Genomic DNA, 60,948 nt, shown 5'->3' with positions numbered 1-60,948 from the left:
GCTTGGATTGTTACTATTCGTATCGGAGTCACTTAATCAAAAGTGCGGGAATTGAGTTGTGTAACCTTCAAAGGAATGGCTTGATGAGGACCTCAGGGATTTAAGGGGGCATTGTGAATCCCAGATTTAGAATGAGTGGTGATGGGATCCCATTTGCGTTTGGGGTATTTTTTATCGTGCATGAGTAAAAGTTGGCTTTTTATTGGCCTTTTAGTTATCGCCGACCCTTTCCCATATGTGTATACAAACCAAATATTTATGGACTAGGCTATCCTCTTTTAAAGCTTCTCATATTGCCTGTGATTGAAGCTTTTAAGGAGTGGAGGCATTGCTCTTGTATATGTCATGTGTATTTGGGCTATGTGTGGTTCTCATCAATAAAATTCTTATTTATAAAAAATAAAAAAGTAAAGTTGAGAACAGGTTGTATTAGCCTTGATAAGTCTGTAACCCATTCCGTATTACCATCACCGCAGACACACACATCACAGTAGTGTTTTCATGCTTATTCTAGAAGCTCACTGTAGGTACGGTAGTTGGTTATTCTCTACTGTAAATATTGTTGCTCTCTGCTGTAATTAGTTACGTCCGTATCTTGTGATTTGCTTGTATTGAAGTCTATTTATAGGCTCTGTTAAGACTGAATAAAATTGTATTGAAGCATTTCTTCTTTTAGTCATTTTATCAAACATGGTATCAAGAGCCTCTTGACAAAACTGTCCATATTGATCCATGGCTCCTTCTTCTCCTTCTTCCACCAACTCCTCCTTCTCCCACATAGTCACCACCAAATTAAACACTGATAATTATCTTTTATGGAAGGTTCAAACATCTGCATATTTACGGGGTCAAGACTTATACTCCTATGTAGATGGTTCTCTCCCTCCTCCACCGGAATTTCTCCCTCCTCCACCAGAATTTCTCACTACTAGCACCGATTCAATACCCAAACCCAATCCCCAATTTCTGTCCTGGCGTCGCACTGATCAATTTGTTCTCAGTGTCCTTTTTTCGTCTTTATCAGAGTCCATTCTGGGTCATGTTCTCTCTTCCATCACGGCTCGCGATCTCTGGACCAAACTCTCCTCTATGTTCTCATCTCACTCACAAGCAAAAGAGTTTCAGGTAAGATTTCAGCTCACCAATCTCTCCCGTGGAGACCAATCAATCACCGAATACTTTGGCAAGGTACGTCTGCTTGTTGATACCTTGGCTGCTACTGGAAGCATTATCTCTAATAAAGAACTTGTAACCTACCTCTTAAATGGGTTAGGATCGTCTTATGAGAATTTTGTCACTTCCATTACTACAAGAACTGATCCTCTTTCTTCTCATGAACTCTATCAACTGCTTCTAATTCATGAGACCCGTCTTTCTCACAATACCAAAAATACCATCTCTACGGCTGAAATGTCTGCAAATTTTAGTTCCTCAACACCCTGTGATCAGAGGGGTCGTGGCTCTTATAGAAGTGGTCGTCAAGGACGAAGCCGAGGTCGTTTCACCTCCAATGGCAGAGGTCGCTCTTCCACCTCTTCAGCACCACAGCAGAACTCCTCCCGAACTATCTGTCAAGTGTGCAACAAACCAGGCCATGTAGCACTTCAATGCAGAAATCGTTTCAACCTCTCATATCAATTTGAAGCTGCTCCAACCTTCTCAGCAAACTACACTGCTCCGAGCTCCATTCCAGATACATCTTGGTATCCAGATTCTGCAGCAACACACCATATAACAAATGACATGGCCAACTTGAATCTATCCTCAGAACAGTATACTGGTGATGAAACAATTCGTGTAGGTGATGGTACGGGTCTCCCCATTCATAGTTTCAGTAACTCTTCCCTATCCACCTCAACCTCTTCTTTTTCTCTTCGCAACCTATTACATGTCCCTTCTATAACAAAGAACCTTGTCTCTGTGCTTAAATTTTGCATTGATAATAGCTGTTTCTTCGAATTTCACTCCTCTCACTTTTCCATGAAGGACTCTCAGACAGGGAAAAGCCTCCTCACCGGACCAACACGTAACGGCCTCTACATATTTCCCACCACGGTCACCAGATCCTGTTCCAAATCCTCCTCTCCTTCTGCGCATGTTGGTGAACGTACATCCATTGCACAATGGCACAGGCGGATGGGTCATCCTTCTCTTAAACAAGTGTCTCGCATCTTGCACAACAGACGTTTGCCCGTGTGTCCAACTGATTCCCTTTTTCAATGTCCCGAGTGTCCTCTAGCAAAATCACATCAGTTGCCTTTTACTTCAAGTCGGACTATGTATAATGGGCCCTTAGAGTTAGTTTGTTCAGACTTATGGGGTCCAGCCCCTTATCTTTCTCATTCTGGCTTTAAATATTACATGTCCTTCGTTGATCATTTTACACGTTTCACATGGATCTTTCCTCTTAAACTCAAATCTGATGCTCTTCATATATTCTCAATATTTTTACCTCTTGTTGAACGCATGTTTAAAACCAAGCTGATTACCTTGCAAATAGATGGAGGTGGTGAATTTAAACCCATCACCTCTATGTGTCAAAAACTTGGTATTACACATCGTCTCTCATGTCCTCACACCCATCAACAAAATGGGCTTGTCGAGAGAAAACACCGCCACATTGTGGAAACTGGCCTAGCCTTATTGGCCCACTCATCTCTTCCTTTTACCTATTGGGCCGAGGCCTTTGAGACTGCAGTTTATTTAATTAATCTGCTTCCCTCTCCAACCCTCAAAAATAAATCACCCTATTTCATGGTCCACAAACGAGAGCCCGATTATAATTTTTTAAAAGTATTTGGTTGTGAGTGTTGGCCAAATTTAAGACCATATATACAAAATAAACTCAATTTTCGGTCAACTTCATGTCTCTTTCTAGGATACAGTACCACCCACAAAGGGTACAAGTGCTTAGATCTGAAAACAAAGCGTCTTTACATTTCTCGTGATGTCCTTTTCAATGAAACATCATTTCCCTTTCACAACACTCGGCCCAATACCACATCTGCCCCCCTCTCTTCAACACAAGCTTCCTTACCCATTCTTACTTCTTCCTTACTCGGCCCATTTCCAATTACTCAACCATCTAACCCACCCTCTCCCAGACAAGACTCTCCCTCTTTACTTGGGCCCGCTCCAAACCAACATTCACACCCTCCCTCTTCTTCTCTACTCTGACCCGCTCCAACCCAACACCCACATCCACTCTTATCATCTTCAACCTCGAGACCCACTATGTCCTCACCAAATCCCGAATCCTCTGCACTCGCTCAATCCACTCAAGCTCCACTTGCTTCTCCACCTATTCTAGTTCCTCCACGGTCGCCCATTATTACTCGTGCCACAACAAATTCCTCTCGACCTCGTATTGTCACTGACGGCACCATTCCATATCCTACTCGACAGTGTTTCATCACCACTACCTCTGTTCCTGATGATCCTTCCAGTTACTCCATTGCTTCAAAATTCTCAGAATGGCGAGATGCCATGACTCAAGAGCACGCTGCACTTCTCCATAATAATACCTGGAGTCTAGTTCCCCCTATCACTGGTTCTAATGTGCTTGGATGCAGGTGGGTATTCCGAACGAAAACCAACGATGATGGGTCATTTGAGAGACGGAAAGCACGGCTTGTTGCCAAAGGATTTCATCAGCAGCCTGGAATTGACTACAACGAGACCTTCAGTCCCGTAGTCAAGCCCACCACTATACGCCTCATTTTATCCATTGCAGTCACTCGCAAATGGCCACTGCAACAATTGGACATCTAGAATGCCTTTTTGCATGGCACCCTCACCGATAATGTCTACATGCAGCAACCTCAAGGGTTCATCAACCCAGCTCGACCTACGTACGTGTGCAAGCTCCACAAAGCCATTTATGGCCTCAAGCAAGCTCCAAGAGCCTGGTTTGCTCAACTCAGCTCATGGCTTCTACATTACGGTTTTACTGCATCTAAGGCTGACCCGTCCTTGTTCTTTCTTCATCATTTTGATCTTACCATGTTTTTGTTAGTTTACGTTGATGACATTGTCATCACTGCCTCTAACCCGACAGCTGTTTCCTCTCTTACACAAGCTTTAGGCACTGCATTTCTTGTGAAGGATCTCGGCGCCCTGTCCTTCTTCCTTGGTCTTGAGGTAGACTACATCAATAATGGTATTCTGTTGACTCAAAGAAAATATATTAAGTCCCTTCTTGCTCGCAGTAACATGCTACATGCTAAACCGTTATCTTCACCCATGGCTGCTTCTCTCAAGCTTTCCAAGTTTGATGCACCAGCTTTCGATGATGTTACATTGTACAGAAGTCTGGTTGGGGGCTTACAGTATTTATCTTTAACTAGACCCGATATCTCCTTCGCAGTAAACAAAGTATGCCAATTCCTTCACTCACCAAAAGAGTCACACTAGCGTGCAGTTAAAAGAATACTCAGATATCTCAAGGCCACTGTTAATCACGGCCTCATCTTTCATCCCCAATCCAGCTTCACTCTTTAAGCCTACTCTGATGCAGACTGGGGTGGTTGTCCTGATGACAGACGTTCTACAGGAGGATATTGCATTTATCTCGGCAAGCACCTAATTTCATGGAGCTCTAAGAAACAGAAAACTGTGGCCAGGTCTTCGACAGAAGCGGAATACAAGGCCATTGCTGCCTCAGCTGCCGAACTCATCTGGATTCAAACTCTTACTCGTGAGCTTGGAATTCATCTTCATCACACTCCCATTCTCTGGTGTGATAACCTTGGAGCAACTTATCTCTCAGCCAACCCCGTCTACCATTCAAAGACAAAACACATGGACATCGATTACCACTTTGTCCGAGATAGAGTTGCTGCTAAAACACTTCATGTCTCCTTCATCAGCTCTAAGGACCAGATCGCATACGTTCTTACCAAGCCTCTGGTTGCAGACAAGTTTTTACACTTTAGATCGACTCTCAACGTGGTTGACACCCCCTTGGATTCGAGGGGGCGTATTAGCCTTGATAAGTCTGTAACCCATTCCGTATTACCATCACCGCAGACACACACATCACAGTAGTGTTTTCATGCTTATTCTAGAAGCTCACTGTAGGTACGGTAGTTGGTTATTCTCTACTGTAAATATTGTTGCTCTCTGCTGTAATTAGTTACGTCCGTATCTTGTGATTTGCTTGTATTGAAGTCTATTTATAGACTCTGTTAAGACTGAATAAAATTGTATTGAAGCATTTCTTCTTTTAGTCATTTTATCAAACAGGTTGATCTTTTCCATCCCCTGAAATAATGATCTTTTGATAATGCTGTCACTTGTTTTAAATAGGGCAAGTGAGATTCTAAATGGTAATGTATGTTTTTTCATAAAGGTTATGATAGTTTGCTTTAGATCTACTTTTTTATCCTATTAAAAAAAAAAAAAGGTTGTTTGTTTAATAAAAGTTGAATTGCAAGGTTCTGTTGGATATTTAAGAGAACTTCTGTGCCAATGAAATCTTATATCTACAATGGGGTTTAAATGGTAAAAAGTGAGTACAAACCGTTTGATGAAATGTTTCTTTCACCGTGAGTATATTGAGAGTCTTGAATTTAATTATATAGTGTTTATTACATCTAATACAAATGCTAAAGTAGAGAATTAGCCATTGCATGCCGTTGCTTGTATAAGTGCTGTAAACGATGGATTATTTTTTTCCTAAAATTCTATCGGTTGGTGGGGAGAGAGAGAGGGAGGAGAGAGAAAAAAAATAATAAAATAAGATTTAGAGAGTGAACAGTGCATCTTCAAATTTATAAAAATATTGTCCATAGCTATATAAATTTTTTGATATGCATAATCCAATGCAGCTCAATTTAAGGTCATATTATGCAAATATATAGATATATATGTAGATGCATAATCCAATACTAGTGCTAGCAAATGCATTTTTTAACAGTGGCATCAACTTCCCGACCTTCTCTTTGGTCTTAAAGACCTTGCACATGCATCCCAGGTCCATACGATTATTTCCCAACTGAGTAATTATTATATTATAGTCTCGAAGCTCAAACGAGGTGTACTTTCATCCTATCACAAGATGCAATTGCTTGAAGATATAAAGAAAATAAGAGAAGTATAAATGTTATATGAGGTATTGGTCCCTTCGACTTGATTGAATTAAGCTTCAGTCAGCTCATGAGGATATGTAGCAGAAGCACTTCAGTTAAATGTTTCAAACAAGTCGTAGCTTCAATACCAACAACTCAATCTCTATACACCTCAACAACTCAATCGAAATATCAATTTTGTAAGGAGAATTCAATGGAGTTGCTGGCTTTCTACTTAAAGATCAGTTACTGTGTGCAATTAATTTCAGAGGATGCAGAGGGAGGGTCCCATGCAGCTGAGCTACCTCTTCGCATTGTCAACATAATTGAGAAATGTACTCATTGCTGATCAATCCACCACATGCAGAAATTTATAAGAGTGCATGTTGGGAATTCTCAAGGGACGTGGTGGATCCATTCAGGGAATTAATGACAAGTGTGGTAGATCATTTTGTGGTCACACCTAATTATAAAGAGTTAAAAGTAAGTAATTACCAGATTAATCAAGCATTGAGATGATCAGATGTACATGTGATCTAGGGATAACCATGATGACCTAAGTTTCAACTCAACCAGTAATGGGTGTGTTTCGTCTGGCCTGTATGCATGCGTTGGCATCCAACTTTGGTTGCTTGCAGCTTGTGCATGCCGGCTATACGTTTCTCCCTTCAAAGCCACTCTTAGTAAATTTTATTCGTTTTCTTCTTCGTTTCTTAAGTATTGTTATACATAAATAAGTTAGGTCAATTATAAAGCTGCTTGGCTAGATCTAAACACCACTGGCCTATTAATAATCAAGTCCGAAGTTATAACTAAAAAAAAGGAATTAGGCTGTATAACATATAAGGGTTATTTGCATAATCAGTAGTTGGATTTTCACCGTTTTACAACAAGTTTCTTTAAGTTTTTACAATATTTAATTCTTAGTTTTAAAAAATTTATAATTGAGTAATGCTAGATACAAGTCTCAAATAGACAAGCCTCATACAATTAAGCCCTTTATAAAACAGTGAGTCTCACTAATAAATAATAATTTTTTTTTTTACACATTTTTAAGGTGATCAAGTGGCTTGCATGAAGTTTATCTATTTGAGACGTGTATAAATCATTTCTATGTTGTAAATGATAGATTCTATGCTCTCTCTTCGGTTTTTCTCCTGTAGCAAATACCCCAGTATGCCCAAGCACTCAATGCCAGTTTTTTCGCTTAAGAGGAGGGGGCAGCTTCGGCTTCTTCCTCATTCTCCTCTTTCTCAATCTATCTACTCTGCTCATTGAGATGTTTCCAGTTTTTTTAGTTGTTCTTGTTGTCACTTTTCCTCTAAGGCTGAAAAAGACTTATTTGTAGCTTTACGGCAACCTTCGAGATACATGCACCATACGAGAAGGCTCCTAAGCTGCTGATCATTCGAATAGAAGCGGTAGTGTAACGAAATGACATGCACACCTCTCACATGCCTCTCGTTCCCAAAGCCTATACTGCCACAAGCACTAGACCAAAAAATTCCCGACCCTCAAATCTTCTAGATTTGACTGTTGTATTCACACTGAGGCAGGAACATGGGTCCCACGTGCCGGTGCAAATTTCGATTTCTCCTAGAGTTAGCTCAAACTGCAATACGTCCATGTTCACCTCGTATATCCAAAAAGAAAAGTAAAAAATTCAAAACGTTAGCACTCGATGATCATCACCCCTTCTTTAGTTTCTTGGTGGTCTCTTTTTGCTAATTCACAAGCTCCACCTTTTTTTACTTTTGCCCATAGTACGAGAACCACATGTATACCTATGGGGGAGTGTCGAGTTTTGCAACGACGTACAATGCGATTGAGTTACGATTTTTTATCTGACTTTTATTATAAGAGTTATCATACTTTGTCATAGGATTGTAAAGACGAGGAAGTGGATCTCCCAAATAACCATTTTAGAACAAAATGTAGCCACATCAACCATGATGACCTCTGATCATGGGGTTACAATCCCTTAAGTTTGTCGGGTTGTGCAAGAACTGCCCCTTTGTGAAGGTTAGAGAATATTTATTTGCTCCTAGTGCCCATTTATTTTTCTTTAATTTTTTACTAGCTGTGATAGAGCGTTTGTTAAGGTCACCTACCCCTTATTCATATATTCCTTTTATCTATTAATTATAAAAATCGAGCTTGCTTAGAAAAAGAAAAGGTCTTTGGGTCATGTAAGACTTCAAGAAGGGTACCCAATTTGATTGTCGTTTCATTGTTTTGACATTGTTCACTTTCTTGCTTTAATACACGAGACTTTTAAGCCATCCCAGTATGAACTGAACTAAAGTAAGATTTTCTTTGCCATCAGTCAGTACCGCTTTTGGGAGAGGAAGATGCATTCGAACTTTTCTATTCTCTTATTAATCTAGCAAGTGCTGTGATAAATAGACATGGCTGGCCCATGCATTCAATAAAACAATTACTTGTTCATACGAAATCCACACATAAATAGATGATAAATACAGAAACCAAATCAAAATACTAAATAAATGATCAGGAAATTATTCTACAAGTCTGCTCCCCAAGTACCCCAACACCACCTTGCATTTGCAGATTCCAGTCCAAGAGGCACCACATCTCACATAATTCACGACTAAGATCGAACTTGTTAATATTGAATTAAGTAGCTTCTTTACGTACGGAGTTCAACGATTTCCAAATTTATTCACTACCAAATGAATTGGCATTGCATGCCAATTTGAAGCTTGCTTAATTTCTAAAGGCTCAAGGAAACCCGACGTTGAGCTCCCATTCTTCTCTTTCTAAGTCGCTCTGCAACGATGAAGGCTAGCTCGAGAGACTGAGAAGCGTTGAGCCTCGGGTCACAGTGAGTGTGATAACGCGAGCTCAGATCATCATAGGTCACTGCTCGAGACCCTCCAATGCATTCTGTCACATTCTGGCCTGTCATCTCCAGATGAACTCCACCAGGGTGACTTCCTTCTTGTTCATGAACATCAAAGAATGCTCGCACCTCAGCCTACCATAATATTAGAAATTATATGAGAATTATGGTCATGATTTTGGAAAAACACAAAATAATTTCTGCACCTAGATGTTCGTTTAATTACTTATGATAATTTTCTAGTCAAAGTAGATAAATTAATTACACAACCACCTCAAAGCTAATCAGTGGATGACCACATGTTCATTGAATGAGCTTTCAAGTTTGGTGGAACCCTTTAGGTAAGGGTTGGCCTTGACTTGGACTCTTCACCAACCCCATATATAATTGGTTGGTGGCATGAGACTCAAGCAATATTGGGTTAACCGCTGTAGTCAACAATTTTTTCTCTACTTAACAATTTTTCTAGATATCAATGATAATCATGACTTGTTCTGTTCACCTAACAGGAATCACTAGCTAATTAGATGACAATCAAGCTATTGGTTTTAGACTAATGCTACATACAGTTATGAAGTGTGTAAGTATCGTACAGTCGTTTTGAAAAAAAGTAGAGTCTACTATTAAAAAATTATTTTTATTTTTATGTAGGTCTTATATTTATTTATTTTTTTTAAAATGATTGTACAGCACTAGTACACTCATGACTATAACTATCATATGATATAAATTTGGTGTCTAATTATATTGTAAATAAGTTGCGAGAGAATTAGTACCAAAATTGCATCAAAAGGACGCGTCTTAAGTCCACAAGGTGCCGATATGGTGTTCCCGTGCATTGGATCACAGACCCAGGTCACAATTTGCCCAGCCCTACGGACAGCCCTGATCATATGTGGGAACTTAACTCGCATGTTCTCAGCACCCATTCTTGCAATTATCGTAATCCTTCCTGGCTTGTTCTGGGGATTCAGGATCTCAATGAGTTTAACCAGGTCATTTGGATCCATTTTGTTGCTCACCTGCATTAAAAAAAAAAAAGATTCACTTTTAGCCAATCTGAATCTTGCTGGAAGCAAACAAAGCTGAATACAAATTTCAGCAGATTTTAAGATACCATTTAAAACTACTAACAGTTTTCTAATGAGAAATTACAACCAGATCTATCGAAAGTTAAAAAAAACATCCTTTATTTGTTAATAATACCTTGATGCCAAGGGGATTGGAAACTCCCCTGAGGAACTCTACATGGGCACCATCCAATTGCCGGGTGCGCTCCCCAACCCAAAGCATGTGAGCAGAGCAATCGTAGTATAGGCCAGAAGTTGAATCCTCCCTGGTGAGTGCTTGCTCATAAGGCAAATGTAAACACTCATGGGAAGTCCAGAATTCAGTTGTTTTCATTACAGGGTGGTCAACCGTAAGTCCCGCAGCCGCCATGAATCCTAGAGCCTCATCCACCCGATGAGCCAGTTCCTGGTACCTGTTTAACCATCCCATGAATTAACAAACGAATTAAAGCAATGTCACTAGCTAAATTTGATTTTTTTGGGTACACACGTTCTAGGCTATGCTTCAAATTTTCACGCAATGATCCAGGCTCGTTGAATATTGTAAAGTACCAAAAGCTAAAACTTGACAAGCTCACGTTTAGTGTGGAGAAATGAAACCAAGATAGGTTTAAGAAAGCATACCTATCTCCCTGCTCACTGTGCTCAGCAAAATCAAGATTCCATTCGCTAATCCTCTGCATTGCAGCATATCCTCCAGTGGCGAAGGCCCTAAGAAGGTTCAGAGTCGCCGCGGATTGGCAATAAGCCCTTATCAATCTCTGGGGGTCCGGAATCCTTGATTTCTCATTAAAAGCATCTCCATTTATGTTGTCTCCTTTGTAACTCGGCAGTTTCACACCATCCCTCTCCTCAAATGGAGCCGATCTGGGTTTCGCAAACTGACCCGCCATTCTCCCAACCTAAAACAGACCAATCCACCACGATTCTCAATCATAATTCAAAAATCCAAATATTGAAATCATCAAATCTAAATATGTTCATGTGGTTAGCACTGAGAGAAAAAACAAATATAGATCATTTCAACATCTATTACACAAACAACCCAAAGAGAAGCAATACAGACCCTAATGATAGGCATTTGACCACCAAACATAAGAACAGCACCCATCTGAAGAAGCACCCTGAAGGTGTCCCTTATGTTATTCGCACTGAACTCCTTGAAACTCTCGGCGCAGTCCCCTCCTTGCAAGAGAAAGGCATTGCCCACGGCCGCCTCGGCCAGCTTCTCCTCCAGGTGCCTCGCCTCACCAGCGAAAACGATGGGAGGGAAGGCCTCGATGGTCTGGAGCACCGAGTCCAGCTCCTTCTGGTCCGGGTACTCCGGGAGCTGCAGCGCAGTCTTGGACTTCCAGGTCTCCACCGTCCATTTCAAATTAGATGCCGCGACGGGCGGCGTAGACTGCTTGATCGAGGGCTCTGCGGCATGGACAGCCGAGATGCGAGTGATCAGGGGCTTGGCGTCGTGCGCTTTGGTGGAAGTGGGAACCAGAGAGTAAGTGGGTTGGTGATGGGGGTGAGAAAGAGCGTGGTTGTTGCTGTACAAGGACTTGGATGAGAAGGTGGCGGCTTTTGAGAGAGCCATTGTTAAGCTAGCAGGCAGAGTTTTATGGCTGCGTTAGCGTGCGTTTCTCTTCCTTTCTAGAGAGAGAGAGAGAGAGAGAGAGAGAGAGAGAGTTTTACTTTTGGGAGGGGCCTGAGAGAAGCAGAGAGGCCGAGAATGGGGTTTTATAGGGAGGTTTTAGAGAGAAGAGTGATGGGGTTCGGTTCGGTGGGCTGCTTCCTTCAACGGTCAACTGCATACAAAATGGGAGAAGACTCGGTGGTGGTAGAGGCGGCGGGGGTAGTTAGACTTCAGAAATGGTGAGGCTGGGGTATTCCTGTAATTTAGATACGGAAGACACGTGGATGTGGGTGTTCTCGTAAATCAAGTGGAAATCAGAGGGGTAATATTTAGGGGAATGTACCATAATACCACGCACTTTAATCTATTACCTACCCTACCGAACCGTTGCCCATTACCTACCAAACCCCCCCAAAAAAAAAATAAAAAAAAAAACACTAGGGTTCGTGGATTTGTTTATGTCTTTTTTCTTTTCTTATTTGGGAATTTCAAAAAACATTCGATATTTTTGAATCTTCAATTGTACAATGAACATCAAAAGCTTGTAGTCTGGTCATCATAATGCCCCATGATGCACTTGCTTGTATATGCCTAGTATTTAGTAATGGTCATTAACCATGGATATATTAAACAGTAATTTGTTGGCATGCAATAAACTCAGGAAAAAAAAAAAAGGGGTCATAGACTCATAGGTAACAAAAAGCATAAGTAGTTTGAATATTGGTTAAGGAATGGTCATTGTAACAGCAGCTTTGAAGTTTAATTAATACGCCCTTCTTTCATTGTTTAAGACAGAAATCAAAATGCATTAACATAAAAGACGAAGATAGTTAGATATGATCAGAATTACTGATCAACATGATTCATTAATCTATTACCGGTAGATCGACATCAAACCCATTTATTATTGGAAAATTCATTAATTATATTGGAATCAAAATGGTCGAGTTTTTTTTTTTTTTAAAAAAAATTCTAATAAAAAAAGCTCTCAAAATTTTAACCATATTTTAATTTTTAAAAGAAAGAAAAAGAATACATGGAATTGTGAAGAAATTATGTATATATTGATCAAATTGACGACCCGGAACGGGAAAGGGCAAAAATAAAAAAAAAAAAAGATTGAAAGGGAATCAGTGAAGGGAGATTCGCTCAAAAGATGCTTTGGGTTAGAGAGAGAGAGAGAGAGAGAGAGTGAGAGAGAGAGAAGACGCCACTTTAATGCCCAAGCACGTGATAACAGCCTACCATCGTCGCCTTCTAATGTCAATGCAATTTTAGAATGTTAGATATCCTCAACTCCTAATTATAATTTTTTTAAATTTTAATATAAAATATAATAAATAATTCTAATTTTTTAAAATTTAAAATAATAATAATATTAAAAAATAATATTTTAATAATATTTTATGATTTTAACTCAACTCAGTTCAATATCTAAACATAATTTAAAGTTTATAAATTAAAATTTATTAATTTTTGTATTTTTTTTAAAATAAGATTTATTATTAAAAAATTATTTTTCATGTGAATCTCAAATTTATTATTTTTTTAAAAAGAATCTATAAGACTGGGAATGATTTGGATTTATAGATGAGTTAAAATGGATTAAGATAATTTATAAATAATAAAATAAAAATTAAATTATTTATTATATTTTATGTGAGAATTTTTTTTATTTAAAAAAATTAAATTATTTATTATGTTTTATATAAAAATTTAAAAAAATTATAATAATAAAATAAAATAAAATTAACGTGAATTTTAAATCCAAACTAGGCTAACAGTTTCTCTTTCTTCGATAAATAGTAAATTCTCTCTTTATTTTTCCAGAGGTCTCAAGATCAACAGTACTAGTAATATTCTTCCCATAAATTAAAAGCATGACGTTTGGAAATGTCGGTCTCTTTGTCACGGGGGTTGGAGATAATTAATAAGTAACAGTACTAAAACTACAACTTTAATTAATTAGAATCATCAGACCCTCGCTACTATAAAAATAAATACCTGACTGCCAATAAGATCGTTTCTCTTGTTGTTCTAATTTATTATGCTACATTGTATATTAAATGATTAAATTTACCGCTTCTTATAAACTTAATAAATACTTTATTTTGAACGTTTCTTTGAGATTAATTAGGTATATATTGGGCAATTATAACATCAAACGTCTGCAATCAACATATTAAAATTAACAAGTTCAAGTGGCTAGCTAGCATTTGTTTTTTGAAAGACAAATAAGATCTATATATAAGACAATTGTATGTCAGAAATGCTTTAACAGTAAAATGATTTTATAAAAATAAATTTATAAACTGATATTATTACTCGACGTAGTATTAGGTATATTAGAATATTATAAAACCATAATTTATTGAAAAGTAAATTTAACTTATTATATAAAATTATGTTAATTTATGATTTTATGTTTATGAAATCTCTTTGTTATTTATCATATAACGTACGTAAACAACGCTACTTAAAAATAAAAAACAAACTTCTTTAACAATATTATCTATTAATAATACACACATGTATATATAATTAGAGAGAAAATATATTTACAACTTACAATTGTCGAGTAATCATTTTGAAAAAAATGAATATGATTCATATAAAAAAAATAATTTTTTAATAATAAATTTTACTCTCTTTCAAAACGATTATGCGGCATTTTCGTATTTTATAATTATATAAAAAATTACTCGTATATTTAACTAAAAAGATGGATGTATTGTTGGCAACACCAAAAGTTCCAGATCAAGTACACGTACGTAAACCTTCATATATAGTTAATTTTCCAAATTCGCAAAACTATATATATATATGCGGAAAACTATATACATATATATAGGAAAACACTATATCCACAAAATATGTCTATGGAAATTTTTTACGAATTTTTTTAAAATTTTTATTTTTATTTAATGACTAAATAAATATTTTTAAATGAATATGTGATTTTTTGGTTTCCGTGAGATGGGCTTGTGTTTTTTTTGTTTTGAAGGTATTCTTCCGCTTGAGTGAAGATTTTATTAATAATTTTGGAAAGAAGCCACTCTTAAACATGTCTCGACTATTCTTAAATATATATATATATATATATATGCACCTACAATTCTAGGGATCCTTAAAATTGACTTTGCATTAAAAAAAAAAAAAAAAAAAAGGTGGAGCTTGCTGGCTGACTCACAGACCGAGCGGCTTTTGTGATCTGCCTGCATGCATGTACTTTCAGCGCTTGAAAGGAAAGAGGGGGAATTGTGAGTACTTGCTAGTATTTACTCAATAAAGTGTAAATTTGACTAAAGTTTAGTTAAGGTACACAATAAATCATTGTAATAATAGACTCGAACAAATAAATAGTGATTATAATCTAAGGCCAGCCCAAGAGGCTGCTAAATATCATTTTCATAATAAAACAATTCTATCTTACTGCTATTTTTATCTACTATGCAAGAGAAAAAATAAAAAATACGAAAAAGATAAAAAAAGTTGTGCTGCTTTCCTCTCTTTTAAGGGATTATAACTTTTTCAAATTTCAATACAAAATATAATAAATAATTCAACTTTTTAAATCTTAAAATAATAATAATATTAAAAAATAATATTCTAACAATATTTTATCATCTCAACTCAACTCAACTCAACTCACTTCAACATTCAAACACAACCTAAAACTCCTCCAACGCGTAGTTGCAATGCTACTTTTCAAGTCAGGTGTAAATAATCTAGTTTGTTGATGGCCTAACAAGAATCGAAATGAAATTGGATTTAACGTGTTAATATAAATTGTGATTTGGAAAAAGTTCAAAAAATATATCAATTAAAAGAATATGACCCTTGTAAAAAAAAATCATTAGAAAATTATATCTGTTAAGAATAATTTGAACGTTAGAAAATTAATATATAGTCTTTTAATAACGAATACATATTCAAATTACAATTAGAATTAAAATAAATGAAAAGTTCAAAATCAATATTTTAATAGAATAGTGATAGATTTGTTGAACTTGTTATTTAATGTTGTTGAAAAGTAGCTAGTTAAATTTGTAAAAATAAATTTCTTAGTCAAATTTTGACCAAAGTTTGTTGATCCCACTACTAGTGCTCTTAACGAGCACGAGCGGTCAGCTGAACATAGTTAAAATTTAGCTAGTTTGTTTAAAATATATATATGTCAAACTAGCTAAATTTACAGTAATTTTATCTATTATGTTCTTGGTTGGCAGTTCAAATTGTTAACCAAATTATTTTTTGGCCATAAAATAATCTATTCTATGTAACAACCACTGCTGCTTTTAGAATCAGCACATGACCATGTCTTGCACATTTGAATCTTTCATCCATTAAATACTCTCTATTGGCAACTTTTGTTTTTGTAATCTTTGAAGCTTCTGAATCAATCATTATATATAGTATTGACGGTAAAAAGGATTGTGCATTGCTATAATGGTTGCTTCTGTGTATTTGAATAGCAAGTTTTATTTAAAAGCCTGAAGCTGGGTAGTGTTGGAGACCACATAAACAAATATTTTTCCCTCCTTAAATGTTTGGACGTTGTCCTCGGCTTCCTTTTCAATTTCTTTCTTTCGAAATTGTGTTTATGTTTTTTGATATGCATCTTATGCACGTTGAAAAAATATGACTGTTGTAAAAAAGATTGTTAAAAAATTATATTTATTAGAATAATATGAACATTAGAAAATTAATATGTACTTTTTTTAATATCGAATAAATATTTCAATTACTATTAGAATTAAAATAAATAAAAATATCAAAATTATTATTTTAATATATATAATAATGATAGATTTTGAAAGCTTGTTATTTGGTATTGTTAAAAAGTAGTTACTTAAATATAAAAAAATGAATTTTCTAGTCAAAATTTAAGTAAAGAATTGTTAGGCCAGTACTACTAGTGCTCTAAACCATCGTCTCCAATATTATCACAGAGAGGCTAGCTAATTTGTACTTGGTGGCGTGACGTGCATGTTATAAATTCTTGTAGATCTTGATGTCAAGTTTTCATGTAGGGAAAAAATGTGTTAGGCCACCCTGTTGGGTGACAACCATAAAAAAAACAAGAGGGAAAAGAAGGGAAAGGCAACACAAGAAAAGAGCTCAAGCAAGGAAAATCAAATCATAAATGTGAAAGAGAAATGTGAAAGGGACATAAAGTTAATATCTCACCAAACATTCGCATCGCAGAAGGTCTCAATAAAAGTAATTTCCCTAAGAAACACCAAAAAGCCTGGGCTCTCAGGAGGCTTCTTCTACCTTGATTCTAGGGATTTCAAAGACATCGTCTTCTTTCTCTAGACAAAAGAGTCCTCAATCACCGTTATACTAGTATCCCTATCCATGCAATGAGAGATACATGAGATAATGAGAGACTTTACAAATCACCAAGCATAATAGATTTACCGGCCTCTAAATACCTTGTAGATATAAGTTTTATGTCATACAATGTAAATATGTATTTCTCTCTCATTTCTATTTTGTTTATTATTTATTTTTATAGATGAACGCAAGGGCGCCGTATCGACGCTCAAGCCACTATATATCGTGGGCTAAGGATCATGTCTCATTCTTCCTTTCGGACTTGTACAAAAAAATGCATCAACATATGGGTATATAAGATCGTGCAAAAAATAAATAGATACAAACCTATGCATTAGATAAAATTATTGTGTGAGAAGTAACGGTGTAATTAATTAAGAATGGGTCCATTATGGTTAGATGTATTTTTGATCAGTCATATTTTTTTAAAATTAAATAAAAGGTAGTCCAAATAATCAGTCATAAAACAGATATGCATACATGTAGGCCGCAACTACAAATTATTATTATTATTATTATTATTATTAAGGATCGTCAAAATTGACTTAAAAAAATAAGAGAAATGATATTTACAGTCGTGAGTGTGTAAATACCGTATAGTCACATTAAAAAAAAAGTAAATAAATATAAAATCTACATGAAAAGAAATTAATTTTTTGATTATAAACTTTACTTTTTTTCAAAATGACTGTATAATATTTATGTATTTTACAACTATACGTATCATTTCTTAAAAAACAAAGAGGGGAAGCTTGGTTGGTTGACTGACAGACCGAGAGGCATACATTAAGAAGAATATCTTCCCGCATCAAATATAGGAGCGTTAGATTCTCTTCCGATACCATAGCAATGGGAACATCAACGCCCGACTGTAACCATGGAAGAGACTCTCTCCCTTTTTTCACACGTTTCTTACGTTTCTACGTACGTACCATCTTTTCATTTTTCAATTATAATATCTTCTATCTGATTTTTTTTCAATCAAGATCATAAATTGCTTGCAACTAATCTACATGATGATCAATCTCTTTTCCTATAGGAATAATTATCAACTTAGAATAATATTATATTAAACATGTAGCCTTCAAATTAGTCATATTTATTTTTATATTATTTTTCTTTTTGAAATTTTTAATTCAACCTGAAAAATCATACAATAATATGAACATAAATATGTATATATTTATTTATTTTATTTGGGGGCTACATGAGATCATATTATTATTATTATTATTATTATAAATGAGATAACTTCTTCTATTTTCCATGATCTTATCCCTTAAAATTAGAAATAGTAAATGAGAGAATATTTATGCACAACTTAGACATTTGTTTTGATTTAGGATAATGATTTTCATATGAAAATAAAAGAAAATTATGAATATTTGAATATGCGCATGCAGGAAGAGTTAGTCATCATGACTTATATAACCTGACCATTCACTGGTTGATAACCCAAATTATTTCAAGGCATTCATCATTAGTTCTTCTCTAAACGATAGAATTTTCCTACAAATTAATAACATTGAGAGAGTTTTAAATTTTGTATTCATGTTTTTATTCTACTTCTCATCCTGATAATATATAAGATGATAGTTTCCCGCGTTGTTTATAAGTCTCGTGTCATCTAACACTAGGAATCTCTTTTGTTGTTTTCTTTTCCTTGGAATATGTTTTGTTCTTTTTTATTCATGTATTTGTTGCTATAAGTGCATGGTGCGAGATATTTATTAGCAATATTTAATCACAAGCATGCATTAGTAATTAAAGACCTAATAAAAATAGCATACTACTTCAAGGGATGATACAAGGTACCAGGTTGGAACATACATTCGTCAATCTGTTGGCCAACAACTTGTAGATCAGTTTGTAGAGCACATTACATAGACTTATGAGTCTGAATTCATTGGCAGCAGCAAGGTAAGTAACTTTAGGGATAAGTGCTATGTAAGTTCTATTAACACTTGACTCCAATTCACCATCACCATTTAAAAATTTAAAAATTGCATTTGCCACTTCCTCCCCAACAACACTCCAATAAGCTTTGTAAAAACATGCTCCATACCCATCAGGCCCCGGGAACTTCAATGGTGCCATCTCCTTCAAAGCATCTTCTACCTCAGCTTTAGTGAACACCTTTTGAAGATCATCATTCATATGGGTGGTTACTCTTACATCTATGTCTCTAGTACATCTGTCATCAACTCTTCCTTGCACAGATTCAACTTTGCATGCACTAGCTTTAGAGAATCATTAGCTTCCCTTCCCCCAACAATTCTCTCCCAAGCTTGTTCTACCACTGGTTGCCCTTCCCCATCCAAGATCCACTTGGCCTTGAATCTAAACATTCTCCTCTTTTTTCTTCTATACTGCTGATAAGAACACATGTCTAGCAACAGAGCTTTATGATTAGACTGATTGACCTCCAGTATTTCTACACTGCTATTATTAAAAGTCTCAGACCACAAATGGTTGACCACTACCTTGTCAAGTCTCTCCACCTTGTCGAGTCTCTCCTTTGTAAAGGTATTGTCTGAGTGTCTATTGCTCCAGGTAAACAAATCTCCCTTCCACCCCACATCATAGATATTGTTCCCATCCAAAGCCTATCTAAAATCTTCCATTTGTTGTTTTGGTCTTGGGTTCCCTCCCCACTTCTCATGTTGAAAAGAAATCTCGTTGAAATCACACATCACACACCAAGGCATCTTAGAGGATGGCTTCAACATAGACTACAACCTCCAAGATTCTTTTCTTTTGCAAGTTTCTGGATTGCCATAAAATCCTGTGAACAATTAGGAAACCTTTTTTTCTTCACTTATAATAATTGCATTAACATGAGAACTAGAGTAGTTAACAATATCCACCTCTACATCATGTCTCCATAGTAAAGACAGGCCACCTTTTCTTCCTCTTGCTTCAACAACAAAATAGCCCTCCCATCCCATTTTCCTCTTAATACTCTCTCAAATCTCCTTGTTTCAAGCTTTGTTTCAATGAGGAAAGCCACATTGTGTTTATTTTCCTTCACCATTTGGCAAAGGTTTTGAACTGTCCGAGGATTTCCAAACTCTCGACTGTTCCAACTTAAGATTTTCATAATACTTAGTAAGGCTGGTAACTAGCCACCGCCAATAATAGAGCAGAATCCTCCACCTCATCCATCACATTATGTTTTGTTTTCTTCAACACTTCCTCTGCACAACCATTATCCACCTCATCTACCAATTTTCTTTTACCTCCTCTACCAACAAGAGCTTGTCTTTTGTTACCTTCATTGTGAGTCATTCTCTTCCAACGCCCCTTCCCTCCCCTCTCCCTTTTTTCTCTGTGGAATTTGATTCAACAACATCCACTCCTATCATCTGTTCAACCAACGTGTCAATCTTCTGTTCCAACTCCACCACTGACCCAGCCTCCCCCTTATTACTACTTCTTATGCTACTTTTCTCAAACACCTTCACAACAATCTCGTTAACCACCTTCTGAACCACCCTCCTCGCCTCTATCTCACATTGATTTAACAAAGGATCTTCCCTTAACTGCCTAATCCCTTTAGTAGTAAACTGATCAGAGGTCCCTTTCATTCCCATCCCCTCACTTCCCTGAGATCCCTCACTCCCTTCCCTCTATGCTCCACCATGATTTTGTTTACTCTCCCCGCCACCCCTTCTAGGACTTGGTTAAGCTCGAAGCCAACTCCCATATTGATTTTTATCCCCATTTCCATCACATCCTCCTCCATCATGCTTAATTATCTCGCATTTGAAACATAGTTTGGGGAGCTACTCATACGTCAATGGCATCCAAATTTTGTTACCTGCCAAATTTGTTGTCCTGCCCCTTGCTATAATCTTCCTCACATCCAGTTCAATTCTTACTCTTAAATCACTTCCCCAACCAATCCCTTCATCATTAATGTCTACTTCATGAACAAAGCCGATTGTTGCTCCAATTTGAAAACCAACTTCTTTGGTCATACACGCTAGAGGTAGATTGTTCAAACCCACCCATAAACTTTCATAATTGAAGCACATTTTTTGTGGAATCATCCCGTCAAAAAAATTCAGCACAAGGAGCTGATTATCAAATAGCCACGGTTTCCCACTCATAACTTTCTCTTTATCTTTATGGATCTCAAACACAAACACAAACAAATTCACACAGATTTCATGAACCATAAAGGATCCATTCAATCTCCATACCTTCGTAAAGTTCGTTCTGATGACCTCTTTATTTATCCTTCTCTCAGAGATTAGCTTTCCTACTAAACATCTATCTCCCTCCACCGACACTCTTTCAATTTGCTCTACTCCGATTTCAATTTCGACATTTTCATCTTCTGTTAACTTCAGTTGATTCCATCTCTCCCCAAGATCCTCCATCAATTCAGTAGCTACACTCATGCCGCCAACTACTTCCTCCCTCACTCAAAGAGCAGGTAAGACTATCCCACCATCCAAGCTTCCTTGCGAAGCAAGCTCAAAGAAGACTTTTCATTTAATGGTTAATATTTATAAGCTTGATCTTGATTTCTAACAAGAGGTCAACTAGTAAGAATTATAACGTCCTATCTAATAATTTGATTGTCTAGCATAGTACCATATTTACTTTCTTTTTTCTCCCTAAGTATATCAAATTAAGTATGTCCAAAAGCTAATAATGTTATAATTATTTAATTACTTACTCCAAAAACTAGAGCATAGCATTGGAAGATGTGATCAAACTTAAAATTAGCAAAGTTCCCATCGGCCTCTCAAGGATATTTCGAAAAGATGATAGATTCTTTTTGCAGACGCCACAAGTGATTCCAAGGTTATTAATGTAGAAATTAAACATGATTACAACAATGATGTAGTGAGTAGGAATTAGCACACAAGGTGATGTTGAAGTTGCAAATCATATTGTTTCAGTAGCCTAATTGGTGTATAGTGGGATCACTTCAACTACTGAAAATTTGGCGTGATTTGGCTTTTTATGGAGTTGGTGGGGATAAGATGGGTCTGAGGTAAGATAAGATTTTTTTGGTGTCCCGTTTCTCATAAAAGGCTAGGTGAGGTTTCCTGGTGTCAAGGATGCTGGCTGATCGGTCAACACCTCAGAGAAATAATAGGCGTGTAGTAATCCATAGGGAAGTACATGTGTAAGATATTTAGTTTATGAAATCACAGTGAAATCAAAATAGAACATGTTGCGGTGACAATGTTGACAATCAATTACAATAATACTATGCATACAAAAAGGGACTTCTCGTCCTTCGTTAACCTTAAAACCTTACATAATTCAGAGTACATAAAGTTAGTCTCCATAAGGTGGAAGACTGATTACAAATAAGCGCTAGTCTTATTGTTGTACATCCTACGAAAGGCACAAGATAGCTATCATGGGTACTGATGCTAAGATGGATCCTAGTCTCCGTGATCAGGACTTGGGTGGGATTGACTATTCTTCTTTAAGTGTCATGGCAAGGTTTGTTCTTGCATCAAAGTACATGGTCCAGAGAATGAAATCATAGGTGGGTTAGCAGCTATGACAAGACTATAAATGAGAGATAATGCCACTGAAGATGCTATGAAAGTTTTTCATGTAAATACTGGAAGAACAAGTATACGCGTCTAGAGAAATCACCCTCACTCTTACAACTACCTATATCCTCAAAACCTAGCGGGGAATCACCATCTCAGTTAAAACACACACACACACACACACACACACACTCATAGGCATGACAAGAAATCACCATCTTGTCATGCCTATGAGTGTGTGTGTGTGTTCACCATCTCGGGACGTTGCCCTCTCTTTATGAAAAATAGATAAAAACATATTAGTAATATTAAGACGAGGAGTAATCCATCTCCATATAAGTAGAAAACCTGTTTAAACCAGTATTTGGCCTATTCCAGCTAATAACATTCTTCCACCACATAAAATCTACAAAAATAAGGTACTTGTAGCATAGATATTTTCTCATAGGCAATCTTTTGCCACACAAGCAACACGCACACATAGACTTGTTGAACCGAGGATGCTGCTCTACCTAGCCAACCATCTCGAAGACACCAGGACATGATATGTCGGGGGATCCCGCAACCCAATTATCAGGTGAGGTCAAATACGACTTCATTCCACATACTCCCAAAGAGACATTTTCCTTCTCGTGTGATGTATGGGGTAACGCTTCACGAAATGGTCTTGGGGAATTCTCTGTCTCGTACCATGAATAGAGACTCATGCTACCAACTACTCTCTCTCTCTCTCTCTCACACACACACACACTGACACACACATACACACATTGATATCCAGGGTTCCAACATAGGGTCGTAGCGTCAGGTATCGAGAACTTTTAAAACATTGAACTTAGTGATTAAATATAACTAGAAACATAATGTTTGAAATATTTATTCATACTTGTAGAATAGGGAAGAAGTTATAGAAATAATGCAATGCCTCTTACACACAACATTCACCCCATCAACACTGTATTAGAAGTTAACCTACCTTCCTACATCGGAATTTGTCTCATTGCCTCTCTATTCCTTGGTTTACACAACAGTCGTCTCCTCGAGCTCCTTAGCAAATAAAATCTCAAAAGTGAGATATTGTCCCAAGTCTAGATATTTTAAATAGAGTGAGATTGTAAGATATCATTTATGTATATCTTTGATTCCAAGTATGCTTGGATATTATCCTTGTATTGTCGTATTGCAGGATGATAGAGACAGGTGAGCATGGTACGGTTCGCACACCTCTACAGTCTGCTAACTCCTTAGTCATTCCTTAAACGATGGTTCTCCACGTGGCGTCCAGCCATACTTTTGAGTCCAGATGACACGACTTGTCATGCCTTTACTTTTCATTGTAGAGCCACTCCGAATGTGACATTTCAGATGGAGTGTGGGCTTTTGCATACAATACTGCCACTTGTATGATAAACCTGGTAGCTCAGAAAAAACTCTCAATCCAATTTCTATCTAGGAAAGACCAACTTGCAGACATTCCTACAAAGCTCTACATTTTCAGCTTCTTAGCAACAACCTTAGCGTTTGTTCACTCCTGCTAAGCTTGAAGATAAACCTTATCTTATATTCTCGACAACAATCTCAATAGCAATTCAAGACTCAATATCAAGTTTATGTAATCAGATAAAGAGATAGCACTACTTATTACTTGTATAATTTAAATATTCAAAAAATAGTTATTGTACTCATGTAAAGTCTTTATATAAATGTCTATATGCACATACAATCAACAATAAAAACTATTCTTTTTAAATCTTTTTAAAGATCAATCATTTTCGTACTCTAATACTTTAATCACTGTTCAAAGTAAGGATTTCGGTGAACTACATTTTATAAAACAAGAGATATTATTGGAAAAATTAGCACAACTTAGATGTCATAAGATAAAGTCTATGTGCATGGCAAAGAATCAAAGAGCTAACCAAGACTAGCTAGCTAGATGCATCTTGGCCGTTCTAGAATCTAAATTTTCGGAAGGTCTATAGTGAAAAGTGAGATTGTCAGTGGCTGTGGATACCTGTCAGATCAGGGTAGGCTTGACTATCATGTGTCCCTCCCAAGGTTTTTACAGAGACTTCCATTGAACCTTAATATTCAAATGGACTGCTTGGAGATGTAGTAAGTAGCATAAAGATGGTCGACTTGCTACAATTAGGGGCACAACAACACCAAGTTCTAGAGGATGATAAAACTGATTGATTCTTGTGTCATGACTTCTAGTACTATAGCTGAGTGATCAATCTGATTCTCCAATTCTTGGGATAAGGGAGCAGTCACAACTCATGGGATTCTATATCAATGCGTGTGCCACATGCAGTAAGAGTATTAGTTGTGTAGGATTATCACCCAAAATAATATTTTTTTGCAACCAACACATATCTATTTGTGACGAAATATGTGTAGCAAATTCTATTATTCAGTCTCGTCAAATTAAGATCACCACAATGATGGATAAATTTTTTTATAAATTCTAATGCTCTTTTAGTTTTTTAATTTTTTTATTCAACTTTTTCTCATTTATTTTTTAAAACACCATAAAAGTCTTAGAAAAGTGATTCAACTCAAAATAATTGCATAAAACTAAACTCACAAATAGAGGTGGTTTAATGTGATCCGTTAAATTTACTTTATGATAAAAGTAACTTTACAACCTGACGTACTACATGTAGCCAAATCAATTTGTAGATTTGTTTTTGTGTAATTCTTTTATGACTAAAGTATTTCTCAAAATCTTAATTTAAACCATTTTACTACTTTTTATATATTTTTTTATTACTATTCACAGATATTTTTTTATCTCATCTCATCTTATCTTATTTAATCTGTATAATCAAACAATGACTAAATTTTAAATGATTTCACGATACTAAATGTTTAAACCATTCTTTTACTATCCCATAAGAGAATAAAAAGAATAAAAAACAATACAAAATCAATAAAATTCTTAAAAACATAATATTAATAAGAAATTAAAAATATAAAAACCTTGAAATTAGAAAAAAAATACAAAAGTAAAGTAAAAAAAAAAAAAAATTTAAAGAAGTACATTATAAAAAGAAATAAACCTTAGTAAAAAGAGTTCGAAAAAAAACTGAAAAACAGAAAGAAGCCGATGGGGGGTTGAGGTAAAAGGGCCCAATTGCAAGGCCTAGTGTAGGCAGACATAAAAAGCCCTTTGCTTGGCCACGTCACCTTCTTGTTGTCCTTTTACCGTTAAACGTCGAATGGGCTCGTGTACAACTGACGTACCGCGCGCCAAGCTGCAAAAGGCAGCAAAACCATCGAATCCATCGCCAACGCCCCCGACTCTCTCTCTCTCATCTCTACGTCTGGACTCTGAACTGTATAAAGCCGTAAAGGAGAGGCGCCAAATCTTCCCCCAAGATTCCAAGAACCCTCCAGCCATGTCCTCCGTATCCTATCCACCACATTACTGATGACCAACTGAAACCCCCACCCACTCTCATAGCCATTACTGTCCCCAGAAAAAAGAAAAATGTCACTCGCTCTCCAAAACCTCTTCTCCAATTCCCCCTCTCGTTCCACCCTCTCCTTCACCACAACCACCTCTTCTTCCCCTCCCAATACACGCACTCTCTCTCCCCCACCCATCTCTCGCTGCCTCTCTTCCCCTCAAAACCTAACTCACTTATCCCTTCGTCCTTTTAATCTCGCTTTCTTTAAGACCCACGGCCCGACTCGTCTCAGAGGTTACGGATCCCAAGCTGCCGCACGGAGTAACGACGTCCTCGGAGGTTCCGGTTTAGACTCGTTTCTTTCGATTGCTGAGTTGCTCTGTCTCGTTTCGTCCGTGGCGGTCCTTTCGATCGGTTTCCTGGCGAATCTGGCGGTTCTCTCCAGCTCGAAGAAGGCGGTTCTGGTGGAAATGGGAAACAGGGTTTCAGTGTGGGGAGTCGTGTTTTTGGCGGGTGGGGCTGCTATCGGCGCTTGGATTCGGAGGAGGCAGTGGAGGGGCGTGTGTCGGGAAACAGTGAAGGGTGGGGTGCACGTGAATTTGCTGGAGAGGGTCGAGAAATTGGAGGAGGACTTGCGGAGCTCTGCGACTATAATTCGGGTCTTGTCAAGGCAGCTTGAGAAGTTGGGGATAAGGTTTCGGGTCACCCGCAAGGCTCTCAAGGAGCCCATAGCTGAGGTAATAGATATGCTGATTCACGGGTTGCTCTTACTTTGGTTAAATTTATTTTAACTTTTTGTAGATGGGGATTGAAGGATGATAGTTATTTCAACCTCGGTGTAAATAAGAGAAAAAAAGATTTTCCGTTTATTATCGTTTTGGTGTAGAGGGGCTAATTTGGATGGTGGGATCGAATGACATCTTTGCTAGAAACTACGTGGTTCAATGAAATGAAAAAGAAAATTAAAGTACTTATTTTCATATTGAAAAACCAGGAAAATCATATAATCACTTGAAAAAAATGTCAAAGTGGCGAAGATCATGTGAGAAACTTAGGAATTGTATGAGTAATGGAAGAAGTGTGAGCTAGAGATCACAAATAAAAGATAGCAGAACAAATGAATCAATTATTGAGGATGTTCGTTCACATCATGTTTGACTAGTTACGAATTAGGAGAGAAGTTATATTAATGATCAGATTGGCATTGCACTTTTTTATAGATGAGATGAGATGAAATGAGATTAAAGTTAAAAATTGAATAAAATATTATTATATATTTTTTTAATATTATTTTTATTTTGGGATTTGAAAAAGTTGAATTGTTTATTTTATTTTGTGTAGAAATTTGAGAAAGTTGTAATGATTAGATGAGATGAATTGAGAGAAGCTGTGAAAGCAAACGATGCCTTAAATTACTTGATACAGGTTTTTTCATCATCGTTTGTTTGGTCATTTATTGAGTTATAAATTGTGTTGCTTTTGCTTGTAGCATCTGGCTCTGTCACAACGGCAATTGCCAATTGAATTAAAAGCTGTTCAACACTTTTAAGATGTTGTATACAGCCCCAGTCAGACAGTGATTAGTTAACCTTACTTCATTATTTGATGGGGAATTGATTTTAAAACTAAGACAAAATGTGTTGATATTGGATTTAATTGTTTACATATAGAATGATAAACCATTGCAAATGGTTTTTCCCGTATATTCATACCAGCAGTATAATTGAATCAGTCCCAAACTGGTCTAATATCTTTTTTGTTTTTCATTGGCACTGGGTGTCCGGAACAAAGTCTCAACTAATCCTAGGATTGCACATGCCCTCGTTAAAGAGTTTTCCACAAGTGCACCTCGAGTAATTTAAGGAAAAATTATCTCAGTCCGATGGCCCCTAAAAATTGTTTGCACTCAAGGTTTCAAACCTTAGACAAGGGGGCATACCACCAAGACCAAAGCTCTTACCACTTGAGCCAAGCCCTAGGGGTTCTCATGCTGGTCTAATCTTGATTGTATCCACATACCCCTGCTCCTAAATCCCTTGCCTTTGCAGTACCAGCACTGAGTAATAAATAATCTTCTTATGACTGATATCAGTCCTTAAATTGTATGACATTTTCCTGATCGTTTGGAATTTTAAACCACTCTGTGGTAAAAGATACAAGCATAATTCTTGAATAACATACACATTAGGATAAATTTTCCTGGCTTCTCAGTTTGGGTGAGAACATTCAGTGACTTTTAGAATGCAGTGAAAACTGCAGAAAATATAGTTTTCCTTCTCAGTATCGGTTTGTTTCCTTTTCTAATGTGGATATGGATTTCAGTGTAGATAAATGCACTATCTATGATGCTGCCTATACTTGTTCCAAGTTTGATTTCTTGACAGAGTTTGAAACTCAAAGCCTGTTTTGATTCTATTCTATTTGATCTTTTTGAAGATTAGAGAGAATAGTGGGTGTGAATTGATTTCAAACCTAGGAAATATGTTGGCTCCTACATTTTTCTTGTCTTTTCTGCTACCGAAGAAGGCAGGAAATGTAGATACAAACTTGCGGAATATACTTGCAAACCATTGGACATATGATAAGCACTAAAATTTTTCTTTTTGGCATAGCTTAAATAGTTCATTCAAGGTAAGTGAATTTTGTGTATGCTATTATTATCTGCCTCGTTTGTATTCACAGTCCATCTCAACTCATCTCACCACTATTCACTACTATTTAGCAACTTTAACTCACAAATCTTATTACTATTCACAACTCATCTCACTACTATTCACAACTCATCTCAACTCATCTTCGAATCCAAACGACACCTTAAGTTTTTAGCTGACAACATTGGGGTCATGTAGGGCTATTTTGGATTCTAGGAATTTCAAAATAGGTTTGAAAAAGATGGATTCTTGGCATGCACTTTTAAGCTGAAGGCAGTAGACTATGAATTCATAAGAGATAATTAGGGGGAATGCAGATATTTTAGGATATTCACAATAGGACTTCCGTTGGTTGGCTTGTGTGGTTATATCCAGTGGGGCTGTTTTCATGGAGGTAAAATTTCCCATTAGACCAGTGGCATTTAAGATTATGAGCATACTAGGATGAAAGAATGATATTAGTTGAGCCTTGAAGTGGGGCTTGCTTCAGGAGTTACCACTGGTTTGGAACTACAGGCACTTTTTTTTCCTCTTTAAAGAGCTTCTAACTATTTACAGCTCACTTAGGGCGTGAGCTAAGCCATGGTACACTTAATGAGGAAAAAAACATAGAAAGCATACAAAATTGCACCACTATAAGCAACTCTGCAATCCTCTATCAATAAAAACAAGGTATTACATCTCACCTAAGGCTAGCCAGCTGTCTCTACAACCAAGCAGCCTCTAACCTCATGAGGAACGTCATGAACAGACACAAACTCTTTAAAAGAACCCTTAGCCCCCATTTTAGCCAAGTGATCAGCAATTTGGTTCACTTCCCTGAAAGTGAGGAACTTCAATCTCTAGAATGCATGTTTTGTACGTTGGACAGTTCTGAGCCTAGGAGGATATGTAACTTTTTATAAGTTGATGGTTAGACATTGATGGAATTCAGGAATATACATATGCTCTTAGCCTATGTACAGGGCCTAGCTTTATGACAGGTTAACTTGGTTGGGACTTATTTGGCTAAACCAGATATTGGCATGAGGAATTGTGGATGGTGATATAATATTATATCACTTTTATTTTTGGTAATTAGTTTAACTAATTCAATTTCCAGTTTCTAAATTTTTATAAATTCTTTTGACAAGGTAATTTATTCAAAGCGCAGAGGGGCGCAATTCAGTCACGCAGGAAGTATACAATAAGAAATGCCCAACTAGAGGGATGAAGAAAAAGACCACAAATCCATGAATTCTACAAAGTTAAAGGGACAGGAGCTATTGTGCGCCGCCATCCATACATAAAGAGATTTGAACATAAATGGTTCTTAATTCTAATACTGTCATCTCAATATCTTTGAAAGTTCAAGCATTATGGTCCCTCCAAATACACCACATCAAACGCCAAGGAACCATTCTCCAAACCTCTAGATTGCTATCGCTACAAAGGGACTTTGTCATCAAGCCATAAAATCTATCACCCGTTGGAGTATAACCCACTCAATCCCAATCTCAATTTTTTATGAACTCAATTCAAACTGTGCCTTAATCCCTTGATTTTTGGTAACTTGTTTAACTAATTCAATTCCAGATTCTGATTTTTTAATGAACTCAATTCAACCACGCATTAATCCCAACTCAACTGATCCCAAACTGTTTGGTTCAATTATTACAGACTGCAGCTTTGACTCAAAAGAACTCAGAGGCCACTCAAACGTTAGCATTACAAGAAGAGATTCTGGAAAAGGAGCTTGGTGAAATTCAAAAGGTGCTACTAGCCATGCAGGTATATGAAACACAATTGTATATTAAATTCAATGGCTACAATATTTGTTTTAGTTTGATGACTTATTTTTCACCAGATTTGATATCAAGATTGGACTCTCTTTTATGTATCTGTGTGTAAGGTCATTCCTATTGATAACTCGATCATTTATTTAAAGGTTGTGTAGTGATCTCATTGATGGTGAGAACTATGGATGTTTTCTTGAACTTAATTTTATGGTTGCTAAAATGCTTGTATACTGAAATTTTGATTGAATGTTATCTATAGGAGCAGCAGCAAAAACAACTTGAACTGATTCTTGCAATTGGCAAGACTGGGAAGCTATGGGAAAGCTAACGGGTACGAGACCGAGAACAAGATACACAATTGAATTGAAACATGCAATATGGCTGAAGAAGGGTTAAAACAGAAGGAAACAACAAATTTAAGCTTTGATACAAGCAAGGGAAGCAACTTATCATTTTGAACCAAACAAATGCTGAAGGAAGTTTTCTAATGTTGACAGAAACAAATTTTTGTCTGAGGCAGTTGGAGTTACTTTGGGTATGGCCTTGCCTTTTCGGCTCTGGAAAATTTCAATCCCTACTTTGGAGGTCGAAGGAAACACGGCAATGGAATAATAAATTGGATAGTTTTGTTATTTATATTGCGGATAATGTTTGATCTCCTGTAATTACATTGTGAACTCATCCCATTTATTCTTAACTGTATTTTTTTTTAATTACCATTGTGCATTACATTATGAAATTATGACAGTCGACTCAGATCCAATACTTGAATGCAAAAAGAAATTATTTGCAGCTGATGTTATGAATGCCTTGTTCATGATGATGTAAGGGTACCGGACTCACCTTGGTTATTTCACCAGGCTAGTCTGGTCCTAAAACTAATTTTAGAGACTGGGCAACTGCTATAAAGATATCATATGTTGGGGGCATTGAGCATTCTTCATCATTATAGACTATAGTGTAAGAACTTGGAAGAAAAAAAAAAAATTAGAAATTTTTTTCAAACTACCACCCAATCTGTAATTACACTCTCAAACTATCGATTTGGATAATCATTTTCTCAACTTACAAAAGAACAGAACTGTAATCTACCCCTCCATAATAATAATAAAAAAAATATGTTTGTGAAAAGGGTACTTGTGTGTGTATCAAATCAATACAATACAAAAAAATATGTTTGTAAAATATTTTTTTTAAAAAAAAATCAAAATCAAAACACATTTTTAAATTTAAAAAATTATGAAAATTTTAAAATGATATATTTTTATTATTTTGTAAGTATTCTTATTTCTTAAAATATCTTTCTTATTTTAAAAAAATATTTTTTTTCCAAAGCTATCACCGTCATTTTCACTTTTTTTTTTTTTTAATTTAATGGGATATCTTTTCTTTTGGATAATTTTTAAGAATAATTGTCATGTTAAAGAAAAATGAAGGTGCGATGATTTGAGAAATGAGATGAGATGAAAATTTTGTGAATAATATAATAAGATGATTTGTGAATAATAGTAAAATAGTTTGAGGTTGAGTATTTTTCAAATTTTGGAAAATAATAGAGAAAAAATTGAATAAAAAAATTATAAAGTTAAAAATATTGTTAGAATATAATTTTTTTACAGAAATGCTAAATGTCCCTAAAATATGTCCTGAAGATGTGTCCCAAAACTTTTTTTTTTTACTTAGTGATTAAGAAAGTATTTTTTAATGATGTTATGAATTTTTTATTTTTTTAATAAATGTTTATTGATTAAAAAAATATATGAAATAAAAGAAACAAAAAATAAAAAATACTTTTTGTCTATTCGGTGGACTTTCGGGATACATCTCTTGGGAGATGTAGCACTACTCAATTTTTTAATATAATTTTTATTTTAGGATTTAAAAAAATTAAATTATTTTTTATCTGGAAGTTTGAGAAAGTTATAATAATTAAGTTGAAAAAAATTATAGTTTATATTTAAGTAATATTTAGAAAAGAAATGAGATAAAATGAAATGAGAATAGTTACCAGACGGCTAATTTGATGATGATAATTTAAAAGGGGTTTGTATATATCGACCAAAAGCAAAAATAAAAAACAAAAAACAAAAACAAAAAATGAAACCTGGAATTCCAGTTGACAACTCTGATGCATGGAACAAAGTTGATCAAATGGAATATTTTTGGGTAGCCACGTTTCTGAGAGCATTGATGCTGATGGTTGTATTATTGACTCTCGAGATAAATAAGTTTGCCATTCTCTTCTCTTTGGCAGCGGCTCTTGTGAGTTTTCTTCCACAGTCTCTGTATCCTTCCCTACCTTGTCCTTCGCTACAAAACCCCACCATTAAATATATATATATATATATATATATATATATATATATATATATATATATCTCTGTGTGTGTGTGTGAGTTTAACATCATGCATATCGGTATATAAATCTGTTATTTTAAAAGATCTAATAAATTTTTATGGTAATTAATGCGAAAAGCTTTCACCACCATGTTTGTGTCCATTAAAAGGCTTTTCGTGAAGAATTGTATCCATCGATTCACAGAGGTAACCTTTTCATGAGACATAACACTAACAAAAGCCCTACTCCGAATATCACAACCATATATATGCACTCAGTTCCTCTAAAATAAAACAAAAATATTACGCAAGAGAGCAGAGTTTTGGAAGGAAGGTGCATGCAGAGAGAAGCAGATATTGAGTGTTCCTCTGAGTCAGTCACCACTTTTTTTACTCGTTTTTTTTATGTAATCACAGTTTCACGAAACTGTGAAAATGGACTATAACCAGATCAGAAAGTGAAAAGCTTAGCATGCAGCTTGCAGTGATCTTTTCTTCTCTTTTTCTTCTTTCCTGCAGCTGGTACAGTTCTGTGGGAGGAGGGAAAAAGAAAAAAAGGGTCTTACGTTGGCTTGCTTACTGCATTAGTACTACTCTCTATGAAAACTCACTCTCCATCTGTTGGCAGATTTGGCTGATATTGTGAGATCTGTAAAAATCACTGCACAGAATCAGAAGACATGCAAAAGGCCAAAAAAATAATGATATTCTGTAAAAATTAATTCTGAAACTGTTTTCTGACAGTCTTTTTACCAGAAGAGTAATGAAAGAAAGGAAGAAGACAATGATCAGCATTTAGGTGCCGGGTTTTGTTTTCGACCCTCGTAGTTCCAACCAAACCCGACCCAGATTATAATCTTGATCCAATGGACTCACATTTACTTCAGAGTTTATCATTCATATATTATATAAACACAAACAAATATTTCTCATGTTTTAATATGTAATTTATAATTTATGATATTCTGGCTGTAAATCTTCGTTTTCCTCTCTTTCGCTTAATTATTAAATTAGTCGCAGTCCAACCCAAAAGTTCTGAATTCTGAAAACTGAAACAGAAGTGAGTCTGCCGTATTAAATGCTCGTTTTTAACTATTACGTACCTCAACTTTTTCTTTTAACTTTACCCCCTCAGTACGTACTGGGATAAGCAGCATCGATCCTTTCGTTTTCTACGCAGCTATACTGTATATATATATACATATATATATATATATATATTTATATGGAGAGATCCTCGTTTAGCCTAACAGAATTGTGGCCAAGGGTCCTTCATTGTGCTGTTTTTTCTCATCCCAATTTGTTTTGCTCCTGTGTTGTTCCTTTCATTGTTCTGCTGCAATCTGCAACTCTGTTGGTGCTCCTTGTGGTCAGACCCCCACCCCAAAAACCACTCAATTTATGCACCTCCCCTTCCTTCCCTCTATTGAATCCTTTGGAAAAAGAAGGGGAAAAAAACCCCAAGACTTATCTCAGTCTATCTTGGTTTGGTTTGCTTTTAGGACTGGAAAAAGGTAGTTAATTTTTACATCCTTGTTTCTTGGCTTGCTTGGTTGGGCATGACTTCATGGTGACAGGACATGATCATATTGTCTAATGACCATGAGGAATTCAATTAATTCATGTCCTCTTTGCACCACTACACTAGTTGTTTTGGTCCTATATCTTCTTCTCTCTCCAGCCTCTTGCTTCAACCAGCAGAAACAACAGCCTCCAAGTTCTGATCCTGGGGTAAGTTGTATATAATTTGTTTGTTGGTGCTTTTTGGCTCTGTGATTTTATGGGTTTATTATTTCTTTTGTTTGATTAGAATGGAATTTGGGTGGTGTTCAGGGGTGGTTGTTTGAGGAGAAAAGTAGGCTCTGTGATTTTATGGGTTTATTATTTCTTTTGTTTGATTAGAATGGAATTTGGGTGGTGTTCAGGGGTGGTTGTTTGAGGAGAAAAGTAGGCTGGGATCGACCCCTCCCAGCTGCCACAACAAGTGCAACCAGTGCCACCCATGCATGGCGGTTCAGGTGCCTACCATACCAGGCAACACCAACGCACTCAAACCTGCTGCTGCTGCTGCTGGTGGTTTAAGTCGTCTGGCTCGAGCCGCTCCCATGGAGTTCTTTGACGCATCACCTCGAGGCAACAGCTACACCAATTACAAGCCCTTGGGTTGGAAATGCCGCTGCCAAAACGATCTCTTCAACCCATAGACAAAGTTGCAAACCAAGTTTTCATGTCAAAATGGCCTAGAGCCATTCATCCTCTATCTCTTCTTTTTTTTTTTTTTTTGAAATGTGTAGTTTTTATCTAAGAGGATAATCGAAATTCCTCTTCTTCTTTTTCCCTTTTCGAAAAACAGGACATGTCAATGGTATCAGCATAACCTGTATAGACTGAAATCTTATACAATGAAATCTGAATTTGTATTTATATTTATTGTTGCTCTGTTTTATTTGTTCCTACAAATTTAGTATATCAATCTTCCTTATGTTTGTTTCAATTAATAGTCCTACTTTAATTTGCCAGGGGATCTTTTACTTATAATTATTGGTTTTAAATGGGGAATTTCTTGCTTCTTTTACTTGCAGTCTGTCCCCTACATTCCAAAATGTGTTTTTTTTTTTTTTTGGGTTGTGATTTCTTTTTCCTTATCTTCTAGGGATTTACATGGCCCATCTCCCATCTCCCATATCATATCTCTGCTGCCTTTCTTAGCAATCACCATCGAATGGACAAAAATGCCTCACGATCTGAAGCGATTGAAGGTTATTTTGTTGATATTGGTAATTGATTTTTCCTTTTAAAATTTTCTGGGATTTTTTTCCTTAAATGCTTTCCTAAATAATCTGCAGCACAGTTGCATCGACTGCTAGACACACTGTCAAACATCGATCTGTGTGGTCTTGTTCCCTGAAACTGGACTTTGGTGAGTGCTCTGCCCCCAAAAATCTTTGTCTAGTAATCCGAAGATTGTTTTAATAGCATCCTGGGACACGCTTTTCCTCGTCACTTTCCCCTCGAAAAATGTTTGATTTAGGTAAAAGAAAAGGAATATAACTACTTTGCTTCTCCATTTTGACGGCTCTATTTCATCGCTGATCATTTTTTTTTTTATTTAGTGATTAAAGAAGTAATTTTAAGTGTATTGATAATTTTTTTTTACTTTTTAAAAATATTCAAACGTATTAAAAAAATATAAAAAAAAAAAAGTAAAAAAAATCTACTGGACGGTACATCCAGCAGTAAAAGTGGGGCGATAGAGTAGCCTCACTAAAAAAATAATTAATCATTATTTACTTTCACACTCCTCACTTATAATTTTTTTTTATAAATTGTGAAATATTTTTCAGACGGTATAAGAATATTTTTTATAGGATGTAGAGTGTGATGTAATGAATAATAGCTGATGCATAAAATTTTTCTAAATAAAAAATTTATAATACCAAATGTACAAACTTATATATATATATATATATATATCATACGTGAGATTGTAAAAGATTTGATATAGTAAAATAAATGTATTCTATTATTGATAACATAATTTCTTTCTAAGAATATTTAAGGCGAAGAGTGGTGAGGGTAGTCGTAATAATTCATGTGATTTCCACTTGAATGTCGAGAGATTCGTATTTAATGGTCGTTGACGGTCGTTAAATCCGTTAAAAGCGGAGGCAGTGCTTGAGGCCACACAGCCATGGCTTGCGCGATAACGCTCTACTGCCCCACTCTCTCCCCCTCTTCTTCTTCTTCTTCTTCTTCTGCCGCAAACTATCTTCTTCCTAACACTCTCCGCCACGCCACCACTCTTCGCTTCCCAACCCTCCGAAAATCTTTCGCCTCCGAGAGACGGCTCTCGGTTTCGTCTTCTAATCAATTCCAAGCGCTCGTATTCGACTGCGACGGCGTGATCCTTGAGTCCGAGCACTTGCATCGCCAGGCCTACAATGACGCCTTCGCTCACTTCAACGTCCGCTGTCCTTCTTCTCAATTGCAACACCCTCTCAATTGGGGCTCCGACTTCTACGACGAGCTCCAGAATCGCATCGGAGGCGGCAAACCCAAAATGCGATGGTTTTCTCTACTTTTTATTCTTTCTTTATTATATTTTTCCTTTTTTTGTTGATTTGTTGGGACTTGGGATTGTGAAGGTACTTCGGAGAGCACGGGTGGCCGTCGTCGACTATATTCGAGAAGCCTCCAGAGGCCGATGTGGACCGAGTCAAGTTGATCGATACTCTCCAGGTGCTGTCTTTTTCACTTGCTTTTTTCTTTTAAATAATTCTACTTGTTTGGCTATGATTTTGCAATCCGCCACAAAGGAGAAAGAAATCCGAGTTCTTGATTTGAAATTTCCATTTCGTAGGTGCTGATAACAAAATAAGAAGTTGAATCAATGAACCTTAGCGCTGTTGTTTGCCTTTAGTTGAATGGAGTAGTAGTGTCTTGTAAACAGATCCTTTTAGAAAATTTTGCATTTAACCTAGTGCTTTCTTATGAAGAAAGATAAAGAGAAAATTTGAGAATTATTTATTCCCTGCTTACTCCTATTTTTCATGAGACTTGAGTGGATGATATCATAATAAGCATTGTAGTTCAACTAGACCTAGAAATTCGTGAATGCCATATTTAGTATTTACCGAAATGGACTTCTAGAAATGCATTTCAGAGTGAATTAAAAATCTCTATGCATGAGGTGGCAATTGATTCCAAAGCTTTTATGCATTTCCAATGGAATGCGGTCTTCTTTCTTTTGAGATGGTGCATGGCATAGAAGCTCAAGTCTGAAATTACCCATTTGTTCTCAATGCATTTATACAGAGATACGTGCATACACAAAAAGTTGTAAATAAGTTATTATCCTGTAATGATCAGTTTTATACCTGGAATAGAAGTTTATATTAATTTTAGGCAGGTACCATGTTGATATTTTTATGGTACTGTAGGATTGGAAGACTGAAAGATACAAAGAAATAATCAAATCTGGAACTGTAAGGAGATGTTTACGTTTCTTATTCACTAATTATATTGTTGATTTTATTTATTTTTATCATCAATTGTGCTGATGGGAAACTAGAATACAGACTGATACTGTTTTCACCAGGTGGAACCTAGACCTGGGGTTTTGAGATTGATGGATGAGGCCAAGGCTGCTGTAAGTTAAGCTCACGAGAAAAATGCAATCATGTTGTCATGTTGAATGCAGTAACATTTTCTTGATCAATAATTGGGTTCAAAGGTCCTCTTTTTTCCTATTTTTTTGCACAGGTTTAGTAACTTGGTCCGTGTCTTCTAGATCGATACTGGCAGTTATGGTGCCTGAGTGGATATATGTGTTATTTGATAGTGATGACTTCTTTTTCTTACTGGCTATTTTAGGGTAAAAAATTAGCTGTTTGCTCTGCAGCAACAAAAAGTTCGGTCATACTCTGTCTTGAAAACCTTATAGGAATTGTAAGTTGTTTCTTCGGAATTTTGTTTATTCTAATCTGTACTTTTCTGTTTTTACAACATCTATTGATCCATGGTCGTGTTTTCCTCATCTTAGGAGCGCTTTCAAAGTCTTGATTGCTTTCTCGCGGGTATGTCTTGAAATGGAGTATTCCTGTCTTTTGGGCATATCATATCTCAGAGACTTCTTGACTAATTGTATACTTTATTCTTATATCCATCTGCCATATGTGCACACGAACATCGATGTAAAGAACTAGGAATTCATACATAATTTTGTTCTCCTTGTTTGATTTTGTGCCCATTTTGATTTGGTCACAATTCTAGTCCACTAAGATTTGGTAATTTTGAAGTTTTTTTCTGTTAGCATGCTTTCTGATTAATTTTATCAATTTGTTTCCAAAGTATATAATATTCATATGTACATGTTGATGCATAAACTATATTTTGTAACTCTGACACTCGTGTTATTTTTCTTTCTTTTCCGGTTGCAGGTGATGATGTGAAGGAAAAGAAGCCAGATCCATCAATTTATCTGACAGCTTCCAAGGTAATTTTACCATTGTGCTTTCTATTGCTTGGAAAATAGATATCATGATCATCAGAGCTGTAGAATGATCTACCTTGCAGAGGCTAGGCGTGTCCCCGCAAGATTGTTTGGTAGTGGAGGATAGCATTATTGGACTACAGGTAGATCTTGTGATCTGTAAAAACCAGTTGCTTTACATGCTTAAATGAGGAATTTTGAATTTCAGAGCATCAATTTAAATGTTATGCTAGCAGATAGAGGGGGCCTAGAAGTACCTATATCCATACATATATCCTTGACACCACCTCTCATGTCCAGGTTAAAATAAAACCAAAATAAATTCAAACGGACTCGAACCAAAACAAATACAAAAAGGCCAGCACTCGGAGTCCAAGAATATACTGGACTATCTGATGGTGTTAAAATATCAAATGAAAATTCTTAAACAAATACCTGCAGAGTCTCAACAAATGCATGGCACCATTGACCTTGAAAGTACAGTTAAAAGTTAAAACCTTGAAGAACAGTGAACCCTATTATATAATTATCTCTTACAGTTCCAGTTGTGATAAACATTTCTCATTCTACTAGTTCCACTAATTATTTTGAGTTATTTGGGCATTACATATTGAACCATGATAAATCCTGAATTAAACCAAAATTTGTAGGCAGCAACAGGAGCTGGGATGTCATGTGTGATTACCTACACCTCGTCAACAGCTAACCAGGTCATGCCTTTCCATCTGTAGCTCTTAAACAAAGAAAATTATGGATACAATATCTGAGATATGCAGGCAATTCATTCATAAACAGATAGTTGCTTCATGAGATCCCTGACTTAATTTTTTTATCCATTTATTTAATGTAGGATTTTAAAGATGCAATAGCCATCTATCCTGATTTGAGTAATGTTAGGTATGGTATATAGCCATTTTCATTTATATATGGTTGGATTTTTTTATTATTTCACCTGACAGCTTACATAGGTTTCCAAACATCCATGTAGATTGGAAGACTTGGAGTTTTTACTTCAAAATGTTGTTGCTGCCAGTTAGATTTCTCCAAACTGCGTGTGGCTGGCTTTTGTAGTTTTTTAATTTTCTAAATTTGGCTGCGATTGAAGTTACTCCCCCTTTCACTCATCTTTAGCTGAAAAAAATACCCTTTTCATCTCACAAAAGTCAGCAAAAGGGATGGGGCCCCAGAATTGATGGCCATTGTATTGAATTACCACAAATTATAATGTGATTGTTGTTGAGAACTTGACAAAAGCTAGAAAAATAGAGAGAAGAAAATGAAGACTATCGTATATTGCATTAAAACTTCTGAATTGATTAAAAGTAGTGATCTGACATAGTACTTTACATGTATTTATACAGATATGAGAAGTGAATAACAGAGATGACTTATTAACAGAAATAACTGTCAATGTTCATTCTCTAATTTGCCCTTTTCATACTTTGACTTTAATTCCATATTTTCTATCTTTGATGCCATACTCCAACAATTGTAAGCTCATAACAATTTTACAAACCTCATTCTCACTCTTGCTCCAGATACTTCTGATCAATACTACTGAATAACATCTTCTTCTTCTTCTTCTATCGAAAGTGTGAAAAATATTAAAAAATTTACCTAATTAAAGTAGAATAATCATATTTTTTATCTTAAATTTTATCATCTCCAGCTACATGATTTGAAAATTTTTAAATAAAAATATACTTAAAAAATACGATAAGTGTTAAATAGATACAATAACATTATATTTGTAAGCTGGTTAGGAGAATACATCTTTTACATCGTTACTAACCTATCAAATTAAAAAAATAATAATAATTAAATTTAAAATTTTGAACTCTTCTTATAAATAAACTATTTTTCTGTTACAGTATATGTTTTAAAATTTTTTTAATATTTCTTTTGAATTTATTTTTTTAAAATAATTCTGCGTTTAGAATTATAAGTAAAAAATATATAGCAATTATAGCTGTTGTTGTCGGTATGCCAATCATGCGGCATGGCTCCGAAGTTTGAACGCGTGACGGCTAACAATTTCACGTGTTCAAAAAGAAGGCGTGACGGCTAACAATTAAATTGATCTCCACCGACACGTGACGAAAAGTAGTTCGAGCTAGCATATCTCCTAGTCCACAACGGGTCGCTTGTAGCTGTAATCGAACGCAAGTCTTTGACTTGTCGCTTGACTTGATTAGGTAAGATAAACTACTCGAACTCGATCCAATAACGAGTTCGGATCAAGTTGTTTATTTTTTTATTTTTTAAATAAAATTTAATAATTAATAATTCAAATAAATAAAAAATTTAATATTAAATTTATATAACTAATAAGTAGAACCTTTATTAAATTATAAAAATTTATAAATTTATAAATAATTAATATGTAACTAGTTGATATTTATCTATAATGACAATATATTATATACTTACATAAATTATTAATACATACACATAATATGATATCATAAATAATTCTTACATACTAATATATAAAATTATTAAATCTTATCGACTAACTATTATACAAATTATAAAATATGACTATGAAACATATTCAATATATAGGCATAAGTAATTAGATTACATATCATATATTTAATTATAAAAGTGTTATGCTTATATTATTAGCTAATATATATAATATATATGTATATATAGGTGTATGTATATATTTATAAATATATAGATTAGCTTTAATCGAGTCGAGTTAACGAGTCGATTCGGGCATAAACGAGCGAGTCTTAACAAGCCTTAGTTGAGTCAAGTTTAATCAGGTATGTGTTATTTACTAATTAAGTGGGTATCTGCTTTCACGAGCGTGTATTTTTATTTTTTTTAACGATTTGGGTTTAACTGAGCGAGTATCGAGCAGGCTATCGAACAAACTTGGTTCATTTACAGCCCTAGTTGCTTGGAACATTCCATGGATGGAAGTTTTTAATGCTTAGTAGGCATGTAACCGGTTTAGTTTGATTCGATTTTAGACAAAATTTGGAACCAAACCGGTTTTGCATTTTCAAGAATCGATTCCGCACCAGTTAACCCCCTAAACCAGTACTTCCGGTTTTACCAATTCAAGTTCGGTTCGGTCCGATTTTCTAGTTTTAATATACTATATACTATATTATAGTATATTATAGTATATAATACTATGATGATAATATATTGTAGTATATTATAATATATAGTGATATAATATTAATAAAACTATTAAGACAATAGACTATAGTGATATAAGATTTTAAAATTTAATATTATATTAATTAGTAATTTATCATATAATACAAAACTATTTTATATATAATTACATATTATATATAAAAATTATATATAATATAAAAAATTATAATATATATATGAACCGGTCCGGTTTGGTCAGGTCCGATTTTAGAAAAAGGAAAACCGGAACCAAATCGATTTTGACCAGTTTTAAGAAAAATAAAAGATATACCAGACCGAATCAAACTCGGTACATGACCAAACCCACCAATTTGGTCCGGTCCGGTTTACCGGTTTTTTTTTACAACCCTAATGCTTATATATCGATCAATTGGCAACTTTTTTTTACCCTCGCTTGCGCATTTAATATTATTTGCAAGTGTGACCCATCTCATTTTCCTTGATATTAGAAGTGATACCCGCATGGTGTAGGGTGGGGTGACCTATTGTATGACTATTGTATTATCTTAACTTCCTATATAAAGGTTGACCTAAGAGGCTAAGGCAATCCAGTAACTTTTATACAATTTCAAGTTTTCAATAAATTGTATATATCTTTGGCTTAAGAGGTCAAGGTAATCCAGTAACGTAAATATAACTTCAAGTTTTCAACAAATTATATATATCTATATATAATATATTTATTTAATAAATATTTATATAAATATTTAAAATTTAATTTTTATATATAGGGAGGCGGAGTGGGGGGCCCCTCACCTCCGTTGAGTATTCTCCCTGCGAGGCGGGCCTCTGTTGCCCACCCCTACTTGATATCCTTTTCTCCTCTCTCTCTCCCTCTCTCCTGTTTTTATTCTTGCACACTTTTGCTTATTCTAAGATTATGATTATTGATTAGTTATAGCTTTTTTCAGAAGAGGAAATGAGCTTTGCTATTCATCATCCCACACACTACACACTATATTTATTTTTATTTTATTTCTGCTAAACTAATTGAGTTCTTTTACTCATCATCCCTACCCAACATATTTGCTAAGGGGAAAAAAAAATTATGTGTGGTGTGTGATGTATTAATGATAAATAAAATTTTTAGAAGATAGTAGTCACATATCTTTGTGATAACTCCAAACAACAAAAACAATCTACATTTTACGCTTGAACATAAGTAAATAATACAGATTTTAAAAATGGAAAATTCAAAATATAGTACCAAATCTCAGAGGAAGCATAGAGTGACTGAGAAATATAGTGATAGAGCAAATGGATGAATTGGTCATAGAGCTGATGGTAATTTAGCAATGATAAATGGAGAGAAAGAGAGAGAGATATCAAGTTCAATATACAAAACATGGTATTTAGGGGAGGCAAATCATGTTTTGGGGTCAAACAGTGTTCGTGTCGTGTCAAGTCATGAATATTTGATTATATAGATCAATCTGATCCCAACCTTTTAAGTTAAACGTGTTAAACTTTCAAACTCTAACCCAACCCATTTAGATAACGGATCGTGTCCTGTCACCTATTTTGACCTGTTTAATAATTAATTATAAATATGTTAAAACAACAGGACTCATTTAAATTCGTTTGATGTAAATTGGTTGAACTAACACATATAACCCATTTGACCTTATTAACATAATTTCACATAAAAGTTAAAATTCATATTTATTAGTAGCCACAATATCTTAAAAAAAAGACTACCTACTTACAAAAAATATTAATAATATTCAAATTTTAATATATAATAAAACCAATATTACAAACCCCACAATAACAAATATGATCATAGGTCTAAAATTATAATTGTAATAATAAATATATAAACATACTGAGAAGTAACAATATTACAACTCAACAATAATAAAATTTTAATTTTAAAATAAAATCTAATCGGTCTAAAACAGATTGACTCGTTTGGTTACACAAATGATATAAGATAAGATAAGAAATATATGAATAGCAATGAGATAATTTATGTATAGTAGTGAAATGATTTGAGTTAAGAATTTTATGAGATTTTGGAAAATAAGAGAGAAAAAGTTGAATAAACAAGTTATAAAGTTAAATGATGGTTAAAATATAATTTTTTAATATAATTTTTGTTTTGAAATTTGAAAATTTTGAATTATTTTTTTGTTTTTTTTTTAAAGTTTAAAAAAATTTTAATGATTAGATAAAAAAATTAAAAACTTAAAAATTCTTAATTGAATAATGTTCGTATTTGAATAGTATTTAAATATTGAAACTAGAGTTTGAAACCATCTGATTCGATGGTTTTGGTGCAAACAAAAGTTTACCACGAAAATGTTTTACGGCTTATAAGTTGATGCAAAACGTAACAATTTTTATAAAACTCATTACAGTCTGAACAAAATTAAAATATAAATATTTTTTATGGTCAGTGAAATGTTTCCATATTAATAATCTATTTGAAATGTCAACAGGCATATAATTAAATAGACTTTTCATTGAAGGTGAAGCGGTCACCAATGCTATAAATTGACCTGCAACATATCCGGATTGGCCTTTCCAATGTCTTCACAGACATAACAGTTCTCCTAAAGTCTAAAATCATTTCAAAGTTGGACTGTTCAGAAAATTATCGGCACGGCACGGCACATCATTTGGCGTAATGGGCAGTGACAAACCACCTCTTTGGATGCATGCCCTTATTAAATTACTCCAATGTGTATTAGATGTTGATGGTGGAAAAGACCCCATACCGGCCGATATGTGGGACAGCTTCAGGTTGCAAATTTCAAATGTCACTTACAAAATTACTTTAAAAATCAATAGCATCGAGTATTCATACTACCAAATAATAATACAAGGGTCAGATACGCAATTAATCCTGACAATCCGCTCAACCAATTACTATTATGTGGCATATGCTCTTTCCCTTTGGTACACTCCACCGGAATACTTTTGAATATGCATGCATTAATCACATTAATATATATAGACAAGGAAGTGACATGATCAGGTGTTCGTTAATGTTTAAAAGCATCTTTCAAAATGTGACTAAGCTATCATGTTCAAGCTTAAGTTCCTGTGAAATTATGTCACTGTGAGAACAACCGCAGAATGGTAGATTGAGAACTCCTTAATATTAGTTGTCATTTGTCATGTTCCATAAATGCATTTATTTTTGTTACGTCTCTAATCTAACTCATCTAAGGAATAATAAAAGAGAAATGATAGACTTACTACTATATAACAACCAGGATTGTTCTTCCGGCCCGACTCGATAAGAACCATTATGTTTATTCGGTTACAATGTTAACCGATTACCCTACCCGACAAATGAGAAAACGGGTATTCCGACCCAGAATAGAAACATTACCTTTAAGTTTCATTATTCTTTCGTTCGATTTTCTGGACATCCAAACAGTGTTTCAAACATATAATCTGGGAGATACAACTCTATACACTCGTTTTCGGGGTTCTCTTTTGTGAAGCCCAGAACAGAAAACATTACCTTTAAGTTTAATTGTTCTTTCATTCGATTTTCTAGTCATCCAAACAGTGTTACAAAAATATAATCTGGGAGATACAACTCTATACACTCGTTTTCAGCGTTTTCTTTTGTTACACAACCTTTATTGTACTTTCTTTAGTATTTTGCAGGTGTTTTTTCCACAACCTTTGATTCACAGCAGCACAAAGTTACGATGACAGGAACTTCATAGTTGAGACCCCGATTAAGAAATTGGTTAAAACAGGGAAATGCGCCGAGATTTGGCCAGAAAATACGGTTGGGAAAGAGAAGAAGTACGGGAGAGCAAAGAACACCCATAAATAACCAACCGACAAAGCAACGTCCTAAATCATGCAAAGAAGAAAAACTATGATTTTTAGTCCTAGATCCAAACCAAACGGCAATATTTTGTTCTAATAACCAAACGAAAAATCCACTAACCTTGATTCTGAGTTGCGATGGAGAGAGTGAGAGCTGCGAGAGTCAGCTGCAATGGAGAGAGTGAGCTGCAAGGGAGAGAGTGAGGTAGCGAGGAGGAGAGCAGTTGCTGTGAACCTGCGACTCTGTGAGGGAGTGAATAAGTGTCGAGCAGGAGAAATGAGAGGAGGGCTGAGAGTCTCAAATGTGATTCAGTGAAAGGAAAAAATGATTGCGTTTTAGACTAAATCGGAAAAACGGGTATTACCCGTTTAAAAAAAAAAAAAAATCGGATAACTAGTATTCCATTTCCGTTTCAAAGCACAATCGGGTCGGATAGATAATTTTGTCGGGTCGGGTCTGTGGCCTTTTTGCTCAACCCTAATAACAACTTATTTACAACTATATAATAAAATTATATTACTTTAATTTTTACTTTTGATTTGATGGGTTTAAATTTAATAAAAAATATTATTATATTTAAAATTGTCTATAAATTGTGAATAGATTGTAAGCTTATCACTACTCATAATAAAAGCCAGGGGTTGTTTGGGAGGGATTAAGTCAAGCGGAGGGAAAGTCGAGAGGGATGCGGGAAAGACTCAAAATGAAAGCAAGCGCAACTAGTCTTGGCGAGCTACGAACGAATGCATAGCTTGACCAAGAATTGCTGTTGTTGAATCAGAGATATTTTTATTCCATCTAACGGCTTATACCAAAGCATTTTTTTCTGTATAAAAGGAGCAAACTAAGGTAAGCTACATATCATCATGCTTGAACTCTGATTCCACCAATATATAAGCTCAATTGGCTGCAGGCTGCTGTAAAGATGGGTTCAGAAGGAGTAAAGAAACCCCATGCAGTATGTGTTCCATATCCAGCACAAGGCCATGTGAACCCCATGATGCAATTGGCAAAGCTCCTACACTTCAAGGGTTTTCACATAACCTTTGTCAACACTGAGTTCAACCACAAGCGCTTAATCCGGTCCAGAGGAGCAGATCACGTCAAGGGCCTGCCAGATTTCCGCTTCGAAACCATACCGGACGGGTTGCCGCCTTCCGACCGTGATGCAACCCAAGATGTCCCTGCCCTTAGTGATTCCACAAGAAAGAACTGCTTGGCACCCTTTAAAGAGCTAGTGCTTAAGCTCAATTCCGTACATGAGTCTGAAGTGCCTCCTGTTAGTTGCATAATACCAGATGGGATTACGGGTTTTGCAAGTAAAGCTGCTGAAGAATTAGCCATCCCGGAGGTACAATTCTGGACTGCCTCGGCTTGTGGCTTCCTGGGATATCTGTCCTTCACAGAACTCATCAAAAGAGGCTTAGTTCCTTTCAAAGGTAATTGGATTATTTTTGTTTTCAAAGCTTCTGGCATGGTGCTAGCTAGAGGCGTCATACGATTAATAATAATAATAATAAAAAGAAGTCATATTTATTAGCACCTTTGGCTAGAATCATAACCGAAGGAAAGAGAAGCCTCCATCAAGAAATGACTGAATGCAATCAATTAATTAGTTTTAACAACTTATTTTATATCGAGATCTCTTCCATGTATTGCAGACAAAAGCTTCATGCATGATGGAAAGCTTGACACACCAATCGACTGGATCCCTGGCATGAAAAACATCAGGCTCAAGGACCTCCCTAGCTTTATGAGAGTCACCGACACTAAGGATATCATGTTCGACTTTTTGGGGTCAGAAGCGCAAAATTGCTTGAATTCTTCAGCGATTATCTTCAACACATTTGATGAGTTCGAATATGAAGTACTCCAGGAAATTTCCGAGAGATTCCCTCGCAATATATACAACATAGGCCCGCTTTCCCTGCTAAGTCGGCATGTCCCTGATGGCCAACTGAAGTCTCTAAGTACAAGCTTATGGAAAGAAGACTCGAAATGCCTCCAATGGCTCGACAAAAGAGAACCCAATTCAGTTGTGTACGTGAATTATGGCAGTGTGACTGTTATGACCGAACAACATCTGAAGGAGTTTGCATGGGGGCTTGCAAATAGTAAGCACTCATTTTTGTGGATTGTTAGGCCTGATGTAGTGATGGGAGCTGACTCGGCAATTTTGCCTGAAGAATTCTTTGAGGAGATAACGGACAGGGGATTGATAGCAAACTGGTGCCCCCAAGGCCAAGTTCTGGCACACCCATCTGTGGGCGTTTTCCTAACACACTGCGGGTGGAATTCCACTTTGGAAAGTGTTTGTGGTGGTGTGCCTGTTATTTGCTGGCCATTTTTTGCAGAGCAGCAAACCAATTGTCGATACGCTTGCACTAGTTGGGGGATTGGCATGGAGGTCAACAAGGATGTTAAACGTGATGAGATCGAAGCACTCGTTAAGGAAATGATGGCTGGGGATAAGGGAAAGGCGTCGAGGCAAAAGGCAGTAGAATGGAAGAAGAAAGCAGAGGAAGCTGCCGAGATCGGAGGCTCATCATACAAGAATTTTGAAAGGTTGATTAATAGGCTCTCCACAAGTCATTAATGGTAAGTGAACGGTAGAACAATAAAAGTTGAGCTATTGTCATAAAGATCCATCGGGTCGAGTGGGAGGGATGGACTTGTGAAGTGGTTTCTATATTATTTGTTGCTATTATTGTGGAGTTTATGAATGTCATTAGATAATAAATAAAGAGAAAATATACTTACAATCGTGAATTGCGTAACCGTCGCGTAATCGCTTTGAAAAAAATGAATAAAACATGAGACTTACATGAAAAAAAATTAATTTTTTAATAGTGGACTTCACTATTTTTCAAAGCGATTACGCGACGGTTACGCACTTCACGGTTGTATATAGAATTACTCATAAATAAATTACCTGACCGTAGGGGTGTAAGTTTACCGATTTGGACCAAAAACTCCGATTGGACTGGATCGGAGGGATATGATCGACTTTAGAACTTTGATTTTTGGATCTTTAATGCGGTGTGGTTCTTTTGGAATGGACCGGAGTGTCCAAAGGATATAATTAGTTTTTTAAATATTATATATCTATATTTATTATTTTATATAGTAGTTATAAAAGTTCATTATATAATTTTCATATAATTTATTACCATTAATTATATGTATTTAGAATTTAGATGATATTACATTTTTTAATATCATTTTCTCTATTTTTTTTTTAATTTTATTATGATGATTGCTAATTCTCATGTATGGATATGGATAATTTTCATAATTCTTCCAACTTCTTTAGGCTATTTTCAAGTACAAAACGTGTAAATAAAGATAAATAGTTGATATTTAAAAGTGTATACATTGTGAACTAGATGAGCCGAAAATATACATTAGAAGTGATTTTGACTTTTTTGTATATTTGACCCATTTTACACTGGCCTGATCGAATTCGGAGCAATAGCTAACAGTCTAGTTCGGTTGATAAGGATAATCAGTCTTTAAAAAGAGTGGACTGAAATTTTAGGGCAAGATCAAAAAATTCGAGACCGGACCAGACCATCAAACTAATTACACCTCTACTAATCCATCAATTGCAGTTATCTATCAATAATTGATTTTTATTATTTTTTAGATTCAATTATGTTGTGTAATTCTTGAATTGTTTTCAAGTAATATTCAATTACTTTTTCTTTACTTTCATTTGTAACGTATAAGAACCAAAAGAAGAGTGAAAACGAGGAGAGAGAAAGAAAAAGACAGAAGAAGATAGGTATTGGGCTATAAGACTAGAGGGATAAGATCTACGTGACTTGATAAGATTAGATATCTGATAACAACATGATCACTGACAATTATTAAGACACTTTGATACTATCGGATTCTACACTTACCACAATTGGGCTATTACTCGATCCTCGTGATAAGTCCTTATTAGTCGAATCTGACACGTACCACAATTGGGCTGCAACTAGGACTGTAGTCTGTTGCGAGAGATAACTTCACTTATTTTATTAATTTTATTTTCAAACATTATTTGAATATAAAATAATTTTTAATTTTTAATTTTTAAAGTTTTATCTAATTATTATCTAAACAGAAAAATTAATATAATTTTTACAAAATACAAAAATAAGAAAAATTCTACTCATCATCCATATACTATAATTCACATATGATTGTTTTGTTTTTATTTTTTTTATCAAATATGTGGTATATAGATGATAAGTAGAAGAATTCAGTTTAATTATCAAGAATACAAGCAAAACACAAAAAATAAAAAATTAAGTATGGTGTGTGATATAAGGATGATGAGTAGAAGAGCTCAAAACTCAATACAACTTTTCAAACTTGAAAATAAAAATTATATTAAAAAATTATATTCAGATAATTTTTTAACTTCATAATATTTTTCTCTTATTTTTTAAAAATATAATAAAATATCTTCATTTAAATCATTTCACTAGTATTTACATAATTAAGACATACACCAAATGAGAGCTCTAAAAGAAATAAAATAAAATCAAGTTTTGAATTTCGTTAATGTAACTTAATGATCTATCGCTAACAAAGTGCATGTTTATAATTACGGTGAGAAATATAAATTAAAGGTTTATTAGCTTATAACTTAAGTAATAAGTTCTATTATCAAAAAGTTATTTACTGCTTAAAAACCATATGTTTAAAGCACTATGTGCTTCGACATCTTCCATAAAATAACACTCAACATCAGACTACACTGCATAATATTTCTTAATGCACGGATTTGATGATATCATCGCATCTAAATAGATGAATTCTATAGATGTGTGTCATCCAAAGAAGATGTTGTGTAACACCCCGTTCCCGCAGAGGTCGGAGAGTTACTCCCTATAACTCATAACTCATATTTCATCAATATACTTACACACTCCAAAATATAAAGTCATCAAAATATTACAAAATGTCTTAATAAAATCTGTCAATTCTCAAAAATCTTCTTATGGGTAATCCACAATGCTTAAATAATCATCTCACACATGCTCCATTATCCTGATCTTTAGCTGAACTATTCAAAATCATCTGAAAAATGTTGTGGAGATAAAGAGTGAGTTATCAACAACTCAGTAAGTAGAGAACATATACTAGTGTGTAAACATGAGTATTTACAGAGATCAAAATGCAGAACAAAACATTTCCATTTTTTTAGAGTGTGAAAGCAGAACATGTTATCAAAACATCAGAGCGAAAGTACGAAAATATTCATAATTAAAATCTATTTGGCATAGCATAAACTGAAACATCACATCTTATCTTGTCATATCAGAATAGATACCATGTTTAACCCTCGTGGTAGGGTTATGCAAATCCCGGTAGCTAACCGAGCAGAAACAGAATGTGAATCTTCCAAAGTACTTTGGCATAACATATCTGATTCATCATCATCATCATATCATAACATCACATCAGAACAGAGGCAATGTTTAACCCTTGTGGTAGAGTTGTGCATTTGCGGATAACCAAGCAAATGCATATCAGAACTGAAACAAAATACCACTATTCTTCGCCGTGGCAGGGCCATATCATATCAGAACAGAAGCCATGTAAAACTCTCGTGGTAGGGTCTCTAACTAAACAGAGCAGAACAGAATCAGATACAGAAACAGATAGTCATGCCAAAGGTTTTTCAGATGCCACATCTTATCATAAAACAAAATAGTGAACAGAATCAGATCACAAAAAAACATAATTTATGCACAAAATTTCATATTTGCTCTCTTTTGCAAGGTTCAGAAACAAAATGTCAAAAATAAGCTCACGTCTACACCAGTCATGATAGAAAATACTTTCTTTTTTAAACAGAATCTCATGAGTAATGCAAAACAAATAACTGAGGTAGTTTAAATTTTCTTTTCATAACCAAATATGTATATTTTCCATAATGTCAACCTTGGCTCATTTTATTTTAATGCAAAGTCTAGCAAAGGAACCCCGCTTACCTGGATTTCTAAGCTTTTCAGAAATTTCTTCAAAATGCCGAACAATTATAAATCATCTCCTATAACATAATAACGTAATTCTCATAAATTTTCAATTGAACACATAGTTCAATATTTAATTCTAAGATGCTAAAATAACATATTTTAATTCTTCAAAAAACTAACTTCATGTAATCCTAAAATATCGTCACATTTTCTAAATTCATCAATGTTCCAATAATCTGTCCGAACAAAACACAAAATTTAACTTATTTACTAATGAGATCAAATTATAAAATTGGGTAACATAATTATATAAAAAATCTATTAAGGTAGACGAAGCAAAAATACCATTTAATTAAAATAGACTTAATTAGTCTCTCTTTAAAGAGTTCAAAATAAAAGTCTTGCACTACATTTTACTTCTAATAATATATTAAAAAAAATATAATAGTACTAATACCATATTACAAATCTTTATTATTATCATTATAAAAAAATCATGTATTTTCTTAAGTGAAATTAAACCAAGACCATTTATTAAAAACATAACCCATTTAAACATAACCCAAAAAACCCGAAAACATAAATCTGGGAACTTTCCATACAACTGGTAAGTACCCAACTATACAAATTTTGGGTCTGGGTGTTATATTCTCCCACCTTAAAAAAATTTCGTCCTCGAAATTTGTTACACCTAAAGCAAAGTCCAAATATTTATCCGCTACAACCATTCCATGCCTATCCAAAATGTCAATCATATTGTCGGACCTAATTAATATTCCAAAATTGTTGAACCTAATATTCCAAATTCTAATCCTCCAATATTGTCGATCGTATTCTCCCATATTTTTCCTAGCCATACACGTTCGCGCACATTGCCATTTCCAGTCTAAAATATAAACCTCAATAATGCAATTAAAGACCAAAAAATAAATTTTAAATTCTCCATCTAATATAAAAATCTTAATAATATAATTAAAAACCTAAAATAATTTTGAACTCTCCACATAATCTATGAACCATTTACCAATATCGAAATAGACTCTCAAATTATCACGTCACCAAAGCCACGCTTCTGCTGTGCACTCTAACAACTTGTAATCTTAAACACATTGTATCTCAATCAAGTACATCTAAAAAGAACTAACTTCCACATTTTACCAGTCCATACATTTTTTTTTTAAATCACCAAAGTTAATTTCACAAAATCTCCTAACATGTATGTAGCCTCTAATACATCAATATCACAAGTTTAAACCCCTAGTTCCTAATCAAAATTCATTCCACGAAGTCAACATAAAATCTAAACCTTAAAATCTATCAGAATTATTTCTTACAGTCCATAGAATACGCCTACTGGAATTAAAATCTCAAATGTCAAAAAAATTGTTTCATTAAAATATGCAAAATCTAAAACCTTAAATCTCCACATAATCATCTCTTATTCTTTAAAATTCTACACCTCAAATTTGAAGTTTCTTCCTTAAACCCAAAGATATCCAAACATCAAAAGTTCATAGTCTGCAGAAGCTCAAACCTATCTTTGATACCAACTATAATACCCCGTTCCCGCAGGGGTCGGAGTGTTATTCTCTATAACTCAAAACTCACATTTTATCAATATATTTACAGACTCCAAAATATAAAGTCATCAAAATACTACAAAATCTCTTAATAAAATCCGCCAATTCTCAGAAATCTTCTTATGAGTAATCCACAATGCTTAAATAATCATCTCACCCATGCTCCATTGTCTTGATCTTTAGCTGACCTATTCAAAATCATCTGAAAAAATGTTGTGGGGATAAGGAGTGAGTTATCAACAACTCAGTAAACAGAAAACATATACTAGTGTGTAAATATGATCATTTACAGAGATCAGAATGCAAAACAAAACATTTTTATTTTTTTAGAGTGCGAAAACAAAACATGTTATCAAAACATCAGAGCGAAAGTTTGAAAATATTCATAATCAAAATCCCTTTGGCATAGCATAAACTGAAACATCACATCTTATCTTAGCATATCAGAGCAGATACCATGTTTAACCCCCGTGATAAGGTTGTGCAAACTCCTGTAGCTAACTAAGCAGAAACAAAATGTGAATTTTCCAAAGTACTTTGGCATAACATATCTAATTCATCATCATCATCATATCAGAGCATCATATCAAAACAAATGCCATGTTTAAACTCCGTGATAGGGTTGTGCATTTGCGGATAACCAAACAGATGCATATCAGAGCTAAAACAGAATACAATTATTCTTCCCTGTGGCAGGGCCATATCATATCAGAACAGAAGGCATGTAAAACTTCTGTGGTAGGGTCTCTAGCTAAACAGAGCATAACAGAATCAGATGTAGAACCAGATAGTCATGCCAAAAGATTTTCAGATGCCACATCTTATCAAAATAGAGTACTGAACAGAATCAGAACACAACAGAATCAGATCACAAAAAAATATAATTTATGTATAAAATTTCATATTCGCTCTCTTTTGCAAAGTTCAGAAACAAAATATAAAAAATAAACTCATGTCTACACCAGTCATGACAGAAAATACTTTCTTCTTAAAAAAAATCTCATGAGTAATGCATAACAAATAATTGAGGTAGTTCAAATTTCTTTTCGTAACCAAATATGTATATTTTCTAAAAATTCAACCTTAGCTCATTTTATTTTAATGCAAAGTCTAGCATAGGAACCCTGCTTACCTGTACTTCTTAACTTTTTAGAAATTTTTTCAAAATGTCGAACAATTATAAATTGTCATCTATAACATAATATTTCTTCAAAATTTTAAGCCTAAGATGCTAAAATAATCTATTTTAATTCTTCAAAAAACCTAACTTCATGTAATTCTAAAATATTGTTACATTTTCTAAATTCATCAATGTTCCAATAATCAATTCGAAGAAAACACAAAATCTGACTTATTTACTAATGAGATCAAATTATAAAATTGGGTAACATAATTATATAAAAAATCTATTAAAGTAGACAAAGCAAAAATAACATTTAATTAAAATAGACTTAATTAGTCTCTCTTTAAAGAGTTCAAAATAAAAGTCTTGCAGTACATTTTACTTCTAAAAATATATTAAAAACAATATAATAGTACTAATACCATATTACAAATCTTTATTGTTATCATTATAAAAAAAATCATGTATTTTCTTAAGTAAAATTAAACCAAGACCATTTATTAAAAACATAACCCAAAAAGAAAACCTCACACCCGAAAACATAAATCTGGAAACTTTCTATATATATATATTAGGTTAAAACTGTTAAGTACCCAACCAAACAAATTTTGGGTCCGAGTGTTACATGTCGAGTTGGTCAGGCATGAGGAGCTACCACCTTCGGTTGAAGACTGATCACTACTGTTGTAATGGCTATATAATTCGTCAATATCACATTTCAGCTTTCTAAGAAACTGATCAGACTTCTCATCACCAAGGACGTCCCTAATCCAAAATTCTACAATAACCAACTTATATCGGGAGTCGAGGATCCCAGCCACAAATAATAATCTATTTATCTTCTCAACATCCTTCAATATTTATTATATTTGGATCTCGTCATCATAGCCATAACATTCAACAAAGTAGACGATTGAATCGAATAAAGAAGAAAAGTTTTCCTCCTCTTGCCTTCTTTTCCCTTTTCTTACATGGTATCAAGAGCTAGGTTTGTTTCCTGCTCTTGATTTCCTTTTTACTTCTTCTACAATGGAACAAACCAAAGATGACACAAAAACCCATTCCCCTTTCCTCAATTTCAGTGATCCAAACAACCCATATAGAATTGATGGTGGAGACAATACCACCATCACACTCGTAGCTGACCTTCTTACATCAGAAAACTATGTGACTTGGTCCTGAGCCTTGCGACGGGCCCTCAGAGTAAGGAATAAACTAGGTTTTATCAATGGCAACCTCTTCAAACCTGCTTCATCTAAGGATCCCTTATTCAATGCATGGGAGTGATGCAGCGACATGGTTGTGACTTGGATTTAGAACTCCATCAGCACCACGGTGAAGTCGAGTGTGGCCTTTGTGGATGATGCTCAGGATATTTGGTGACCTCAAGGATCGATTCACTCAGCAGAGTGGTCCTCGAATATTTCAGCTAAAGAGGAGCTTGGCAAGTCTGCAACAAGAACAAGATCATGTGAGCATATATTATGGTAAGCTCAAAACCCTGTGGGACGAACTCATTGTGCATGATCCAATGCCTACTTGCACATGTGGACAACTAACCATTCTGAATGCTAGATATTAAAGGGACAACGTAATCCAATTTCTCATGGGATTAAATGGTAAGTACTCTAATGTTAGAGACCAGATTATGATGATAGACCCAATTCCTTCTGTTAATAAAGTTTTCTCTCTTATACAACAGCAAGAATAGCACCACCAGATCATATCTGCGTTCCCAAACCCTAAGTCTATGGCCTTAGCCACCAACACATCCTATAATTCTTTCAAAAACCATTCCAAATTACCTGCTACTACCAAGAGAGACAGACCATATTGTACCCACTGTCGGATATAGGGACATACCTTTGAGACTTGTTTTAAAGTTGGAAATGCACAAGTGCCTAGATGTACTCATTGTAAGCAAACTGGTCATGTAGCTGAAAAATGTTACAAGCTGCACGATTACCCTCCAGGTCACAAGTTTTACAAGGGGAAGAATGTTGGATCCTATGTTAATCAAGTGAGTCTAATTTCAGATTCTAACCAGGAAGAAATTAAAGAAAACCGAGTGAGTCTCACCAAAGCACAATATTAGCAGCTAATGGCTTTACTTCAAAGCAAGAATACTTTGACTGTTTGCCTTTCTGTGAACTATGCTCAAGTTATTCATCAACCTATCACAACTGAGCCAAAAGCTTCCAAAATCTCTGGTATTCCTTTTGCCCTTTCCTCTTTTGCACATAAATCCATTGATCATATTGATATACCTTGGATCATAGACTCGGGTGCAACAAATCATATGATTTGTAGTACTACATTTTTTTCTTCAAATATTTCCAATATTTCATACTTTGTTAAACTCCCAAATGGAACCTCTATTGCTGTTAGTCATCTAGGGAATGAGCAAGTCACTGATAACATCCTATTAAAGGATGCTTTATGTGTACCTTTTTTTTTTTCAATTTAATTTCAGTAAAAAGACTAATAGAATCACTTACTTGTTGTTTGGTTTTTATGTCTAATCACTGCTTCATCCAAGACCTTTCCATCTGGACAATGATTGGGATGGCTGAAGTCAAGGTAGCCTTTATCATCTCTTGCCAGTGGTTGTCTCTCCAAATGCCTTTACTGAAGCCTTATCTTTCTTACCCTTTAACTCTAAACCTTTTGCTGCTTCTGTCATGACTAGTAGTAGTAGTTCTGACCTTTGGCATTGTCGCCTTGGTCATGTCTCAAATTCTAGATTAGTTTTGATTGATGATTCAAATGTAAAAGACAATTTCAATGTTAGTAAAATTTCTCCTTGTTCAGTTTGTCCTATTGCTAAGCAACACAAAAATTCTTTTCCTATCAGCCATCACAAGTCTACTTCCATTTTTTATCTAGATCATGTTGACATTTGGGGCCCATGTTCAATATCTGCCTATGATGGAACCAAGTATTTTCTGACTCTTGTAGATGATTTTTCACTAACAACTTGGGTTTATTTACTGCATGCAAAATTAGAAACCAAAACTTGCATGGAATTATTTTATAATATGGCAGCAACCCAATTTGACACCAAAATCAAAGTTATTCAAAGAGATAATGGGGCTGAGTTTCAAATGGTTGAATTTTTTAATCAAAAAGGCATCATTCACCAACGTTCTTGTGTTGAAACACCTCAACAAAATGGTATTGTTGAGAGAAAACATCAGCACATTCTTAATGTTGCAAGAGCATTACGTTTTCAGTTAGGATTACCATATGAACACCTACCCCTCTTCTTACTAATCGAACTCCTACCCCTCTTCTTAACAACAAAACCCCATATGAAATTTTATTTTCCACTAAACCTACATACCATCATCTCAAAGTTTTTGGATGCTTGTGTTTTGTAACTACCTTGTCCCATGGTCGTAAGAGATTTGATCCAAGAGGTAGAAAATGCATCTTCCTAGGCTATCCTTTCAGGGTCAAGGGATATAAGCTACTTGACTTAGAGTCTCATACTACATTTGTTTCTAGAGATGTTAGTTTTCATGAAAATTCTTTTCCTTTTCTTAACATTTCCCTCTCCGATCATCCACCTGTTATTTCCCAACCTCCACCTGTTTTTACTACACCTACACCAGATTCACTTGATTATTCAACCTTTTCTCCTACTTCACCTACACCTACCATTGATCCTTCTCCGACTCCATTAGTTTCACCTTGAACCACCTACAAACAACACTTGTCCACCCCCATATACTTTTCCTTCCATACCATCTACATCCATTTCTGAAACTACATGTACTATTTCTTCACCTTATCTTCGAAGATCAACCAGAACTAGAAATTCACCTACCTACCTCCGAGACTTCCACTGTCAACAAGCTGTTTTGGCCTCAACATCACAATCTTTGGCTCAGGTAACTCCTTCATCTTCTACTTGTCTATTCCATTTACATAACTACTTGACCTATGAGCATTTCTCTCCCACTTTTCAAGCCTTTTCTTCATCTCTTTCTACTATTTGTGAGCCGACCTCCTATTCCCAAGCAGTCAAGGATCTTGATTGGTGTAAAGCCTTGGATGCTGAGTTAGATGCTTTGGAACAAAACAAAACTTGGATCCTTTCAGACCTTCCTCCTAGTAAAGAACCTATAGATTGCAAGTATGTATATAAAGTAAAAAGAAACTCATATGGTAGTGTGGAAAGGTTGAAGGCCCGATTGGTGGCTAAGGGTTACACCTAACATGAGGGGATTGACTACATTGAAACATTCTCACCAGTGGCTAAAATGGTGACTGTCCGCTGTCTTTTATCTATAGTTGCCATTCATGGATGGTATTTACATCAATTTGATGTAAATAATGTCTTCCTCCATGGTAACTTGGAAGAAGAAATCTATATGAACAAGCCACGAGGATATTCTAAAGGTGGTCCTCACCAAGTCTGCAAACTTCAAATGAGTCTTTATGGACTAAAACAAGCATCAAGATAGTGGTATGCCAAACTTACTGCTTGCTTGTTAAATTTTGGTTTTTCCTAATCCAAAGCAGATTATAGTTTATTCATTAAAGCTATAGATAGCTCTTTTACAGCTCTTCTAGTGTACGTTGATGATATTTTGGTAACCATTGACTCTCTTGATTCTATAGCTGCTCTCAAAATTTTTCTCAATGACAATTTTAAGATCAAAGATCTTGGCCCTCTTCGATTTTTTCTTGGCATTGAGGTGGCCAAATCTTCTAAGGGAATTCATATTTCTCAGCGCAAGTATGCCTTAGAAATACTTGGAAACTCTGGCACTTTGGGATCTAAACCAGTCAAGGTTCCAATATACCAAAATTTAAAGCTCAGCAAAGATTCTGGTCTTGAGGTGCAGTACCCCTCTTCCTATCGCAGATTAGTTGGAACGCTCCTATACTTGACAATAACTCACCCTGATCTCAGCTTTGCAGTCCACACACTCAGTCAATTCATGTCAAGGCCAACCACGACTCACATGGCTGCTGCTCACAAGGTCTTGAGGTACCTAAAGGCTGCTCCTGGCCAAGGACTTCTTCTTGCTGCTCACTCTTCACTGCAATTAGTTGCCTGTTGTGACAAAAGATCCCACCAATCTCCTTCACTCTCACCTACTCAAGATGGGAATAGTAAACTACTATTTCCCATCTTGTTGGGGGGGTATTGCAGCATACCATTCTCAATACTGCTGCTGTTACTACAAGTCGTGCTCATTCAGAAGATGAGTGTCGTCCACTTTCTCTAAATCAGTTACGTAAAGTTGGACCTAATTAGTCTAGAATATTCTTTCTCCTTTCTATTTTTGTTTTACTTGTTGCGCTGTACACCAACTATTGGTTCTGTTATTTTTCTTATTAGGATAGTGGTAGCTAATTTTGTGATGCAGATAGCTCAAATTTTTGTATACATATTTCTGGTTTTCCTGTACAAAATAGATGATTGAATCGAATACAGAAGAAAAGTTTTCCTCCTCTTGCCTTATTTTTCCTTTCTTACAAGTTGTGTTTGATTTTGGTGGGGGAAATCTAAGAGGAGGTAGGGGTTAGCAGAAGAGAGAGAGAGGAAATGTGAATGGATCTTCTGATTAAGTTAATTGTTTATAGTTGTGGATATCTAATATCGCCGCAATAGAAATTTATTACCAACAGATATTCGTCGTCACGAGAAGGATTTGGTATTTCCGATGAAATAACCGTCACAAAAGATCCTACAATCCCCATATAAAGTTTGGATATTGTTCACGATTTACTTTTCTCTTTATGGCGATGGGATGACCACGACAACATAATAATCGCCGCAATACAACTTATTGGCGGCAATTTCTGTTAATGCGAAAACCAAATTGCCATAATGCATGGGCCATTTTTCTTGTAGTAATATATAATAACACAGTAAAATTAAGAGTTATGTTACTTTAAATATCTATACCTTTTTCTTATCCAGAAAAAAAATATCTATACCTTTTTAGACTGATTAATGTATTTAATTTTCAAATTAGTAATATATTTACACACATACATACACACTAGGAAACGTCGCCGGGTGCGTTAGCCCCATAATGCACTTGACATAATGATTTAAATAAAAAAATTGAAAAAATCAATAGCTTATTTATCTGAAAAAATAAAATACAAGGTTAAAGAAAGATAAAAAATCTAAATTAAAAAAAATCTAAATTTCAGCAAATTATGAGCATTGGTCTGCATCCATATGAGATTATCTATTTACTCTCTATATAATAATAAAATATTATTAATTTAATAATTAATTTAATAATTAATATAATTTTTATTTTTATCACATTTTATAGTTATACTAATTTAAATATTAATAATAATTATATTCTAATCAAATTAATAATATTCAATATTAATATTAATAATAATTATATTCTAATTAAATTAATAATTAATATTATATATTGAGTGTTTTAAGTATTTTATTAGTTAAATTTACTTGAAGTTAAATTTTACAATAAGAATGCTCTAAAACATTTTTGTTCTAAAGAGTAAAGTCATTTTAATTTTCTTTTATTTTAAAAAAATTGAAACAAAAAGAAAGGAAAATGAGTACACTATCAAATGATCAAGGATCTTAAGGTCCTTTTAGTAAAACATGATCATTCATTAAATTCTATA

At 35.0% G+C, this 60,948-nt stretch overlaps 5 protein-coding genes across 6 annotated transcripts; 4 read left to right on the top strand and 1 right to left on the bottom strand.

Moving 5' to 3' along the window:
* Positions 1-8,420: 8,420 nt before the first annotated feature.
* Positions 8,421-11,863, bottom strand: LOC109007613 (phospho-2-dehydro-3-deoxyheptonate aldolase 2, chloroplastic-like). The gene is made up of 5 exons (XM_018987361.2): positions 11,068-11,863; positions 10,626-10,903; positions 10,138-10,414; positions 9,708-9,953; positions 8,421-9,066 (listed from the first exon to the last, which is right to left on the bottom strand). Exons 1-5 carry the CDS (start codon positions 11,584-11,586, stop codon positions 8,803-8,805), a joined length of 1,584 nt encoding a protein of 527 aa, XP_018842906.2. The 5' UTR covers positions 11,587-11,863; the 3' UTR covers positions 8,421-8,802.
* Positions 11,864-25,731: 13,868 nt separating this feature from the next.
* On the top strand, positions 25,732-31,134 carry LOC109007612. Of its 2 annotated transcripts, none has more exons than XR_001998807.2 (3): positions 25,732-26,640; positions 29,688-29,862; positions 30,214-30,322. XR_001998807.2 is itself a non-coding variant. In XM_018987359.2 (3 exons), the coding sequence occupies exons 1-3, from the start codon at positions 25,984-25,986 to the stop codon at positions 30,658-30,660; spliced, it is 837 nt and encodes a 278-aa protein (XP_018842904.2). In that variant the 5' UTR covers positions 25,735-25,983; the 3' UTR covers positions 30,661-31,134. The 2 variants fall into 2 exon arrangements, 1 of the variants encoding a protein (XP_018842904.2); XM_018987359.2 differs by lacking the exon at positions 29,688-29,862 and adding an exon at positions 30,592-31,134 and having other exon boundaries at positions 25,735-26,640; positions 30,214-30,324.
* A 2,776-nt stretch (positions 31,135-33,910) lies between these two features.
* On the top strand, positions 33,911-35,098 carry LOC109007608 (EPIDERMAL PATTERNING FACTOR-like protein 1). The gene is made up of 2 exons (XM_018987353.2): positions 33,911-34,400; positions 34,595-35,098. The coding sequence occupies exons 1-2, from the start codon at positions 34,266-34,268 to the stop codon at positions 34,871-34,873; spliced, it is 414 nt and encodes a 137-aa protein (XP_018842898.2). The 5' UTR covers positions 33,911-34,265; the 3' UTR covers positions 34,874-35,098.
* Positions 35,099-36,275: 1,177 nt separating this feature from the next.
* LOC109007611 (haloacid dehalogenase-like hydrolase domain-containing protein At4g39970) lies at positions 36,276-40,041 on the top strand. Its single transcript, XM_018987357.2, has 11 exons — positions 36,276-36,737; positions 36,815-36,908; positions 37,610-37,654; positions 37,768-37,818; positions 38,043-38,117; positions 38,212-38,245; positions 38,609-38,664; positions 38,745-38,804; positions 39,312-39,371; positions 39,512-39,558; positions 39,650-40,041. The coding sequence occupies exons 1-11, from the start codon at positions 36,361-36,363 to the stop codon at positions 39,696-39,698; spliced, it is 948 nt and encodes a 315-aa protein (XP_018842902.1). The 5' UTR covers positions 36,276-36,360; the 3' UTR covers positions 39,699-40,041.
* A 6,237-nt stretch (positions 40,042-46,278) lies between these two features.
* On the top strand, positions 46,279-48,415 carry LOC109007610 (linamarin synthase 2-like). The gene is made up of 3 exons (XM_018987355.2): positions 46,279-46,486; positions 46,551-47,076; positions 47,299-48,415. The coding sequence occupies exons 2-3, from the start codon at positions 46,563-46,565 to the stop codon at positions 48,231-48,233; spliced, it is 1,449 nt and encodes a 482-aa protein (XP_018842900.2). The 5' UTR covers positions 46,279-46,486; positions 46,551-46,562; the 3' UTR covers positions 48,234-48,415.
* Positions 48,416-60,948: the final 12,533 nt, after the last annotated feature.

The sequence above is a fragment of the Juglans regia genome, chromosome 10 (genome assembly GCF_001411555.2).
Source record: "Juglans regia cultivar Chandler chromosome 10, Walnut 2.0, whole genome shotgun sequence".
Classification (NCBI taxonomy): domain Eukaryota; kingdom Viridiplantae; phylum Streptophyta; class Magnoliopsida; order Fagales; family Juglandaceae; genus Juglans; species Juglans regia.
The sequence above is the reverse complement of the archived record's forward strand: the minus strand, read 5'-3'. Positions and strand labels throughout refer to the sequence as shown.

Excerpts from the sequence above, each read along its gene's own strand:
- LOC109007613 (XM_018987361.2), bottom strand. The coding sequence starts at position 11,586 with ATGGCTCTCTCAAAAGCCGCCACCTTCTCATCCAAGTCCTTGTACAGC. Across the intron at positions 10,415-10,625 it reads CACAGTGAGCAGGGAGATAG|GTACCAGGAACTGGCTCATC; the intron begins GTATGCTTTCTT and ends ATGGTTAAACAG. Across the intron at positions 9,954-10,137 it reads CCAATCCCCTTGGCATCAAG|GTGAGCAACAAAATGGATCC; the intron begins GTATTATTAACA and ends TTTTTAATGCAG.
- LOC109007612 (XM_018987359.2), top strand. The coding sequence starts at position 25,984 with ATGTCACTCGCTCTCCAAAACCTCTTCTCCAATTCCCCCTCTCGTTCC. Across the intron at positions 26,641-30,213 it reads TCAAGGAGCCCATAGCTGAG|ACTGCAGCTTTGACTCAAAA; the intron begins GTAATAGATATG and ends CAATTATTACAG. Across the intron at positions 30,325-30,591 it reads AGGTGCTACTAGCCATGCAG|GAGCAGCAGCAAAAACAACT; the intron begins GTATATGAAACA and ends TGTTATCTATAG.
- LOC109007608 (XM_018987353.2), top strand. The coding sequence starts at position 34,266 with ATGACCATGAGGAATTCAATTAATTCATGTCCTCTTTGCACCACTACA. Across the intron at positions 34,401-34,594 it reads CTCCAAGTTCTGATCCTGGG|GGGTGGTTGTTTGAGGAGAA; the intron begins GTAAGTTGTATA and ends GGTGGTGTTCAG.
- LOC109007611 (XM_018987357.2), top strand. The coding sequence starts at position 36,361 with ATGGCTTGCGCGATAACGCTCTACTGCCCCACTCTCTCCCCCTCTTCT. Across the intron at positions 38,118-38,211 it reads TTGAAAACCTTATAGGAATT|GAGCGCTTTCAAAGTCTTGA; the intron begins GTAAGTTGTTTC and ends TCCTCATCTTAG. Across the intron at positions 38,665-38,744 it reads TTTATCTGACAGCTTCCAAG|AGGCTAGGCGTGTCCCCGCA; the intron begins GTAATTTTACCA and ends TCTACCTTGCAG.
- LOC109007610 (XM_018987355.2), top strand. The coding sequence starts at position 46,563 with ATGGGTTCAGAAGGAGTAAAGAAACCCCATGCAGTATGTGTTCCATAT. Across the intron at positions 47,077-47,298 it reads AGGCTTAGTTCCTTTCAAAG|ACAAAAGCTTCATGCATGAT; the intron begins GTAATTGGATTA and ends CATGTATTGCAG.